At 32.1% G+C, this 72,089-nt stretch overlaps 1 protein-coding gene and 4 pseudogenes across 1 annotated transcript; all 5 read left to right on the plus strand.

Moving 5' to 3' along the window:
* The first annotated feature begins 6,643 nt into the window (after positions 1-6,643).
* Positions 6,644-8,275, plus strand: LOC149576853 (linoleate 9S-lipoxygenase 5-like). Its single transcript, XM_089795141.1, has 4 exons — positions 6,644-6,876; positions 6,954-7,313; positions 7,493-7,517; positions 7,601-8,275. Exons 1-4 carry the CDS (start codon positions 6,644-6,646, stop codon positions 8,273-8,275), a joined length of 1,293 nt encoding a protein of 430 aa, XP_089651267.1.
* Positions 8,276-18,111: 9,836 nt separating this feature from the next.
* Positions 18,112-21,741, plus strand: LOC149576854 (linoleate 9S-lipoxygenase A-like; annotated as a pseudogene).
* Positions 21,742-31,740: 9,999 nt separating this feature from the next.
* Positions 31,741-35,368, plus strand: LOC149576855 (linoleate 9S-lipoxygenase-like; annotated as a pseudogene).
* Positions 35,369-47,670: 12,302 nt separating this feature from the next.
* On the plus strand, positions 47,671-51,275 carry LOC149576856 (linoleate 9S-lipoxygenase A-like; annotated as a pseudogene).
* Positions 51,276-61,145: 9,870 nt separating this feature from the next.
* On the plus strand, positions 61,146-64,775 carry LOC149576857 (linoleate 9S-lipoxygenase A-like; annotated as a pseudogene).
* Positions 64,776-72,089: the final 7,314 nt, after the last annotated feature.

Here is a 72,089-nt window from a genome sequence, read left to right on the forward strand (position 1 = left end):
AAATTTAAATAGGCCAAGATTATATGTAATTATGATAATCTATTAATTTTTGACTTTAGTAGTTTTAGATATAGAAATATGTTAGTTTTGGAGTTTTTGATATTAAGGATGGGGATAGGTTAATCTGATGGTAATGACTTACAATTGAGTTTTAGTTGAGTTTTTATCTTTGGGCCATCACTAATTTTAGCTACTTGTTTTCTTTTATAGAAAATAGTCAACTATGTCAAATCACTGTACAACCAAACCTATAATTGAAATTCCAAATTTTCATTTTTCTCATGATTTTAGGATTCATGTCCTCAATAGTTTACACTATTTTATTGTTGTTGAAGAAAAGTACCTAAAATCACCATAAAATAAACATGTAATAAAACTCAAGATGCATAATTGAAAATAATTGGCACTTATAAAACTATAAAATATTTATATTTAACAACAAAAAAGAATGACTGTCTATGATATGCACACAAAAGAATTCTTCAAATGCTACTAGTAAAAGAAATTAGACCCTCGTGTCATTGAAAAAAATCTTGGCATTGTGATAAACACATGACTTGATTAATTAGTAAAGAAGAGAATTAATTTTCTTTGGCACTAGAACCCTTTAGAATGAAAAGAAAGATTTATTATAATAAGTACCTTATAAATCTATTTTGAAGTTCCTAAATTTTTCCCTACCATGACAATACCAACAACATCAAAAGTATGTTGAAATTGCAACCCTCTTCATGCTAGGAAGTGCAAGAAGAAAATAATCACAAATGAAAATAAAAAATGTATAAGTGATCTCAATATCAAGGGGAAATTAATTTAACCTATTAAACTTGGTAAGACTTGGTGTAAATAAATATATAACCAAAAGGCATAAATGTCTTTGTGTGCATTTTCAAAAAATGTAGGCTTTTCTAAAAATAGGTTGAAAAGTTATATTAGTTTAGAATGCCAAATTCCTTCAATGACACTACATATATACTTTCATCTATTTGCTTGTCTCCTCTAGAAATATAGTCATTTTAAAATTCAATGAAATCAAATAAATGAAGAAGAAACATAGAGATAATACTATGAGTCAAGGATAATGCATTGAATATAATATGAAGATTAAGAATAAAGGAGACAAAAGTTATAGCATTTATGTTGGTTTAATGAACTTTTACAATCAACATTAATTTTACATTAAATCATTTAAATTTTATAATTCCTTCAAATTAAAGGCTTACATTTTGATTTTTGTCCTTATGTATTTTCTTTGTACGTCTTTTGTGAGACAATATAAATATAAATAAATATCATTTCTTGAAAATGATAAATTTATAAACTTTGGAAACAAAAGTATTCTTGAAAATCTTCAAATCTAATTGATTCAATTGAAAAAAAGGGGCACAAGCACTGAAGTTCTCGCCTCTAGTGTGGTGATTATTGGGGTAAGAGTTGTGTCAAGTTGTAGCACAAATCTATGTCTAGAACCATTGGTCCATAAGAATGCTTATAAAGTTAAAAGTGAAATTTATTGAAAAGGCATCTTCCCAAACCAAACTTCAAGCATATTGAATCTAATTAGTTTGCTAATGTTTTAATTTATTTACAAAGTAGTGAGTTGAAAATGACTATTTGGCATTAAAACTAGTTGATGAGCATCAAGAATAAGTTTTTAGAGTATTTCATTCATGCATTAAAAGCCACAAATGTATGGGCATTCTTTCTATTCACCCACAACCAATGTTTCTTTTGCCATGTTGTCTTTACATTTTTTCATTTTGTAGCTCTTAAAATGAGGCATTGGGTTTTTGGAAGGCAATTATGAATGCTTGTAATGTTTTCCTTACCAGTGATCCATTGTATGACATGTAATTGTGGTTGTAATATTTAATTCTAACACATTTTTATTTTCTATATTCAAAATTTAAATCAATAAAAATATATAATCATTTTAGCAAGCATGATTACTCATCTATAAAAGCTTCAACTTTTGCATGCTTGATGCATTTCCAATAAAGAAATCTTTCTCTTATAATATTTGAAAGGTTCTCAAGCATTAACTCAATCAAAGTCTCACAACAATGTCCTATGATAATAAGATAATTTTCAGTAACCTTAACACCTTATAACTTGGGCTTTACGAGCTTTGTTGCATTTGACGCTAGATCATACTTCAATAAGAGACATTATATTTGAATATATGTGTGTGTGTGTGTGTGTGTGTGTGTGTGTAGGATCAAATTAAATATCTATTATATAAACATAGAATATTAGATATAATTTAATAATTATCTATATAAATTAAAAATGTAATTCATGAAGTTTACTTTTATGAATAATTATTGCAAATAAACTTATATTATATAATCAATTTAGCTACAAGTTCTGGAAGTTATTTCACCTTTTTTTGGAAGCTTCCTCTACTATATTATCTTTACTTTTGGAAGCTTCCCTTAAAATTAAAATAAATCCTAAGAATATAAAATTAAATTAAAAGTTTTTATTAATAAATTTAGGAAAATAAAATGAAAATGAAAAATATTAGAAATATGAATATATTTTTTTCTTACAAGAAACTTAAAAATCAAATATTTTTATTTCTTTAGTTTTCATAACAATAATAAACTAAAATAGGAAAAAGAGTATATTAATAATTAGAATTTTAAAATATAAATATGTTTTTAAAATTATTTTAAAAAACTAGATTGAAATAATAATTAAAAATCAAAACCTTCTTAAGTCAAATGTTGTACTTGCAACTCCTTGAAACACACATATGTAATTTATACTCTTGTGAAAATACATATATAGACAATTATTTTTTAATAACTTTATTGTTATGTCTCATTAATATATTATTAAATAAATGCTCATCCAAAATTTAATACATTATCTATATCTTATAATAAATTGTAAGTTCAAAATATCGACATTGCAAATGCATACATAAATAATCTAATTAGCTAATATCACTCAAAGAATACTTTTTTTTGGGTTGATAATAGTATTTGCACAGTGATACCCAGGTATGCTATATTTCTTTATTTTATTAACTGTGTTTTTCTTATATCATTTTAGTTCTAGATTGTTTTAAACAAACTCTCATTCCTTTCCACTCATGACATCCATTAATTTATTTTCTTAAATTTGTTATTGATGCATTTGACCCAGATATTTTGGGCAACTTCTATCCACCAGAAAATTTATACGAGATTTCACAATTTTTATAATTAATTAATTAATTTTAAAACCACAAAATCACCATTCTGTGACTTTAAAATTAATAAATAAATTAAAAAAATTGTCAAATATGGTGCATATATTCAGCTGTTTAGCCAAGGGTGATATTCTGACTCCAATACTAGTGACTGAAGGCTGACACTCTACAATTCATTTGTAAGCCCAAATATAAATTTTAAACTTCTTGAAGAAGCAACCTTTTGTGTGTAGAAATGAAGATCTTTCTTGATAGATCGGAAGTTTCCTAAAAGCCTCGGATTCATATTCCATGTTTTAATGAAAGCATAAATTATTCTTCTCTTTGCCCTAACAAATGAAAATTGAGAAAAATCTTGTTTCAAGATTAGTGAAAAATAAATATTAACATGAACTATTAGATTTTGATGTATTAAAATTTAATCTTTTGTCTTCATTGATTGTTTGACTTGGTCAAATAAGCAAATTGAGACTAAATACGGCAGTTATCTTAGGTAACAACTAATACAACTCCAACATAATTATATATTCCAATTTTTGTTTTAATTAAATGAACTAGATACATGAGAATCGGCGCGTTAACAATTTTTTAATCTGAAAATGCGTAGCTCTATAGTCATTTGCACACAACCTACATTGTTCAATGAATTTCAAAATGTGTCTTATACTTGATAGCGGGAGCGTGCAGTGTACGGCGTGGAATCTTCTTCAAATTAATTTAAAACCTTAGTGCCGATGGTTTGTCACGTTATTATCAAGACAAGATAATTGATTGGAAAAGTTTTCCAATGTTTGTTTACAAGAAATTCAACTATATTTTTTTATTTCACATCAAATGACCAAACCATTATGACATACATTTCTAATGTTGAACACGTGATATCTTTCTAGCCAAAGTAAAATGAATTTTGAAAATTCCGTCAAACGATTTTATGAATATTTAAAATAATAATAATAATGAGAGAGAGAATAATTTTTTTTTAAAAAGCTTGCATACCATTGGAAGACATTAGACACTAAAACCACGTTGATGACGTAAATGTGTTTTGAAGATTCCGGAGAGCGGGATCTATAAACACTTTTAAAAGAACGAGATCAGAGACAAGAAATGATAAAAAAATTTGAATGTGAAGACAATATTTGACCCTAAAACCACGTTGATTATAGAGCCCACCAATTATTGTCGTCAACAACAACGAGTGTGAGGATGTTGTGAAACACGTTAACATGCCAACCACGGAATCGTAATGTTATCCTCCTTGGCCAGCTATTTATAGAGCAGTACTTGCAAATATCTTCATTGTTCGTAGGAGCTATCAATATAATATATAGGGAAATATAAGCGATTAAGCAAAACCAGATATCTTCGTTTGTTCGTAGGAGTCTGAGTCTGCAGCAAGTGATATATGTTAGCGGATTGTAATCGAGTGAAGGAGCGAATTAGTAAGATGGGTTCAATTACAACAGCTACAACAGTGGGCAGCAATGGAATGAGTTCACCCGACTATGAGATGAATGGCGAAGTGGTGCTGCAGAAAGTGGCTCTCCTCCACTTGACGGACTACGCCGCAACGCTGCCTGACGAGGCATCCGAATTGATGGGGAAGAAAATCTCTCTTCAGCTTGTGAGCACCGACCAAGTGGACCCCGGTAATAATCTATGCATAATAATAATAATAATATAAGCTTTAAGCTGCTTTCTCATGGGAAGTGCATTTCTAATATTATAATTAGTATACACATAGAATTGTGTTTGCTTAACTGATGGTAATGGTAAAGAAATGGCGATTAGAAGACGTTTACACACATAAATTTGTATTTGTATGTTGAGATTAAAGGGTATGAATTAAATTTGACGAATGGTATATTCATCCCAATTTAATTAATACGATGCGATGCATGCTATCTTGTGTAGAAACGAGATTGGGCAAAACGATGGGGCAGCCTTGTCACTTGAAGTGGAGCCCATGGGACGGACCCATCTCACAAGAGACAAGCTGCGCGGTGGACGTTGAAATGGAACTTGGCACTCCGGTTCCCGGGCGCATTTGTCATAAAAAACATGCACGCCCAAGAGTTCTTTCTGAAATCACTCACCATATCTGTCCCTGGCGACTGCAATGTTCGTTTCCAATGCAACTCGTGGATAACCCTTTCTTCCGTCAACCCGAATGACCGTGTTTTCTTCGCCAATAAGGTCAGTTTTTCCTTATCGCTAACACATATATATAGCAATTGCAAGGTTTTAAATTATTCAGGATTTGGCCAAATAGTAGAAGCGCTAACATGAAGGTGAATGTGAATGTGTGTTTATCATCAGAGCTTTTTTCCGGAGGAAACCCCGGCGGGGCTGAGAAAGTTGAGGGAGATGGATTTGATTGGGGAGCCAGAGAAGGATGCAGAGCTGCGGAGGGAAGTGTTGGGTGGATCGCAGGAGCTCCCATATCCCAGGAGATGCCGAACTGATCGTCCGCGCGTTCAAACAGGCATGTGTCTATATACATGTATACTCACTAGTCATTATGTAACTGTGAGCCTGTAATCTTGACACATGTTTTCTTATTGAATCTGTTGCAGCCCCCGAATTCGAGACTCGCACAAGCTTGATCTTCATTCCCCCGGACGAAAGGTTTCCTTATTCTGACTTTTCCGACTTTGGAGCTCACCTCATAGACGCAGTTGCTAACCTCATCGTTCCCACTCTCACTAATCTCTTCGATCACGCATTCGACTCCTTTGATGACGTAAGCGACCTCTACAAACGAGGTCTCAAAACTGCCCACAATTCTCTCAGGACTCTCCGTCAGGATAGCAGCCCACTGCATTTTGTGCAGGGACTCCTCGACAGCATCGAGGATGACATTCCGCTCATTAATTTCACTCGCCCGCAAATTGTCCAAAGTATAAATATATTGGCATTGCTTCATTAATCGATCTACAATCTATTAAGGTTAAACAACAATTGAACCAATCTTTTGCACACCAGAGCGGATGAGTGCGCTTGGAGAAGCGACGAGGAATTTGCGCGCCAGACACTTGCAGGGCTGAATCCATTGGTGATCAACTGCCTAGAGGTAACCTTGACCCACTTTCTGTAACTCCCCAAAATCTTCACATTTATAACTCTTCTTCTCATGTCTCTTCAATAACATAAACAATGGCCGCTTTAAAATTGAAACAGACATTTCCTCCCACGAGTAGCTTGGATGAAAGGATATCGGTCCAAATAAGAGCGCCATCGCCGCGCAACACATAGAAATGAACCTTGAGGGCCTTTCGGTGGATCTGGTCTTTATTTTCTTCAAAAGCTCCCTCTTCCTTAATCTAACTGTTATTGAAATCTAATGTAAAATTAATGTGGAAAATGCAGGCCACTGCTTCTAAAAGGTTATTTATTGTGGACTACTATGATGTTTATATGCCTTAAGTGGAGCGTATAAACAAGATGTCAAAAGATGCCAAGACATATGCAAGCCGCACGCTTTACTTCCTCACCAAAGGAGGGATTCTGAAGCCAGTGACCATTGAGTTGTGTTTGCCACCAATTGATGATCAGGCGGCCGTAAGAAAGGTTTTCACACCAGGGGAACATGGGACAGAAGAAGGAGCGCTGTGGCAGCTGGCCAAAGCGCATGCTAAAGTCAATGATGCAGGTTACCATCAGCTCGTCAGTCATTGGTAAGTACCATTTTCCGACCTGTATTTTCACTATGCAGTATGCACATTACCATTTTCCCACCGTAATATACCAACAGCCACTTAAACTATATTCTGTCAAAATCGATCAAAGATTATAAGTTGCCTAAAAACTTCTTAAAGATAAACACGTTTTGCTCTCCAATTGTCCGCAAGTTAACAACACATTGTATCATGGAGCCTTTCATTATAGCAACCCACAGACAACTAAGCAAAATGCACCCAGTATACAAATTGTTAATACCTCATTACGTGGATACCATGGACATCAATCAAGCTGCCCATCAGAGTTTGATAAATGCGTCAGGTATTATTGAACAAGGCTTCACGCCTAGCAGATATTGTATAGAATTGTCATCTAAAGCCTACAAGCAGTGGAAATTCAATGAACAAGGATTAGAGACCGATCTGCTCAAAAGGTAACTTATTTAATAGCTCGACTGCTGCATTACCTATGCTGGTTCATAACATTTATTCGTAATATGGTGAAATGTTGCTAAAAAGCTGATTACTGTCCTTTTACATCCGTTTCATTTTTCCAATCCAGTTAACAGAGATACCAAAAATTTGACCCGTTACTTCACATTGTACTGTGCAGGGGAATGGCAGTCCGTGATTCAAAGGCACCGAATGGTTTGAAGCTTGTGATCAAGGACTACCCATATGCTGTTGACCTTGTATAGAAATATGGTTTGCCGTGAAACAGTGGGTTTCAGACTACCTGTCCCTCTACTACAAGGATGATGCCTCCATTAGAAATAACAAGGAATTGCAGGCTTGGTGGGATGAGATAGTAAATGTCGGCCACGGAGAACTCAGGGATGATCCAAGAAGATGGTACAAGATGGATTCTTTGGTTGAAGCAGTTCAAATAGTGACGACTATAATCTGGACTGCATCTGCTCACCATGCTACAGTCAACTTTGGGCAGTACCCGTACGGGGGATACATGCCCAATCTACCTACCATGAGTAGACGCTTGATTCCAGAAAAGGGAACACCTGAGTATGATGAACTTGTTAAGGATCTAGAGGAATTCTTCCTCAAGACCGTCTCCGCTCCCACGCAAGCAACCCTTGTCATGGCTGTTCTGGAAATTTTGTCAAACCATGCAAAAAATGAGTTGTATGTGGGACAGTTGCAGGGCTCCACCATCAATAGAGTAGATGATCTCCGTATTCAAGAGAGATTTACAAAATTTTCAGAGAACATGACAAAGATTGAGAATATTATAATTGACAGGAATAACAACTGTCATGTTTACAAGAACAGGACCGGACCTTCAAAAGTCCCTTACACACTGCTATACCCCAACACTACTGATCTATCAAAATCAGGTGGTCTCACAGGCCGTGGCGTGCCCAATAGCATATCTATTTAATGGCATCTTCGCACAGACAAGAAATTCCAAACCTTCACTCGAAGCACTTCCATTCACAATACGGCTGCAACTCAAAATTATCATCCGTCACACATGACAATTGAGCACCATTGTTTTCTTTTGTTTTAAATTTTGAGCAGAGATTTTACACACATTAAATTGTACCTTCTAGCCGTTCTTCAATGTACCAATAAAGATTTATTAATTTATGTTCTTCCCATAAGAAATGTGGTTGTTCTCTTCAATTTAATGTTTAATAAAAGTGAAGATTTATAACTTCTATGAATCTATTAAACAAAGAAAATTTTATATTAAAATAAGGTCGAAAATGTAATATATTACCTTCATAAAAAACAATTATGCTTTAATTAGATTCTTCTTAAATTGCTTTAAGAGAAATTATTCCATGTATTTTCGAATGAAGTATTTATCTTAATCTATCTATTAGAAGAATCATTAAATTGTAAACAAATGGAATCCATGTGTTTTATTGATATGTCATTTATTCCCATGGTTGAATATTTGTAGGAATACTTGGCACCTTTTATGGGATCGTGAATGTATGAATTGATCAAAAAAATATCTTTCTTGAAGGGGGAGAATGAAAACTGGAATAAAATCTGAAAACTGGAATAAAATCTGTCATTTTTCAAATATTATGGTGTAAAAAGCTAGTATAAAATGAATGCTAAAATTTAGAGAAGATTCAAGGAAGTTCAGCGAATCAAGGGAGATAGAAATAAAATATTATTTTAAATTTTGAGCATACATTTTACATGCATTAAATTGTACCTTCTAGTTGTTTAAAAAAAGTGATGATTTAAAACTTTAATGAATCAATTAAACAAAGAAAAATATATTTTGACACAAGATAAAAAATGCAACATATTCATTATTTTGATCCTAAGGTTCTTATCAAGACATTTAGTATACATTTCATTGTTTAGAACATTTTCATAGACCATAACAAGCCTTATGTCATGTCTCCTAATCATGATAGAGAAATTAAAGAATTATAATATAAAATAATATATTTTGTCATAATAATAATACGTTACTCATATCAATATAGTAATATTGAATGAAATAATAATACTATATTATCTATTAATAATAATATATGATAATTGTACATATAAATATTATATAAGATCATAAATTTAATATGTCATAATATCAAATGCAACATCGAAATAAGAAATAGTCTTATATAAAAATATAAATAAATTATATACAAATCATTATCATATAATATGATATTACCTTATAATTGTAATATTTAATAGAGAAATAAATTGTATATGATACGATTCACATATATAATAATATTTTAATATTAAAGTATAAATATAAATAAATGATAAATATAAAAAAACTAATCTGAATAGACACATCCCCTCTTACAATGAAATATATAAATGAATACAAATGCAAAGGAGAGAAATCATTGATTGTTTACGAAATAAAGTGGTAAATATTTAAAAGATTGGGAAGAGGGATATTATAGTGGTATCAGAGCATGATCCTGCCATCTTAACAAATTCAATATTTGTTCTGTTAATTATTGTTAATTGGACAATGTTATTTTTGACCCAAAAATAGCAGTAGTATTTATGGGTAGCTTGGATAGCTGTTCATCCTTATCTATGTATAGCAGCATTAGTTATTATGTCGAGAGGCGTTCTATACAATGGCAGCACAAATGCCCAGCATGGGAATATGCCAAGATTCCTGTCAACAAAAAAGAATTGGGAGCAGTTACAAACTTCCAAATTAAATATTAAAAAAGAATTCCCGAAATAATAGCTAGCCAAAATAATAGGAAGCCAAATGGAGGCCAAAATAATAGGCTCGAAAAAGTAGGGCCCGAAAAAGTAGGACCCGAAAAAATAGGGCCCGAAAAAATAGGGGCGAAATAATTTCAATATGATTTTTTTTTTTGTTAAATATAATTTTGCATGCACATTCATGCTTTTTTTTTGCGGGGAGTGGGAGAATTTGAAACAAATTCGTGGAATGTGAAGAGACGTCTGTTGGGGGATATGAGGAGCCTCTCAGAGGTTATAAAACCAAGGCTCCTCATTTCATTTTCATTTTATGTTTTTGCACGAAGAAAGAGGTGGAGGTTATTGTAGGATTAGATTGGAGTTTTTGAATAGGAGTAAATTGAAGTTTTGGAGTAACATTTTTGCAGGTGAGATTTCTATTTTTTATTTACATTTTCATTTAGATTTAGATGTAGAAGTGAATTGAAATTCAAAATTAGTTATAATATTCTACTTTGACTTATATTTCAATTTTAATTAATTTCATTTAGATTTAGAATTCTGTTCATATGACCGAAATTGAGGCCACTGGAGGACCTGTGCAGAGTTTTTCGTGGAGATAAGCATGTGGGTACTGAATCAAGGCACATTAGGCCTCTTGGAGATGTAATTGCGGTGACTTCCATGGCTTTTTGAATCGAATAGGGCAATCTAAACAATCTCATATCTGAAATTCTTTTTTTCCTTTTCAGCCGAAGACAGAACAAAGATTGCTTGCAAGAAATTTTGTAGAGTTTAAGATTTGATTGCTTGTGGCCGACTATTCTTGGTAACTGATATTTCTATTGTATATTCCCGTGCCCAGCACGGAAAGTTTTAATCTATACAATTTATTTTGTGCATTTAGTGCACAAACTAAAGAATGCATATGCAATCAATTTTTTTATCAATCTTTATGATAGCTTTTTTTTTTAAATAGAAAATAGAAATTATTCTTTTATGTATGTAGAAAAAAATTAGAAAGATTTTATGTATGTAGAAAATAAAAAGAATTCTATAAACATCTAGATTTATTGAAAAGAATTCTATTTACATCTAGATATTTTGATTGAAATAACCATAATGTAAAAACAAAATATAAAATAGAAATGTTAATATATGTATGTAGAAAAAATTAGAAAGATTGCATGCATCTAAAAAAATTCTATTTACATCTAGATTTTTTTAGAATGGAAAAAAATGGATAATAGAAATATCAGTTGCATGTTTCTAGAAATAAATTAGAAAAACATGTATCTAGAAATTAGAAAGATTCTATATGTGTCTAATTTTTAGATTTTACTTTATTCTAAACTAATTATTGATGGATATATATTTTAAAAATATTTATGTAGTTTAAAGTTTAGATTTTAATTAATTTGTATGCAAATAGGAAAAAGAATAAATATTTTATATATATGTAGATTAATTTCTATTTTTAATGTAAAAACAAAATATAAAATAGAAATGTTAATATATGTATGTAGAAAAAATTAGAAGGATTGCATGCATCTAAAAAAATTCTATTTACATCTAGATTTTTTTAGAATGGAAAAAAATTGGATAATAGAACTATCAGTTGCATGTATGTAGAAATAAATTAGAAAAACATGTATCTAGAAATTAAAAAGATTCTATATGTGTCTAATTTTTAGATTTTACTTTATTCTAAACTAATTATTGATGGATATATATTTTAAAAATATTTATGTAGTTTAAAGTTTAGATTTTAATTAATTTGCATGCAAATAGGAAAAAGAATAAATATTTTATATATATGTAGATTAATTTCTATTTTTTAAATTTACAAGTAAATGAGTACTTTATTCATTTAAAGTAAACAAGTTTTTAAGTAATATATTTTTATTTTAGAAATATATTAATCATAATGTTCATTTATTATTACTTATTTAATATACTTACTCTCAAATCTAAGACAATAGAAATGATATTTTATTAACTTTGAAATAGGGAAGTGTTAAGCAAGTTCGTTTACAAAAATACCAAAAATATATTTGGTCTTTGATCAAATTGGAGTTAATATTAGAAATATAAATATGATCATTAACAATTAAGCTAAATTCAGTTCAAAACAATAATGTTATTTAAATTTAAATTTTTTTTTTTGAAAAGAATTCTATTTACATCTACATTTTTTGATTGAAATAACCATAATGTAAAAATAAAATATAAAATAGAAATGTTAATATATGTATGTAGAAAAAATTAGAAAGATTGCATGCATCTAAAAAAATTCTATTTACATCTAGATTTTTTTAGAATGGAAAAAAATGGATAATAGAAATATCAGTTGCATGTTTGTAGAAATAAATTAGAAAAACATGTATATAGAAATTAAAAAGATTCTATATGTGTCTAATTTTTAGATTTTACTTTATTCTAAACCATTTATTGATGGATATATATTTTAAAAATATTTATGTCGTTTAAAGTTTAGATTTTAATTAATTTGTATGCAAATAGGAAAAAGAATAAATATTTTATATATATATATGTAGATTAATTTCTATTTTTAAAATTTACAAGTAAATGAGTACTTTATTCATTTAAAGTAAACAAGTTTTTAAGTAATATATTTCTATTTTAGAAATATATTAATCATAATGTTCATTTATTATTACTTATTTAATTTACTTACTCTCAAATCTAAGACAATAGAAATGATATTTTATTAACTTTAAAATAGGGAAGTGTTAAGCAAGTTCTTTTACAAAAATACCAAAAATATATTTGGTCTTTGATCAAATTGGAGTTAATATTAGAAATATAAATATGATCATTAACAATTAAGTTAAATTCAATTCAAAACAATAATATTATTTAAATTTAAATAAAATAAGCCATGTTTACTTTGAAACATCAAACAACTAATTAACTAATACAATAATTAAAATAAATGAATCTATTATGACATAGAAAAATATTTTCGAAGTATAATTTCTTTGTTTTTGAATCAATATGAGTTTTTTTTTCTACTTGAAAAGATAAACCATCCTAATTGTCATCCTTAGTTAACCCTAACAACAACCCCTACCTTAGCCCTAGCCCCAACAATGATGTACAATATAACTATAATCCAACATTAAACTATAATTATAGCACTAAAACATATCCCTATTGATATAACTAAAATCTCAGTCCAAACCATAATCTAAACCAAAAACCTACACACTAATATTGGTTATAGTCCTAACCCTAAAATCTAACCCTTAACCATAATGTAAAAAAAAACTCCAAAATATTGATCAAAATCCTAAACCTACCTATATGGATAACCATGATATTAAACTCTAAATCCAGTCCCAAGGTCCTAACCATGGTGTAAACCTATAACCGAACTCTTCAAAAATTTACTAATCCCTGATCCTAATCACATTCCCAACTTTAAACTTGAACCATAAACCATAGTTGTAACCATAATCATAAACTTAAACAAAACCCTAACCCTAAAGGTACAATCATAAAATTAATCATAGCTTAGACCCTAATCCTAGCACAAACCACAATCATGACCAAATATAAATCTTCACCTTACCCCTAATCATAATTTCAATGTTAACCCTAACATTAGTTTCAATCCTACCATGATATGAACCCTAATATAGATTTCACCTTGATCCTCACCCTAATCTTAAGTCTAATTAAACCCTGACTAAAACCTAATCTAAATGATATATCTAACTATAATCCTAACTGTAATTATCATACAACCCAATGCTAACCCTCATGTATATTTAATACCTAATCTTAACTCTAAATATTCTATAAACTCTAGAATTGACCTTGATTCTAACCATAACCCTAAAATCTAAATTGTAACCATAGCACGAAAGGTGGGGACCCCCGCTACATGGCACAATTCTGGGTCTTGGAGCCTTGCTAAAGCACTACAGAGTGAGGAAATTTCATAAAGGTGAATGTAGTAGCATGATGCAATTTTGGGCTTTAGAGCATTGCAGAAACAATGCAACTTAAGGAGGCACTAGAATGGAGACTCATGGAAAGAAGAGGAAAGACATTCATGTCGCTGGCAGAAAACTATGAAAAGAGATAACATGATGTCTTAACCTCCCACAAAAAATGCAAGGTTGATCCCAAGGGGGAATTTGGTTTCCCCAAAAATGAATGATGGTCATTGATGAAGGTCTTCCTCTCGAAATAGATGGCATAGATGCATCGTGAATCCTCACCAATGAAGGATTAAGTTGCAACCGTCGATGTAGATTCCCCCCTCAAAAAGGATGACTGAGATGCAATGAGGAAACTCCTCCCAATGAAGGATTAAGTCACATTCGTCGATCAAGATTGGTTTTATTTCCAATGGATGACTAAGATGTAGTGAAGAGATTCCTCCCAACAAACGAAGCAGATAGCACAAAAGGTGTGAACCCCCTCCATGTGGCACAATTTTGGGTCTTAAAGACTCATGAAAGCATTGTGGAGTGAGGAAATGTTGGAAAGGCAATGCGTGGTAGCATGATGCAATTTTGGGCTTCAGAGAATTGAAGAAACAATGTAGCATGACGATGCATCAGAATGGAGATGCATGGCAGCATCTTGTGCAATTCTAGGCTTTAGAGTGTTTCGAAGACACTAGCATATAAAGAAACATTAGAATGGGAATGCATGGAAACATCTTGCACTTTTGGGAAGATGGGAAGATAGCTCGCGAAGAAATAAGAGTTATCGACTCTCGTAGCATGAATCAACCCGACCAAGAAAAAATGATCCAGCGTGGTCAATGAAGAAATCGAGCCAACACAAAATGTTAGCCGCCAACTTTAGTGATGTTAACCCTCTGCAAAGAACCTATCCCATTTAAGGTCTCTCAGATCAGACATCAGTGATGGGTTGAATAGGGGGAAAAAATAGCACACAATGCCCTCCTAAATGAAATTCTAAATGTAACACTAATAACCACAGTCCTACTTCTTTCCCTAACCTTATCCATGAGCATGGGAATATACATATTATTATATAGGGCACCTTATATAATAATAAATATAATCTAAAATCCCAACCCTTACTCCCCTCCTAACTATAACTGTGACCATAAGAAAACTTCTAAATATAACCCTTCCTCTAACTCTAACCCTAACTATAATTGTAACCCTATCCCTACCACTAACTGTAACCCTAAATCTAACTCTACCATTATTGGACTTTAACCCTAACTATAACTATAACCCTAAACCTAACTCTAACCTTAACTGTAACCATAACCGTAACCCAAAACCTAACCCTAATCGTAGCTAGGATTCTAATACTCTGTCTACCCCTAACTCAAACTATAGCCCTAACTATACCTCAAACTCTAACCGTAACTCATATTCTAACCCTAAACCTGACCCTAACCTTGACCTTAACCCTAACCCTAACCCTAAGCCTAACCCTTTGTCTACCCCTATCTCTAACCCTAACCCTAACCCTACCCCTAACTCTAACCCTAAATCTAACTCTTTCTGTAAATCTAACTCTACCATAATTAGACTCTAACCCTAACCCTAACTTTAATCCTGACTGAAACCCTAACCCTAACCCTAACTCTAACCTTAACCCTGACTCAATCCCCTTACCCTAACCTTAACATTGATATAACTCTCTCTCTATATAACCCTAACTCTAAATATAAACCTAACCCTAACCCTAACCCTAACCCTAAATCTAACTCTAACCCTAACTATAAGCGTAACCCTACCCCTACCCATAACTCTAACTGTAAATCTAACTCTACCATAATTGGATTTTAATTTTAACCCTAACCCTAACTCTAACCCTAACCTTGACTCAAAACTCTAACCCTAACCCTAACTCTAACATTAACCCAACTGTAAAAATTAACTCTATTGGTAACTCAAACCCTAAAACTAACCCTAATTCTAACCCTAACTCTAACTCTAGCTCTAGCTCTAACCCTAACTCTAACCATAACTCAAACTCAAACCCTAAACCAAACGCTAATCCTAACCCAAATTATAATGCTCTGTCTACCCTTAACTCAAACTATAACCCTAACCCTAACTCAAACTCTAACCCTAACTCATACTCTAACCCTAAACCTGACCCTAGCCCTAACCCTAACCTAGACCCTAACCCTAACCTTAACCCTATCTATAACCCTAATCCTAACCCTAACTCTAATCCTAATCTTAACTCTAATTCTAATCCTATCTATAACCCTAATCCTAACCCTAACTCTCACCATAAATCTAACTCTACCATAATTAGAATCTAACCCTAACCCTAACCTTAACCCTAGCTCAAACCCTTACCCTAACTTTGTCCCTAACCATATATCTCTGTATGACTATAACATTTTACATTACAATATCCCAAAAATAAAATATATATTTTTATCTAAATTAAACTCCTTATATTAAATTTAAAATAATATTTGACTCAAACCTTAACCGTAACCCTAACCTTAACCATGAGCATTACTCTAACCCTAACCTTAACCATAAACATAACTCTACACCTAACTCTAACCCTAATTCTAACTCTACCATAATTGGATTCTAATCCTATCCCTAACCCTAACTATAAGCATAACTCTAACCCTAGCCTTAACCATGAGCATATCTCTAACGTTAGCCTTACTATAACCCTAACACTAACCCTAATCATAACCATAACCATAACTCTAACCCTAACCTTAACCATGACCATAACATTAACCCTAACCTTATACATTAACATAACTCTAATCTAAACCATAACCATAACTCTAACAATAACCATAACCATAACTCTATCCCTTACCTTAACCATAGCTCAAACCCTAACCCTAACTCCAACCCTAACTCTAATGCTAACCCTAACCCTAATTCTACCCCTAAGGTGAACATTAACTATAATGGTAACTTTGTCCCTAACCATATATCTATGTATGACTATAACATTTTACATTACAATATCCCAAAAATAAAAAAATATATTTTTAATCTATATTAAACTCCTTATATTAAATTTTTAAAAATATTTTGAAGCATAATTTTATACTAACTTAATACAACTCTAATTAAAAATTAATTAACAATTTTATAGTAACCTTATCAAAATAAAAAATAAAAAGTAAATATTTTTCCTATTGCGCCACGACTGCCACTAGCTATATATACCTCTATATATATTACGCCGAGAGTAATCGTTCTCGAGGCGCCTATTTTTATTTTCATTAATCCCAACTTCGATTAAAATAACTTTGGGATTAAATAAAAATAGGCGCCTCGAGAACGATTACTCTCGGCGTAATATATATAGAGGTATATATAGCTAGTTTAAAACCTTAGTGCCGATGGTTTGTCACGTTATTATCAAGAGAAGATAATTGATTGGAAAAGTTTTCCAATGTTTGTTTACAAGAAATTCAACTATATTTCTTTATTTCACATCAAATGACCAAACCATTATGACATACATTTCTAATGTTGAACACGTGATATCTTTCTAGCCAAAGTAAAATGAATTTTGAAAATTCCGTCAAACGATTTTATGAATATTTAAAATAATAATAATAATGAGAGAGAGAATAATTTTTTTTAAAAAAGCTTGCATACCATTGGAAGACATTAGACACTAAAACCACGTTGATGACGTAAATGTGTTTTGAAGATTCCGGAGAGGGGGATCTATAAACACTTTTAAAAGAACGAGATCAGAGACAAGAAATGATAAAAAAATTTGAATGTGAAGACAATATTTGACCCTAAAACCACGTTGATTATAGAGCCCACCAATTATTGTCGTCAACAACAACGAGTGTGAGGATGTTGTGAAACACGTTAACATGCCAACCACGAAATCGTAATGTTATCCTCCTTGGCCAGCTATTTATAGAGCAGTACTTGCAAATATCTTCATTGTTCATAGGAGCTATCAATATAATATATAGGGAAATATAAGTGATTAAGCAAAACCAGATATCTTCGTTTCTTCGTAGGAGTCTGAGTCTGCAGCAAGTGATATATATTAGCGGATTGTAATCGAGTGAAGGAGCGAATTAGTAAGATGGGTTCAATTACAACAGCTACAACAGTGGGCAGCAATGGAATGAATTCACCCGACTATGAGATGAATGGCGAAGTGGTGCTGCAGAAAGTGGCTCTCCTCCACTTGACGGACTATGCCGCAACGCTGCCTGACGAGGCATCCGAATTGATGGGGAAGAAAATCTCTCTTCAGCTTGTGAGCACCGACCAAGTGGACCCCGGTAATAATCTATGCATAATAATAATAATAATATAAGCTTTAAGCTGCTTTCTCATGGGAAGTGCATTTCTAATATTATAATTAGTATACACATAGAATTGTGTTTGCTTAACTGATGGTAATGGTAAAGAAATGGCGATTAGAAGACGTTTACACACATAAATTTGTATTTGTAAGTTGAGATTAAAGGGTATGAATTAAATTTGACGAATGGTATATTCATCCCAATTTAATTAATACGATGCGATGCATGCTATCTTGTGTAGAAACGAGATTGGGCAAAACGATGGGGCAGCCTTGTCACTTGAAGTGGAGCCCATGGGACGGACCCATCTCACAAGAGACAAGCTGCGCGGTGGACGTTGAAATGGAACTTGGCACTCCGGTTCCCGGGCGCATTTGTCATAAAAAAAATGCACGCCCAAGAGTTCTTTCTGAAATCACTCACCATATCTGTCCCTGGCGACTGCAATGTTCGTTTCCAATGCAACTCGTGGATAACCCTTTCTTCCGTCAACCCGAATGACCGTGTTTTCTTCGCCAATAAGGTCAATTTTTCCTTATCGCTAACACATATATATAGCAATTGCAAGGTTTTAAATTATTCAGGATTTGACCAAATAGTAGAAGCGCTAACATGAAGGTGAATGTGAATGTGTGTTTATCATCAGAGCTTTGTTCCGGAGGAAACCCCGGCGGGGCTGAGAAAGTTGAGGGAGATGGATTTGATTGGGGAGCCAGAGAAGGATGCAGAGCTGCGGAGGGAAGTGCTGGGTGGATCGCAGGAGCTCCCATATCCCAGGAGATGCCGAACTGATCGTCCGCACGTTCAAACAGGCATGTGTCTATATACATGTATACTCACTAGTCATTATGTAACTGTGAGCCTGTAATCTTGACACATGTTTTCTTATTGAATCTGTTGCAGCCCCCGAATTCGAGACTCGCACAAGCTTGATCTTCATTCCCCCAGACGAAAGGTTTCCTTATTCTGACTTTTTTGACTTTGGAGCTCACCTCATAGACGCAGTTGCTAACCTCATCGTTCCCACTCTCACTAATCTCTTCGATCACGCATTCGACTCCTTTGATGACGTAAGCGACCTCTACAAACGAGGTCTCAAAACTGCCCACAATTCTCTCAGGACTCTCCGTCAGGATAGCAGCCCACTGCATTTTGTGCAGGGACTCCTCGACAGCATCGAGGATGACATTCCGCTCATTAATTTCACTCGCCCGCAAATTGTCCAAAGTATAAATATATTGGCATTGCTTCATTAATCGATCTACAATCTATTAAGGTTAAACAACAATTGAACCAATCTTTTGCACACCACAGCGGATGAGTGCGCTTGGAGAAACGACGAGGAATTTGCACGCCAGACACTTGCAGGGCTGAATCCATTGGTGATCAACTGCCTAGAGGTAACCTTGACCCACTTTCTGTAACTCCCCAAAATCTTCACATTTATAACTCTTCTTCTCATGTCTCTTCAATAACATAAACAATGGCCGCTTTAAAATTGAAACAGACATTTCCTCCCACGAGTAGCTTGGATGAAAGGATATACGGTCCAAATAAGAGCGCCATCGCCGCGCAACACATAGAAATGAACCTTGAGGGCCTTTCGGTGGATCTGGTCTTTATTTTCTTCAAAAGCTCCCTCTTCCTTAATCTAACTGTTATTGAAATCTAATGTAAAATTAATGTGGAAAATGCAGGCCACTGCTTCTAAAAGGTTATTTATTGTGGACTACTATGATGTTTATATGCCTTAAGTGGAGCGTATAAACAAGATGTCGAAAGATGCCAAGACATATGCAAGCCGCACGCTTTACTTCCTCACCAAAGGAGGGATTCTGAAGCCAGTGACCATTGAGTTGTGTTTGCCACCAATTGATGATCAGGCGGCCGTAAGAAAGGTTTTCACACCAGGGGAACATGGGACAGAAGAAGGAGCGCTGTGGCAGTTGGCCAAAGCGAATGCTAAAGTCAATGATGCAGGTTACCATCAGCTCGTCAGTCATTGGTAAGTACCATTTTCCGACCTGTATTTTCACTATGCAGTATGCACATTACCATTTTCCCACCGTAATATACCAACAGCCACTTAAACTATATTCTGGCAAAATCGATTAAAGATTATAAGTTGCCTAAAAACTTCTTCAAGATAAACACGTTTTGCTCTCCAATTGTCCGCAAGTTAACAACACATTGTATCACGGAGCCTTTCATTATAGCAACCCATAGACAACTAAGCAAAATGCACCCAGTATACAAATTGTTAATACCTCATTACGTGGATACCATGGACATCAATCAAGCTGCCCGTCAGAATTTGATAAATGCGTCAGGTATTATTGAACAAGGCTTCATGCCTAGCAGATATTGTATAGAATTGTCATCTAAAGCCTACAAGCAGTGGAAATTCAATGAACAAGGATTAGAGACCGATCTGCTCAAAAGGTAACTTATTTAATAGCTCGACTGCTGCATTACCTATGCTGGTTCATAACATTTATTCGTAATATGGTGAAATGTTGCTAAAAAGCTGATTACTGTCCTTTTACATCCGTTTCATTTTTCCAATCCAGTTAACAGAGATACCGAAAATTTGACCCGTTACTTCACAATGTACTGTGCAGGGGAATGGCAGTCCGTGATTCAAAGGCACCGAATGGTTTGAAGCTTGTGATCAAGGACTACCCATATGCTGTTGACCTTGTATAGAAATATGGTTTGCCGTGAAACAGTGGGTTTCAGACTACCTGTCCCTCTACTACAAGGATGATGCCTCCATTAGAAATAACAAGGAATTGCAGGCTTGGTGGGATGAGATAGTAAATGTCGGCCATGGAGAACTTAGGGACGATCCAAGCAGATGGTACAAGATGGATTCTTTGGTTGAAGCAGTTCAAATAGTGATGACTATAATCTGGACTGCATCTGCTCACCATGCTGCAGTCAACTTTGGGCAGTACCCGTACGGGGGATACATGCCCAATCTACCTACCATGAGTAGACGCTTGATTCCAGAAAAGGGAACACCTGAGTATGATGAACTTGTTAAGGATCCAGAGGAATTCTTCCTCAAGATCGTCTCCGCTCCCACGCAAGCAACCCTTGTCATGGCTGTTCTGGAAATTTTGTCAAAGCATGCAAAAAATGAGTTGTATGTGGGACAGTTGCAGGGCTCCACCATCGATAGAGTAGATGATCTCCGTATTCAAGAGAGATTTACAAAATTTTCAGAGAACATGACAAAGATTGAGAATATTATAATTGACAGGAATAACAACTGTCATGTTTACAAGAACAGGACCGGACCTGCAAAAGTCCCTTACACACTGCTATACCCCAACACTACTGATCTATCAAAATCAGGTGGTCTCATAGGCCGTGGCGTGCCCAATAGCATATCTATTTAATGGCATGTTCGCACAGACAAGAAATTCCAAACCTTCACTCGAACCACTTCCATTCACAATATGGCTGCAACTCAAAATTATCATCCGTCACACATGACAATTGAGCACCATTGTTTTCTTTTGTTTTGAATTTTGAGCAGAGATTTTACACACATTAAATTGTACCTTCTAGCCGTTCTTCAATGTACCAATAAAGATTTATTAATTTATGTTCTTCCCATAAGAAATGTGGTTGTTCTCTTCAATTTAATGTTTAATAAAAGTGAAGATTTATAACTTCTATGAATCAATTAAACAAAGAAAATTTTATATTAAAATAAGGTCGAAAATGTAATATATTACCTTCATAAAAAACAATTATGCTTTAATTAGATTCTTCTTAAATTGCTTTAAGAGAAATTATTCCATGTATTTTCGAATGAAGTATTTATCTTAATCTATCTATTAGAAGAATCATTAAATTGTAAACAAATGGAATCCATGTGTTTTATTGATATGTCATTTATTCCCATGGTTGAATATTTGTAGGAATACTTGGCACCTTTTATGGGATCGTGAATGTATGAATTGATCAAAAAAATATCTTTCTTGAAGGGGGAGAATGAAAACTGGAATAAAATCTGTCATTTTTCAAATATTATGGTGTAAAAAGCTAGTATAAAATGAATGCTAAAATTTAGAGAAGATTCAAGGAAGTTCAGCGAATCAAGGGAGATAGAAATAAAATATTATTTTAAATTTTGAGCATACATTTTACATGCATTAAATTGTACCTTCTAGTTGTTTAAAAAAAGTGATGATTTAAAACTTTAATGAATCAATTAAACAAAGAAAAATATATTTTGACACAAGATAAAAAAATGCAACATATTCATTATTTTGATCCTAAGGTTCTTATCAAGACATTTAGTATACATTTCATTGTTTAGAACATTTTCATAGACCATAACAAGCCTTATGTCATGTCTCCTAATCATGATAGAGAAATTAAAGAATTATAATATAAAATAATATATTTTTTCATAATAATAATACGTTACTCATATCAATATAGTAATATTGAATGAAATAATAATACTATATTATCTATTAATAATAATATATGATAATTGTACATATAAATATTATATAGGATCATAAATTTAATATGTCATAATATCAAATGCAACATCGAAATAAGAAATAGTCTTATATAAAAATATAAATAAATTATATACAAATCATTATCGTATAATATGATATTACCTTATAATTGTAATATTTAATAGAGAAATAAATTGTATATGATACGATTCACATATATAATAATATTTTAATATTAAAGTATAAATATAAATAAATGATAAATATAACAAAACTAATTTGAATAGACACATCCCCTCTTACAATGAAATATATAAATGAATACAAATGCAAAGGAGAGAAATCATTGATTGTTTACGAAATAAAGTGGTAAATATTTAAAAGACTGGGAAGAGGGATATTATAGTGGTATCAGAGCATAATCCTGCCATCTTAACAAATTCAATATTTTTTCTGTTAATTATTGTTAATTGGACAATGTTATTTTTGACCCAAAAATAGCAGTAGTATTTATGGGTAGCTTGGATAGCTGTTCATCCTTATCTATGTATAGCAGCATTAGTTATTACGCCGAGAAGCGTTCTATACAATGGCAGCACAAATGCCCAGCACGGGAATATGCCAAGATTCCTGTCAACAAAAAAGAATTTGGAGTAGTTACAAACTTCCAAATTAAATATTAAAAAAGAATTCCCGAAATAATAGCTGGCCGAAATAATAGGAAGCCAAATGGAGGCCGAAATAATAGGCTCGAAAAAGTAGGGCCCAAAAAAGTAGGACCCGAAAAAATAGGGCCCAAAAAAATAGGGGCAAAATAATTTCAATATGATTTTTTTTTTGTTAAATATAATTTTGCATGCACATTCATGCTTTTTTTTTGCGGGGAGTGGGAGAATTTGAAACAAATTCGTGGAATGCGAAGTGACGTCTGTTGGGGGATATGAGGAGCCTCTCAGAAGTTATAAAACCAAGGCTCCTCATTTCATTTTCATTTTATGTTTTTGCAGGAAGAAAGAGGTGGAGGTTATTGTAGGATTAGATTGGAGTTTTTGAATAGGAGTAAATTGAAGTTTTGGAGTAACATTTTTGCAGGTGAGATTTCTATTTTTTATTTACATTTTCATTTAGATTTAGATGTAGAAGTAAATTGAAATTCAAAATTAGTTATAATATTCTACTTTGACTTATATTTCAATTTTAATTAATTTCATTTAGATTTAGAATTCTGTTCATATGACCGAAATTGAGGCCACTGGAGGACCTGTGCAGAGTTTTTCGTGGAGATAAGCATGTGGGAACTTAATCAAGGCACATTAGGCCTCTTGGAGATGTAATTGCGGTGACTTCCATGGCTTTTTGAATCGAATAGGGCAATCTAAACAATCTCAGATCTGAAATTCTTTTTTTCCTTTTCAGCCGAAGACAGAACAAAGATTGCTTGCAAGAAATTTTGCAGAGTTTAAGATTTGATTGCTTGTGGCCGACTATTCTTGGTAACTGATATTTCTATTGTATATTCTCGTGCCCAGCACAGAAATTTTTAATCTATACAATTTATTTTGTGCATTTAGTGCACAAACTAAAGAATGCATATGCAATCAATTTTTTTATCAATCTTTATGATAGCTTTTTTTTTTAAATAGAAAATAGAAATTATTCTTTTATGTATGTAGAAAAAAATTAGAAAGATTTTATGTATGTAGAAAATTAAAAGAATTCTATATACATCTAGATTTATTGAAAAGAATTCTATTTACATCTAGATATTTTGATTGAAATAACCATAATGTAAAAACAAAATATAAAATAGAAATGATAATATATGTATGTAGAAAAAATTAGAAAGATTGCATGCATCTAAAAAAATTCTATTTACATCTAGATTTTTTTAGAATAGAAAAAAATGGATAATAGAAATATCAGTTGCATGTTTGTAGAAATAAATTAGAAAAACATGTATCTAGAAATTAAAAAGATTCTATATGTGTCTAATTTTTAGATTTTACTTTATTCTAAACTAATTATTGATGGATATATATTTTAAAAATATTTATGTAGTTTAAAGTTTAGATTTTAATTAATTTGTATGCAAATAGGAAAAAGAATAAATATTTTATATATATGTAGATTAATTTCTATTTTTAATGTAAAAAAAAAAAAAAAAATAGAAATGTTAATATATGTATGTAGAAAAAATTAGAAGGATTGCATGCATCTAAAAAAATTCTATTTACATCTAGATTTTTTTAGAATGGAAAAAAATTGGATAATAGAAATATCAGTTGCATGTTTGTAGAAATAAATTAGAAAAACATGTATCTAGAAATTAAAAAGATTCTATATGTGTCTAATTTTTAGATTTTACTTTATTCTAAACTAATTATTGATGGATATATATTTTAAAAATATTTATGTAGTTTAAAGTTTAGATTTTAATTAATTTGTATGCAAATAGGAAAAAGAATAAATATTTTATATATATGTAGATTAATTTCTATTTTTAAAATTTACAAGTAAATGAGTACTTTATTCATTTAAAGTAAACAAGTTTTTAAGTAATATATTTTTATTTTAGAAATATATTAATCATAATGTTCATTTATTATTACTTATTTAATATACTTACTCTCAAATCTAAGACAATAGAAATGATATTTTATTAACTTTGAAATAGGGAAGTGTTAAGCAAGTTCGTTTACAAAAATACCAAAAATATATTTGGTCTTTGATCAAATTGGAGTTAATATTAGAAATATAAATATGATCATTAACAATTAAGCTAAATTCAGTTCAAAACAATAATGTTATTTAAATTTAAATAATTTTTTTTGAAAAGAATTCTATTTACATCTACATTTCTTGATTGAAATAACCATAATGTAAAAAAAAATATAAAATAGAAATGTTAATATATGTATGTAGAAAAAATTAGAAAGATTGCATGCATCTAAAAAAATTCTATTTACATCTAGATTTTTTTAGAATGGAAAAAAATGGATAATAGAAATATCAGTTGCATGTTTGTAGAAATAAATTAGAAAAACATGTATATAGAAATTAAAAAGATTCTATATGTGTCTAATTTCTAGATTTTACTTTATTCTAAACCATTTATTGATGGATATATATTTTAAAAATATTTATGTAGTTTAAAGTTTAGATTTTAATTAATTTGTATGCAAATAGGAAAAAGAATAAATATTATATATATATATGTAGATTAATTTCAATTTTTAAAATTTACAAGTAAATGAGTACTTTATTCATTTAAAGTAAACAAGTTTTAAAGTAATATATTTCTATTTTAGAAATATATTAATCATAATGTTCATTTATTATTACTTATTTAATATACTTACTCTCAAATCTAAGACAATAGAAATGATATTTTATTAACTTTAAAATAGGGAAGTGTTAAGCAAGTTCGTTTACAAAAATACCAAAAATATATTTGGTCTTTGATCAAATTGGAGTTAATATTAGAAATATAAATATGATCATTAACAATTAAGTTAAATTCAATTCAAAACAATAATATTATTTAAATTTAAATAAAATAAGCCATGTTTACTTTGAAACATCAAACAACTAATTAACTAATACAATAATTAAAATAAATTAATCTATTATGACATAGAAAAATATTTTCGAAGTATAATTTCTTTGTTTTTGAATCAATATGAGTTTTTTTTTCTACTTGAAAAGATAAACCATCCTAATTGTCATCCTTAGTTAACCCTAACAACAACCCCTACCTTAGCCCTAGCCCCAACAATGATGTACAATATAACTATAATCCAACATTAAACTATAATTATAGCACTAAAACATATCCCTATTGATATAACGAAAATCTCAGTCCAAACCATAATCTAAACCAAAAGCCTACACACTAATATTTGTTATAGTCCTAACCCTAAAATCTAACCCTTAACCATAATGTAAAAAAAAACTCCAAAATATTGATCAAAATCCTAAACCTACCTATATGGATAACCATGATATTAAACTCTAAATCCAGTCCCAAGGTCCTAACCATGGTGTAAACCTATAACCGAACTCTTAAAAAATTTACTAATCCCTAATCCTAATCACATTCCCAACTTTAAACTTGAACCATAAACCATAGTTGTAACCATAATCATAAACTTAAACAAAACCCTAACCCTAAAGGTACAATCATAAAATTAATCATAGCTTAGACCCTAATCCTAGCACAAACCGCAATCATGACCAAATATAAATCTTCACCTTACCCCTAATCATAATTTCAATGTTAACCCTAACATTAGTTTCAATCCTACCATGATATGAACCCTAATATAGATTTCACCTTGATCCTCTCCCTAATCTTAAGTCTAATTAAACCCTGACTAAAACCTAATCTAAATGATATATCTAACTATAATCCTAACTGTAATTATCATACAACCCAATGCTAACCCTCATGTATATTTAATCCCTAATCTTAACTCTAAATATTCTATAAACTCTAGAATTGACCTTGATTCTAACCATAACCCTAAAATCTAAATTGTAACCATAGCACGAAAGGTGGGGACCCCCGCTACATGGCACAATTCTGGGTCTTGGAGCCTTGCGAAAGCACTACAGAGTGAGGAAATGTCATAAAGGTGACATGTAGTAGCATGATGCAATTTTGGGCTTTAGAGCATTGCAGAAACAATGCAGCTTAAGGAGGCGCTAGAATGGAGACTGATGGAAAGAAGAGGAAAGACATTCATAACATGATGTCTTAACCTCCCACAAAAAATGCAAGGTTGATCCCAAGGGGGAATTTGGTTTCCCCAAAAATGAATGATGGTCATCGATGAAGGTCTTCCTCTCGAAATAGACGGCATAGATGCATCGTGAATCCTCACCAATGAAGGATTAAGTCGCAACCGTCGATGTAGATTCCCCCCTCAAAAAGGATGACTGAGATGCAACGAGGAAACTCCTCCCAATGAAGGATTAAGTCACATTCGTCGATCAAGATTGGCTTTATTTCCAATGGATGACTAAGATGTAGTGAAGAGATTCCTCCCAACAAACGAAGCAGATAGCACAAAAGGTGTGAACCCCCTCCATGTGGCACAATTTTGGGTCTTAAAGACTCATGAAAGCATTGTGGAGTGAGGAAATGTTGGAAAGGCAATGCGTGGTAGCATGATGCAATTTTGGGCTTCAGAGAATTGAAGAAACAATGTAGCATGACGATGCATCAGAATGGAGATGCATGGCAGCATCTTGTGCAATTCTAGGCTTTAGAGTGTTTCGAAGACACTAGCATATAAAGAAACATTAGAATGGGAATGCATGGAAACATCTTGCACTTTTGGGAAGATGGGAAGATAGCTCGCAAAGAAATAAGAGTTATCGAATCTCGCAGCATGAATCAACCCGACCAAGAAAAAATGATCCAGCGTGGTCAATGAAGAAACCGAGCCAACACAAAATGTTAGCCGCCAACTTTAGCGATGTTAACCCTCTGCAAAGAACCTATCCCATTTAAGGTTTCTCAGATCAGACATCAGTGATGGGTTGAATAGGGGGAAAAAATAGCACACAATGCCCTCCTAAATGAAATTCTAAATGTAACACTAATAACCACAGTCCTACTTCTTTCCCTAACCTTATCCATGAGCATGGGCATATACATATTATTATATAGGGCACCTTATATAATAATAAATATAATCTAAAATCCCAACCCTTACTCCCCTCCTAACTATAACTGTGACCATAAGAAAACTTCTAAATATAACCCTTCCTCTAACTCTAACCCTAACTATAATTGTAACCCTATCCCTACCACTAACTGTAACCCTGAATCTAACTCTACCATAATTGGACTTTAACCCTAACTATAACTATAACCCTAAACCTAACTTTAACCTTAACCTTAACCATAACCGTAACCCAAAACCTAACCCTAATCGTAGCTAGGATTCTAATACTCTGTCTACCCCTAACTCAAACTATAGCCCTAACTATACCTCAAACTCTAACCGTAACTCATATTCTAACCGTAAACCTAACCCTAACCTTGACCTTAACCCTAACCCTAACCCTAAGCCTAACCCTTTGTCTACCCCTATCTCTAACCCTAACCCTAACCCTAACCCTACCCCTAACTCTAACCTTAACCGTAACCATAACCGTAACCCAAAACCTAACCCTAATCGTAGCTAGGATTCTAATACTCTGTCTACCCCTAACTCAAACTATAGCCCTAACTATACCTCAAACTCTAACCGTAACTCATATTCTAACCCTAAACCTAACCCTAACCTTGACCTTAACCCTAACCCTAACCCTAAGCCTAACCCTTTGTCTACCCCTATCTCTAACCCTAACCCTAACCCTACCCCTAACTCTAACCCTAAATCTAACTCTTTCTGTAAATCTAACTCTACCATAATTAGACTCTAACCCTAACCCTAACTTTAATCCTGACTGAAACCCTAACCCTAACCCTAACTCTAACCTTAACCCTGACTCAATCCCCTTACCCTAACCTTAACATTGATATAACTCTCTCTATATATAACCCTAACTCTAAATATAAACCTAACCCTAACCCTAACCCTAACCCTAAATCTAACTCTAACCCTAACTATAAGCGTAACCCTACCCCTACCCATAACTCTAACTGTAAATCTAACTCTACCATAATTGGATTTTAATTTTAACCCTAACCCTAACTCTAACCCTAACCTTGACTCAAAACTCTAACCCTAACCCTAACTCTAACATTAACCCAACTGTAAAATTAACTCTATTGGTAACTCAAACCCTAAAACTAACCCTAATTCTAACCCTAACTCTAACTCTAGCTCTATCTCTAACCCTAACTCTAACCATAACTCAAACTCAAACCCTAAACCTAACCCTAATCCTAACCCAAATTATAATGCTCTGTCTACCCCTAACTCAAACTATAACCCTAACCCTAACTCAAACTCTAACCCTAACTCATACTCTAACCCTAAACCTGACCCTAGCCCTAACCCTAACCTAGACCCTAACCCTAACCCTAACCCTATCTATAACCCTAATCCTAACCCTAACTCTAATCCTAATCTTAACTCTAATTCTAATCCTATCTATAACCCTAATCCTAACCCTAACTCTAACCATAAATCTAACTCTACCATAATTAGAATCTAACCCTAACCCTAACCTTAACCCTAGCTCAAACCCTTACCCTAACTTTGTCCCTAACCATATATCTCCGTACGACTATAACATTTTACATTACAATATCCCAAAAATAAAATATATATTTTTATCTAAATTAAACTCCTTATATTAAATTTAAAATAATATTTGACTCAAACCTTAACCGTAACCCTAACCTTAACCATGAGCATTACTCTAACCCTAACCTTAACCATAAACATAACTCTACACCTAACTCTAACCCTAATTCTAACTCTACCATAATTGGATTCTAATCCTATCCCTAACCCTAACTATGAGCATAACTCTAACGTTAGCCTTACTATAACCCTAACACTAACCCTAATCATAACCATAACCATAACTCTAACCCTAACCTTAACCATGACCATAACATTAACCCTAACCTTAACCATAAACATAGCTCTAATCTAAACCATAACCATAACTCTAACAATAACCATAACCATAACTCTATCCCTTACCTTAACCATAGCTCAAACCCTAACCCTAACTCCAACCCTAACTCTAATGCTAACCCTAACCCTAATTCTATCCCTAAGGTTAACATTAACTATAATGGTAACTTTGTCCCTAACCATATATCTATGTATGACTATAACATTTTACATTACAATATCCCAAAAATAAAAAATATATTTTTAATCTATATTAAACTCCTTATATTAAATTTTTAAAAATATTTTGAAGCATAATTTTATACTAACTTCATACAACTCTAATTAAAAATTAATTAACAATTTTATAGTAACCTTATCAAAATAAAAAATAAAAAGTAAATATTTTTCCTATTGCGCCGCGACTGCCACTAGCTATATATACCTCTATATATATTACGCCGAGAGTAATCGTTCTCGAGGCGCCTATTTTTATTTTCATTAATCCCAACTTCAATTAAAATAACTTTGGGATTAAATAAAAATAGGCGCCTCGAGAACGATTACTCTCGGCGTAATATATATAGAGGTATATATAGCTAGTTTAAAACCTTAGTGCCGATGGTTTGTCACGTTATTATCAAGACAAGATAATTGATTGGAAAAGTTTTCCAATGTTTGTTTACAAGAAATTCAACTATATTTTTTTATTTCACATCAAATGACCAAATCATTATGACATACATTTCTAATGTTGAACACGTGATAACTTTCTAGCCAAAGTAAAATGAATTTTGAAAATTCCGTCAAACGATTTTATGAATATTTAAAATAATAATAATAATGAGAGAGAGAATAATTTAAAAAAAAAAGCTTGCATACCATTGGAAGACATTAGACACTAAAACCACGTTGATGACGTAAATGTGTTTTGAAGATTCCGGAGAGCGGGATCTATAAACACTTTTAAAAGAACGAGATCAGAGACAAGAAATGATAAAAAAATTTGAATGTAAAGACAATATTTGACCCTAAAACCACGTTGATTATAGAGCCCACCAATTATTGTCGTCAACAAGAACGAGTGTGAGGATGTTGTGAAACACGTTAACATGCCAACCACGGAATCGTAATGTTATCCTCCTTGGCCAGCTATTTATAGAGCAGTACTTGCAAATATCTTCATTGTTCGTAGGACCTATCAATATAATATATAGGGAAATATAAGCGATTAAGCAAAACTAGATATCTTCGTTTGTTCGTAGGAGTCTGAGTCTGCAGCAAGTGATATATATTAGCAGATTGTAATCGAATGAAGGAGCGAATTAGTAAGATGGGTTCAATTACAACAGCTGCAACAGTGGGCAGGAATGGAATGAGTTCACCCGACTATGAGATGAATGGTGAAGTGGTGCTGCAGAAAGTGGCTCTCCTCCACTTGACGGACTACGCTGCAACGCTGCCTGATGAGGCATCTGAATTGATGGGGAAGAAAATCTCTCTTCAGCTTGTGAGCACCGACCAAGTGGACCCCGGTAATAATCTATGCATAATAATAATAATAATATAAGCTTTAAGCTGCTTTCTCATGGGAAGTGCATTTCTAATATTATAATTAGTATACACATAGAATTGTGTTTGCTTAACTGATGGTAATGGTAAAGAAATGGCGATTAGAAGACGTTTACACATAAATTTGTATTTGTATGTTGAGATTAAAGGGTATGAATTAAATTTGACGAATGGTATATTCATCCCAATTTAATTAATACGATGCGATGCATGTTATCTTGTGTAGAAACGAGATTGGGCAAAACGATGGGGCAGCCTTGTCACTTGAAGTGGAGCCCATGGGACGGACCCATCTCATAAGAGACAAGCTGCGCGGTGGACGTTGAAATGGAACTTGGCACTCCGGTTCTCGGGCGCATTTGTCATAAAAAAAATGCACGCCCAAGAGTTCTTTCTGAAATCACTCACCATATCTGTCCCTGGCGACTGCAATGTTCGTTTCCAATGCAACTCGTGGATAACCCTTTCTTTCGTCAACCCGAATGACCGTGTTTTCTTCGCCAATAAGGTCAATTTTTCCTTATCGCTAACACATATATATAGCAATTGCAAGGTTTTAAATTATTCAGGATTTGACCAACTAGTAGAAGCGCTAACATGAAGGTGAATGTGAATGTGTGTTTATCATCAGAGCTTTGTTCCGGAGGAAACTCCGGCGGGGCTGAGAAAGTTGAGGGAGATGGATTTGATTGGGGAGCCAGAGAAGGATGCAGAGCTGCGGAGGGAAGTGCTGGGAGGATCGCAGGAGCTCCCATATCCTAGGAGATGCCGAACTGATCGTCCGCGCATTCAAATAGGCATGTGTCTATATACATGTATACTCACTAGCCATTATGTAACTGTGAGCCTGTAATCTTGACACATGTTTTCTTATTGAATCTGTTGCAGCCCCCGAATTCGAGACTCGCACAAGCTTGATCTTCATTCCCCCGGATGAAAGGTTTCCTTATTCTGACTTTTTCGACTTTGGAGCTCACCTCATAGACGCAGTTTCTAACCTCATCGTTCCCACTCTCACTAATCTCTTCGATCACGGATTCGACTCCTTTGATGACGTAAGCGACCTCTACAAACGAGGTCTCAAAACTGCCCACAATTCTCTCAGGACTCTCCGTCAGGATAGCAGCCCACTGCATTTTGTGCACGGACTCCTCGACAGCATCGAGGATGACATTCCGCTCATTAATTTCACTCGCCCGCAAATTGTCCAAAGTATAAATATATTGGCATTGCTTCATTAATCGATCTACAATCTATTAAGGTTAAACAACAATTGAACCAATCTTTTGCACACCACAGCGGATGAGTGCGCTTGGAGAAGTGACGAGGAATTTGCACGCCAGACACTTGCAGGGCTGAATCCATTGGTGATCAAGTGCCTAGAGGTAACCTTGACCCACTTTCTGTAACTCCCCAAAATCTTCACATTTATAACTCTTCTTCTCGTGTCTCTTCAATAACATAAACAATGGCCACTTTAAAATTGAAACAGACATTTCCTCCCACGAGTAGCTTGGATGAAAGGATATACGGTCCAAATAAGAGCGCCATCGCCGCGCAGCACATAGAAATGAACCTTGAGGGCCTTTCGGTGGATCTGGTCTTTATTTTCTTCAAAAGCTCCCTCTTCCTTAATCTAACTGTTATTGAAATCTAATGTAAAATTAATGTGGAAAATGCAGGGCACTGCTTCTAAAAGGTTATTTATTGTGGACTACTATGATGTTTATATGCCTTAAGTGGAGCGTATAAACAAGATGTCGAAAGATGCCAAGACATATGCAAGCCGCACGCTTTACTTCCTCACCAAAGGAGGGATTCTGAAGCCAGTGGCCATTGAGTTGTGTTTGCCACCAATTGATGATCAGGCGGCCGTAAGAAAGGTTTTCACACCAGGGGAACATGGGACAGAAGAAGGAGCGCTGTGGCAACTGGCCAAAGCGCATGCTAAAGTCAATGATGCAGGTTACCATCAGCTCGTCAGTCATTGGTAAGTACCATTTTCCGACCTGTATTTTCACTATGCAGTATGCACATTACCATTTTCCCACCGTAATATACCAACAGCCACTTAAACTATATTCTGGCAAAATCGATCAAAGATTATAAGTTGCCTAAAAACTTCTTAAAGATAAACACGTTTTGCTCTCCAATTGTCCGCAAGTTAACAACACATTGTATCACGGAGCCTTTCATTATAGCAACCCACAGACAACTAAGCAAAATGCACCTAGTATACAAATTGTTAATACCTCATTACGTGGATACCATGGACATCAATCAAGCTGCCCGTCAGAGTTTGATAAATGCGTCATGTATTATTGAACAAGGCTTCACGCCTAGCAGATATTGTATAGAATTGTCATCTAAAGCCTACAAGCAGTGGAAATTCAATGAACAAGGATTAGAGACCGATTTGCTCAAAAGGTAACTTATTTAATAGCTTGACTGCTGCATTACCTATGCTGGTTCATAACATTTATTCGTAATATGGTGAAATGTTGCTGAAAAGCTGATTACTGTCCTTTTACATCCGTTTCATTTTTCCAATCCAGTTAACAGAGATACCGAAAATTTGACTCGTTACTTCACAATGTACTGTGCAGGGGAATGGCAGTCCGTGATTCAAAGGCACCGAATGGTTTGAAGCTTGTGATCAAGGACTACCCATATGCTGTTGACCTTGTATAGAAATATGGTTTGCCGTGAAACAGTGGGTTTCAGACTACCTATCCCTCTACTACAAGGATGATGCCTCCATTAGAAATAACAAGGAATTGCAGGCTTGGTGGGATGAGATAGTAAATGTCGGCCACGGAGAACTCAGGGACGATCCAAGCAGATGGTACAAGATGGATTCTTTGGTTGAAGCAGTTCAAATAGTGACGACTATAATCTGGACTGCATCTGCTCACCATGCTGCAGTCAACTTTGGGCAGTACTCATACGGGGGATACATGCCCAATCTACCTACCATGAGTAGACGCTTGATTCCAGAAAAGGGAACACCTGAGTATGATGAACTTGTTAAGGATCCAGAGGAATTCTTCCTCAAGACCGTCTCCGCTCCAACGCAAGCAACCCTTGTGATGGCTGTTCTGGAAATTTTGTCAAAGCATGCGAAAAATGAGTTGTATGTGGGACAGTTGCAGGGCTCCACCATGGATAGAGTAGATGATCTCCGTATTCAAGAGAGATTTACAAAATTTTCAGAGAACATGACAAAGATTGAGAATATTATAATTGACAGGAATAACAACTGTCATGTTTACAAGAACAGGACCGGACCTGCAAAAGTCCCTTACACACTGCTATACCCCAACACTACTGATCTATCAAAATCAGGTGGTCTCACAGGCCGTGGCGTGCCCAATAGCATATCTATTTAATGGCATCTTCGCACAGACAAGAAATTCCAAACCTTCACTCGAAGCACTTCCATTCACAATACAGCTGCAACTCAAAATTATCATCCGTCACACATGACAATTGAGCACCATTGTTTTCTTTTGTTTTGAATTTTGAGCAGAGATTTTACACACATTAAATTGTACCTTCTAGCCGTTCTTCAATGTACCAATAAAGATTTATTAATTTATGTTCTTCCCATAAGAAATGTGGTTGTTCTCTTCAATTTAATGTTTAATAAAAGTGAAGATTTATAACTTCTATGAATCAATTAAACAAAGAAAATTTTATATTAAAATAAGGTCGAAAATGTAATATATTACCTTCATAAAAAACAATTATGCTTTAATTAGATGCTTCTGAAATTGCTTTAAGAGAAATTATTCCATGTATTTTCGAATGAAGTATTTATCTTAATCTATCTATTAGAAGAATCATTAAATTGTAAACAAATGGAATCCATGTGTTTTATTGATATGTCATTTATTCCCATGGTTGAATATTTGTAGGAATAGTTGGCACCTTTTATGGGATCGTGAATGTATGAATTGATCAAAAAAATATCTTTCTTGAAGGGGGAGAATGAAAACTGGAATAAAATCTGAAAACTGGAATAAAATCTGTCATTTTTCAAATATTATGGTGTAAAAAGCTAGTATAAAATGAATGCTAAAATTTAGAGAAGATTCAAGGAAGTTCAGCGAATCAAGGGAGATAGAAATAAAATATTATTTTAAATTTTGAGCATACATTTTACATGCATTAAATTGTACCTTCTAGTTGTTTAATAAAAGTGATGATTTAAAACTTTAATGAATCAATTAAACAAAGAAAAATATATTTTGACACAAGATAAAAAATGCAACATATTCATTATTTTGATCCTAAGGTTCTTATCAAGACATTTAGTATACATTTCATTGTTTAGAACATTTTCATAGACCATAACAAGCCTTATGTCATGTCTCCTAATCATGATAGAGAAATTAAAGAATTATAATATAAAATAATATATTTTGTCATAATAATAATACGTTACTCATATCAATATAGTAATATTGAATGAAATAATAATACTATATTATCTATTAATAATAATATATGATAATTGTACATATAAATATTATATAGGATCATAAATTTAATATGTCATAATATCAAATGCAACATCGAAATAAGAAATAGTCTTATATAAAAATATAAATAAATTATATACAAATCATTATCATATAATATGATATTACGTTACAATTGTAATATTTAATAGAGAAAAAAATTGTTTATGATATGATTCACATATATAATAATATTTTAATATTAAAGTATAAATATAAATAAATGATAAATATAACAAAACTAATTTGAATAGACACATCCCCTCTTACAATGAAATATATAAATGAATACAAACACAAAGGAGAGAAATCATTGATTGTTTACGAAATAAAGTGGTAAATATTTAAAAGATTGGGAAGAGGGATATTATAGTGGTATCAGAGCATGATCCTGCCATCTTAACAAATTCAATATTTGTTCTGTTAATTATTGTTAATTGGACAATGTTATTTTTGACCCAAAAATAGCAGTAGTATTTATGGGTAGCTTGGATAGCTGTTCGTCCTTATCTATGTATAGCAGCATTAGATATTACGCCGAGAGGCGTTCTATACAATGGCAGCACAAATGCCCAGCACGGGAATATGCCAAGATTCCTGTCAACAAAAAAGAATTGGGAGCAGTTACAAACTTCCAAATTAAATATGAAAAAAGAATTCCCGAAATAATAGCTGGCCAAAATAATAGGAAGCCAAATGGAGGCCGAAATAATAGGCTCGAAAAAGTAGGGCCCGAAAAAGTAGGACCCGAAAAAATAGGGCCCAAAAAAATAGGGGCGAAATAATTTCAATATGGTTTTTTTTTTTGTTAAATATAATTTTGCATGCACATTCATGCTTTTTTTTTGCGGGGAGTGGGGGAATTTGAAACAAATTCGTGGAATGTGAAGAGACGTCTGTTGGGGGATATGAGGAGCCTCTCAGAAGTTATAAAACCAAGGCTCCTCATTTCATTTTCATTTTATGTTTTTGCAGGAAGAAAGAGGTGGAGGTTATTGTAGGATTAGATTGGAGTTTTTGAATATGAGTAAATTGAAGTTTTGGAGTAACATTTTTGCAGGTGAGATTTCTATTTTTTATTTACATTTTCATTTAGATTTAGATGTAGAAGTAAATTGAAATTCAAAATTAGTTATAATATTCTACTTTGACTTATATTTCAATTTTAATTAATTTCATTTAGATTTAGAATTCTGTTCATATGACCGAAATTGAGGCCACTGGAGGACCTGTGCAGAGTTTTTCGTGGAGATAAGCATGTGGGTACTGAATCAAGGCACATTAGGCCTCTTGGAGATGTAATTGCGGTGACTTCCATGGCTTTTTGACTCAAATAGGGCAATCTAAACAATCTCAGATCTGAAATTCTTTTTTTCCTTTTCAGCTGAAGACAGAACAAAGATTGCTTGCAAGAAATTTTGCAGAGTTTAAGATTTGATTGCTTGTGGCCGACTATTCTTGGTAACTGATATTTCTATTGTATATTCCCGTGCCCAGCATGGAAAGTTTTAATCTATACAATTTATTTTGTGCATTTAGTGCACAAACTAAAGAATGCATATGCAATCAATTTTTTTATCAATCTTTATGATAGCTCTTTTTTTTAAATAGAAAAAAGAAATTATTCTTTTATGTATGTAGAAAAAAATTAGAAAGATTTTATGTATGTAGAAAATTAAAAGAATTCTATATACATCTAGATTTATTGAAAAGAATTCTATTTACATCTAGATATTTTGATTGAAATAACCATAATGTAAAAACAAAATATAAAATAGAAATGTTAATATATGTATGTAGAAAAAATTAGAAAGATTGCATGCATCTAAAAAAATTCTATTTACATCTAGATTTTTTTAGAATGGAAAAAAATGGATAATAGAAATATCAGTTGCATGTTTGTAGAAATAAATTAGAAAAACATGTATCTAGAAATTAAAAAGATTCTATATGTGTCTAATTTTTAGATTTTACTTTATTCTAAACTAATTATTGATGGATATATATTTTAAAAATATTTATATAATTTAAAGTTTAGATTTTAATTAATTTGTATGCAAATAGGAAAAAGAATAAATATTTTATATATATGTAGATTAATTTCTATTTTTAATGTAAAAAAAAAATATAAAATAGAAATGTTAATATATGTATGTAGGAAAAATTAGAAGGATTGCATGCATCTAAAAAAATTCTATTTACATCTAGATTTTTTTAGAATGGAAAAAAATTGGATAATAGAAATATCAGTTGCATGTTTGTAGAAATAAATTAGAAAAACGTGTATCTAGAAATTAAAAAGATTCTATATGTGTCTAAGTTTTAGATTTTACTTTATTCTAAACTAATTATTGATGGATATATATTTTAAAAATATTTATGTAGTTTAAAGTTTACATTTTAATTAATTTGTATGCAAATAGGAAAATGAATAAATATTTTATATATATGTAGATTAATTTCTATTTTTTAAATTTACAAGTAAATGAGTACTTTATTCATTTAAAGTAAACAAGATTTTAAGTAATATATTTTTATTTTAGAAATATATTAATAATAATGTTCATTTATTATTACTTATTTAATATACTTACTCTCAAATCTAAGACAATAGAAATGATATTTTATTAACTTTGAAATAGGGAAGTGTTAAGCAAGTTCGTTTACAAAAATACCAAAAATATATTTGGTCTTTGATCAAATTGGAGTTAATATTAGAAATATAAATATGATCATTAACAATAAAGCTAAATTCGGTTCAAAACAATAATGTTATTTAAATTTAAATAATTTTTTTTGAAAAGAATTCTATTTACATCTACATATTTTGATTGAAATAACCATAATGTAAAAACAAAATATAAAATAGAAATGTTAATATATGTATGTAGAAAAAATTAGAAAGATTGCATGCATCTAAAAAAATTCTATTTACATCTAGATTTTTTTAGAATGGAAAAAAATGGATAATAGAAATATAAGTTGCATGTTTGTAGAAATAAATTAGAAAAACATGTATATAGAAATTAAAAAGATTCTATATGTGTCTAATTTTTAGATTTTACTTTATTCTAAACTATTTATTGATGGATATATATTTTAAAAATATTTATGTAGTTTAAAGTTTAGATTTTAATTAATTTGTATGCAAATAGGAAAAAGAATAAATATTATATATATATGTAGATTAATTTCTATTTTTAAAATTTACAAGTAAATGAGTACTTTATTCATTTAAAGTAAACAAGTTTTTAAGTAATATATTTCTATTTTAGAAATATATTAATCATAATGTTCATTTATTATTACTTATTTAATATACTTACTCTCAAATCTAAGACAATAGAAATGATATTTTATTAACTTTAAAATAGGGAAGTGTTAAGCAAGTTATAAAACCAAGGCTCCTCATTTCATTTTCATTTTATGTTTTTGCGGGAAGAAAGAGGTGGAGGTTATTGTAGGATTATATTGGAGTTTTTGAATAGGAGTAAATTGAAGTTTTGGAGTAACATTTTTGCAGGTGAGATTTCTATTTTTTATTTACATTTTCATTTAGATTTAGATGTAGAAGTAAATTGAAATTCAAAATTAGTTATAATATTCTACTTTGACTTATATTTCAATTTTAATTAATTTCATTTAGATTTAGAATTCTGTTCATATGACCGAAATTGAGGCCACTGGAGGACCTGTGCAGAGTTTTTCGTGGAGATAAGCATGTGGGTACTGAATCAAGGCACATTAGGCCTCTTGGAGATGTAATTGCGGTGACTTCCATGGCTTTTTGAATCGAATAGGGCAATCTAAACAATCTCAGATCTGAAATTCTTTTTTTCCTTTTCAGCCGAAGACAGAACAAAGATTGCTTGCAAGAAATTTTGCAGAGTTTAAGATTTGATTGCTTGTGGCCGACTATTCTTGGTAACTGATATTTCTATTGTATATTCCCGTGCCCAGCACGGAAAGTTTTAATCTATACAATTTATTTTGTGCATTTAGTGCACAAACTAAAGAATGCATATGCAATCAATTTTTTTATCAATCTTTATGATAGCTCTTTTTTTTAAATAGAAAATAGAAATTATTCTTTTATGTATGTAGAAAAAAATTAGAAAGATTTTATGTATGTAGAAAATTAAAAGAATTCTATATACATCTAGATTTATTGAAAAGAATTCTATTTACATCTACATATTTTGATTGAAATAACCATAATGTAAAAACAAAATATAAAATAGAAATGTTAATATATGTATGTAGAAAAAATTAGAAAGATTGCATGCATCTAAAAAAATTCTATTTACATCTAGATTTTTTTAGAATGGAAAAAAATGGATAATAGAAATATCAGTTGCATGTTTGTAGAAATAAATTAGAAAAACATGTATCTAGAAATTTAAAAGATTCTATATGCGTCTAATTTTTAGATTTTACTTTATTCTAAACTAATTATTGATGGATATATATTTTAAAAATATTTATGTAGTTTAAATTTTAGATTTTAATTAATTTGTATGCAAATAGGAAAAAGAATAAATATTTTATATATATGTAGATTAATTTCTATTTTTAATGAAAAAACAAAATATAAAATAGAAATGTTAATATATGTATGTAGAAAAAATTAGAAGGATTGCATCCATCTAAAAAAATTCTATTTACATCTAGATTTTTTTAGAATGGAAAAAAATTGGATAATAGAAATATCAGTTGCATGTTTGTAGAAATAAATTAGAAAAACGTGTATCTAGAAATTAAAAAGATTCTATATGTGTCTAATTCTTAGATTTTACTTTATTCTAAAATAATTATTGATGGATATATATTTTAAAAATATTTATGTAGTTTAAAGTTTAGATTTTAATTAATTTGTATGCAAATAGGAAAAAGAATAAATATTTTATATATATGTAGATTAATTTCTATTTTTAAAATTTACAAGTAAATGAGTACTTTATTCATTTAAAGTAAACAAGTTTTTAAGTAATATATTTTTATTTTAGAAATATATTAATCATAATGTTCATTTATTATTACTTATTTAATATACTTACTCTCAAATCTAAGAAAATAGAAATGATATTTTATTAACTTTGAAATAGGGAAGTGTTAAGCAAGTTCGTTTACAAAAATACCAAAAATATATTTGGTCTTTGATCAAATTGGAGTTAATATTAGAAATATAAATATGATCATTAACAATTAAGCTAAATTCGGTTCAAAACAATAATGTTATTTAAATTTAAATAAATTTTTTTGAAAAGAATTCTATTTACATCTACATATTTTGAGTGAAATAACCATAATGTAAAAACAAAATATAAAATAGAAATGTTAATATATGTATGTAGAAAAAATTAGAAAGATTGCATGCATCTAAACAAATTCTATTTACATCTAGATTTTTTTAGAATGGAAAAAAATGGATAATAGAAATATCAGTTGCATGTTTGTAGAAATAAATTAGAAAAACATGTATATAGAAATTAAAAAGATTATATATGTGTCTAATTTTTAGATTTTACTCTATTCTAAACTATTTATTGATGGATATATATTTTAAAAATATTTATGTAGTTTAAAGTTTAGATTTTAATTAATTTGTATGCAAATAGGAAAAAGAATAAATATTTTATATATATGTAGATTAATTTCTATTTTTAAAATTTACAAGTAAATGAGTACTTTATTCATTTAAAGTAAACAAGTTTTTAAGTAATATATTTCTATTTTAGAAATATATTAATCATAATGTTCATTTATTATTACTTATTTAATATACTTACTCTCAAATCTAAGACAATAGAAATGATATTTTATTAACTTTAAAATAGGGAAGTGTTAAGCAAGTTCGTTTACAAAAATACCAAAAATATATTTGGTCTTTGATCAAATTGGAGTTAATATTAGAAATATAAATATGATCATTAACAATTAAGCTAAATTCAATTCAAAACAATAATATTATTTAAATTTAAATAAAATAAGCCATGTTTACTTTGAAACATCAAACAACTAATTAACTAATACAATAATTAAAATAAATGAATCTATTATGACATAGAAAAATATTTTCGAAGTATAATTTCTTTGTTTTTGAATCAATATGAGTTTTTTTTTCTACTTGAAAAGATAAACCATCCTAATTGTCATCCTTAGTTAACCCTAACAACAACCCCTACCTTAGCCCTAGCCCCAACAATGATGTACAATATAACTATAATCCAACATTAAACTATAATTATAGCACTAAAACATATCCCTATTGATATAACGAAAATCTCAGTCCAAACCATAATCTAAACCAAAAACCTACACACTAATATTGGTTATAGTCCTAACTCTAAAATCTAACCCTTAACCATAATGTAAAAAAAAACTCCAAAATATTGATCAAAATCCTAAACCTACCTATATGGATAACCATGATATTAAACTCTAAATCCAGTCCCAAGGTCCTAACCATGGTGTAAACCTATAACCGAACTCTTAAAAATTTTACTAATCCCTGATCCTAATCAAATTCCCAACTTTAAACTTGAACCATAAACCATAGTTGTAACCATAATCATAAACTTAAACAAAACCCTAACCCTAAAGGTACAATCATAAAATTAATCATAGCTTAGACCCTAATCCTAGCACAAACCGCAATCATGACCAAATATAAATCTTCACCTTACCCCTAATCATAATTTCAATGTTAACCCTAACATTAGTTTCAATCCTACCATGATATGAACCCTAATATAGATTTCACCTTGATCCTCACCCTAATCTTAAGTCTAATTAAACCCTGACTAAAACCTAATCTAAATGATATATCTAACTATAATCCTAACTTTAATTATCATACAACCCAATGCTAACCCTCATGTATATTTAATCCCTAATCTTAACTCTAAATATTCTATAAACTCTAGAATTGACCTTGATTCTAACCATAACCCTAAAATCTAAATTGTAACCATAGCACGAAAGGTGGGGACCCCCGCTACATGGCACAATTCTGGGTCTTGGAGCCTTGCGAAAGCACTACAGAGTGAGGAAATGTCATAAAGGTGACATGTAGTAGCATGATGCAATTTTGGGCTTTAGAGCATTGCAGAAACAATGCAGCTTAAGGAGGCGCTAGAATGGAGACTCATGGAAAGAAGAGGAAAGACATTCATGTCGCTGGCAAAAAACTATGAAAAGAGATAACATGATGTCTTAACCTCCCACAAAAAATGCAAGGTTGATCCCAAGGGGGAATTTGGTTTCCCCAAAAATGAATGATGGTCATCGATGAAGGTCTTCCTCTCGAAATAGACGGCATAGATGCATCGTGAATCCTCACCAATGAAGGATTAAGTCGCAACCGTCGATGTAGATTCCCCCCTCAAAAAGGATGACTGAGATGCAACGAGGAAACTCCTCCCAATGAAGGATTAAGTCACATTCCTCGATCAAGATTGGCTTTATTTCCAATGGATGACTAAGATGTAGTGAAGAGATTCCTCCCAACAAACGAAGCAGATAGCACAAAAGATGTGAACCCCCTCCATGTGGCACAATTTTGGGTCTTAAAGACTCATGAAAGCATTGTGGAGTGAGGAAATGTTGGAAAGGCAATGCGTGGAAGCATGATGCAATTTTGGGCTTCAGAGAATTGAAGAAACAATGTAGCATGACGATGCATCAGAATGGAGATGCATGGCAACATCTTGTGCAATTCTAGGCTTTAGAGTGTTTCAAAGACACTAGCATATAAAGAAACGTTAGAATGGGAATGCATGGCAACATCTTGCACTTTTGGGAAGATGGGAAGATAGCTCGCAAAGAAATAAGAGTTATCGAATCTCGCAGCATGAATCAACCCGACCAAGAAAAAATGATCCAGCGTGGTCAATGAAGAAACCGAGCCAACACAAAATGTTAGCCGCCAACTTTAGCGATGTTAACCCTCTGCAAAGAACCTATCCCATTTAAGGTCTCTCAGATCAGACATCAGTGATGGGTTGAATAGGGGGAAAAAATAGCACACAATGCCCTCCTAAATGAAATTCTAAATGTAACACTAATAACCACAATCCTACTTCTTTCCCTAACCTTATCCATGAGCATGGGAATATACATATTATTATATAGGGAACCTTATATAATAATAAATATAATCTAAAATCCCAACCCTTACTCCCCTCCTAACTATAACTGTGACCATAAGAAAACTTCTAAATATAACCCTTCCTCTAACTCTAACCCTAACTATAATTGTAACCCTATCCCTACCACTAACTGTAACCCTGAATCTAACTCTACCATAATTGGACTTTAACCCTAACTATAACTATAACCCTAAACCTAACTCTAACCTTAACCGTAACTATAACCGTAACCCAAAACCTAACCCTAATCGTAGCTAGGATTCTAATACTCTATCTACCCCTAACTCAAACTATAGCCCTAACTATACCTCAAACTCTAACCGTAACTCATATTCTAACCCTAAACCTAACCCTAACCTTGACCTTAACCCTAACCCTAACCCTAAGCCTAACCCTTTGTCTACCCCTATCTCTAACCCTAACCCTAACCCTAACCCTACCCCTAACTCTAACCCTAAATCAAACTCTTTCTGTAAATCTAACTCTACCATAATTAGACTCTAACCCTAACCCTAACTTTAATCCTGACCGAAACCCTAACCCTAACCCTAACTCTAACCTTAACCCTGACTCAATCCCCTTACCCTAACGTTAACATCGATATAACTCTCTCTATATATAACCCTAACTCTAAATATAAACCTAACCCTAACCCTAACCCTAACCCTAAATCTAAATCTAACCCTAACTGTAAGCGTAACCCTACCCCTACCCATAACTCTAATTGTAAATCTAACTCTACCATAATTGAATTTTAATTTTAACCCTAACCCTAACTCTAACCCTAACCTTGACTCAAAACTCTAACCCTAACCCTAACTCTAACATTAACCCAACTGTAAAATTAACTCTATTGGTAACTCAAACCCTAAAACTAACCCTAATTCTAACCCTAACTCTAACTCTAGCTCTAGCTCTAACCCTAACTCTAACCATAACTCAAACTCAAACCCTAAACCTAACCCTAATCCTAACCCAAATTATAATGCTCTGTCTACCCCTAACTCAAACTATAACCCTAACCCTAACTCAAACTCTAACCCTAACTCATACTCTAACCCTAAACCTGACCCTAGCCCTAACCCTAACCTAGACCCTAACCCTAACCCTAACCCTATCTATAACCCTAATCCTAACCCTAACTCTAATCCTAATCTTAACTCTAATTCTAATCCTATCTATAACCCTAATCCTAACCCTAACTCTCACCATAAATCTAACTCTACCATAATTAGAATCTAACCCTAACCCTAACCTTAACCCTAGCTCAAACCCTTACCCTAACTTTGTCCCTAACCATATATCTCCGTATGACTATAACATTTTACATTACAATATCCCAAAAATAAAATATATATTTTTATCTAAATTAAACTCCTTATATTAAATTTAAAATAATATTTGACTCAAACCTTAACCGTAACCCTAACCTTAACCATGAGCATTACGCTAACCCTAACCTTAACCATAAACATAACTCTACACCTAACTCGAACCCTAATTCTAACTCTACCATAATTGGATTCTAATCCTATCCCTAACCCTAACTATAAGCATAACTCTAACCCTAGCCTTAACCATGAGCATAACTCTAATGTTAGCCTTACTATAACCCTAACACTAACCCTAATCATAACCATAACCATAACTCTAACCCTAACCTTAACCATGACCATAACATTAACCCTAACCTTAACCATAAACATAACTCTAATCTAAACCATAACCATAACTCTAACAATAACCATAACCATAACTCTATCCCTTACCTTAACCATAGCTCAAACCCTAACCCTAACTCAAACCCTAACTCTAATGCTAACCCTAACCCTAATTCTATCCCTAAGGTTAACATTAACTATAATGGTAACTTTGTCCCTAACCATATATCTATGTATGACTATAACATTTTACATTACAATATCCCAAAAATAAAAAAATATATTTTTAATCTATATTAAACTCCTTATATTAAATTTTTAAAAATATTTTGAAGCATAATTTTATACTAACTTCATACAACTCTAATTAAAAATTAATTAACAATTTTATAGTAACCTTATCAAAATAAAAAATAAAAAGTAAATATTTTTCCTATTGCGCCGCGACTGCCACTAGCTATATATACCTCTATATATATTACGCCGAGAGTAATCGTTCTCGAGGCGCCTATTTTTATTTTCATTAATTCCAACTTCGATTAAAATAACTTTGGGATTAAATAAAAAATAGGTGCCTCGAGAACGATTACTCTCGGCGTAATATATATAGAGGTATATATAGCTAGTTTAAAACCTTAGTGCCGATGGTTTGTCACGTTATTATCAAGACAAGATAATTGATTGGAAAAGTTTTCCAATGTTTGTTTACAAGAAATTCAACTATATTTTTTTATTTCACATCAAATGACCAAACCATTATGACATACATTTCTAATGTTGAACACGTGATATCTTTCTAGCCAAAGTAAAATGAATTTTGAAAATTCCGTCAAACGATTTTATGAATATTTAAAATAATAATAATAATGAGAGAGAGAATAATTTTTTTTTAAAAAGCTTGCATACCATTGGAAGACATTAGACACTAAAACCACGTTGATGACGTAAATGTGTTTTGAAGATTCCGGAGAGCGCGATCTATAAACACTTTTAAAAGAACGAGATCAGAGACAAGAAATGATAAAAAAATTTGAATGTGAAGACAATATTTGACCCTAAAACCACGTTGATTATAGAGCCCACCAATTATTGTCGTCAACAACAACGAGTGTGAGGATGTTGTGAAACACGTTAACATGCCAACCACGGAATTGTAATGTTATCCTCCTTGGCCAGCTATTTATAGAGCAGTACTTGCAAATATCTTCATTGTTCGTAGGAGCTATCAATATAATATATAGGGAAATATAAGCGATTAAGCAAAACAAGATATCTTCGTTTGTTCGTAGGAGTCTGAGTCTGCAGCAAGTGATATATATTAGCGGATTGTAATCGAGTGAAGGAGCGAATTAGTAAGATGGGTTCAATTACAACAGCTACAACAGTGGGCAGCAATGGAATGAGTTCACCCGACTATGAGATGAATGGCGAAGTGGTGCTGCAGAAAGTGGCTCTCCTCCACTTGACGGACTATGCCGCAACGCTGCCTGACGAGGCATCCGAATTGATGGGGAAGAAAATCTCTCTTCAGCTTGTGAGCACCGACCAAGTGGACCCCGGTAATAATCTATGCATAATAATAATAATAATATAAGCTTTAAGCTGCTTTCTCATGGGAAGTGCATTTCTAATATTATAATTAGTATACACATAGAATTGTGTTTGCTTAACTGATGGTAATGGTAAAGAAATGGCGATTAGAAGACGTTTACAAACATAAATTTGTATTTGTATGTTGAATTAAATTTGACGAATGGTATATTCATCCCAATTTAATTAATACGATGCGATGCATGTTATCTTGTGTAGAAACGAGATTGGGCAAAACGATGGGGCAGCCTTGTCACTTGAAGTGGAGCCCATGGGACGGACCCATCTCACAAGAGATAAGCTGCGCGGTGGACGTTGAAATGGAACTTGGCACTCCGGTTCTCGGGCGCATTTATCATAAAAAACATGCACGCCCAAGAGTTCTTTCTGAAATCACTCACCATATCTGTCCCTGGCGACTGCAATGTTCGTTTCCAATGCAACTCGTGGATAATCCTTTCTTCCGTCAACCCGAATGACCGTGTTTTCTTCGCCAATAAGGTCAGTTTTTCCTTATCGCTAACACATATATATAGCAATTGCAAGGTTTTAAATTATTCAGGATTTGACCAAATAGTAGAAGCGCTAACATGAAGGTGAATGTAAATGTGTGTTTATCATCAGAGCTTTGTTCCGGAGGAAACCCCAGTGGGGCTGAGAAAGTTGAGGGAGATGGATTTGATTGGGGAGCCAAAGAAGGATGCAGAGCTGCGGAGGGAAGTGCTGGGTGGATCGCAGGAGCTCCCATATCCCAGGAGATGCCGAACTGATCGTCCGTGCATTCAAATAGGCATGTGTCTATATACATGTATACTCACTAGTCATTATGTAACTGTGAGCCTGTAATCTTGACACATGTTTTCTTATTGAATCTGTTGCAGCCCCCGAATTCGAGACTCGCACAAGCTTGATCTTCATTCCCCCGGACGAAAGGTTTCCTTATTCTGACTTTTCTGACTTTGGAGCTCACCTCATAGATGCAGTTGCTGACCTCATCGTTCCCACTCTCACTAATCTCTTCGATCACGGATTCGACTCCTTTGATGACGTAAGCGACCTCTACAAACGAGGTCTCAAAACTGCCCACAATTCTCTCAGGACTCTCCGTCAGGATAGTAGCCCACTGCATTTTGTGCAGGGACTCCTCGACAGCATCGAGGATGACATTCCGCTCATTAATTTCACTCGCCCGCAAATTGTCCAAAGTATAAATATATTGGCATTTCTTCATTAATCGATCAAAGGTTAAACAACAATTGAACCAATCTTTTGCACACCACAGCGGATGAGTGCGCTTGGAGAAGCGACGAGGAATTTGCACGCCAGACACTTGCAGGGTTGAATCCATTGGTGATCAACTGCCTAGAGGTAACCTTGACCCACTTTCTGTAACTCCCCAAAATCTTCACATTTATAACTCTTCTTCTCGTGTCTCTTCAATAACATAAACAATGGCCGCTTTAAAATTGAAATAGACATTTCCTCCCACGAGTAGCTTGGATGAAAGGATATACGGTCCAAATAAGAGCGCCATCGCCGCGCAGCACATAGAAATGAACCTTGAGGGCCTTTCGGTGGATCTGGTCTTTATTTTCTTCAAAAGCTCCCTCTTCCTTAATCTAACTGTTATTGAAATCTAATGTAAAATTAATGTGGAAAATGCAGGCCACTGCTTCTAAAAGGTTATTTATTGTGGACTACTATGATGTTTATATGCCTTAAGTGGAGCGTATAAACAAGATGTCGAAATATGCCAAGACATATGCAAGCCGCACGCTTTACTTCCTCACCAAAGGAGGGATTCTGAAGCCAGTGGCCATTGTGTTGTGTTTGCCACCAATTGATGATCAGGCGGCCGTAAGAAAGGTTTTCACACCAGGGGAACATGGGACAGAAGAAGGAGCGCTGTGGCAGCTGGCCAAAGCGCATGCTAAAGTCAATGATGCAGGTTACCATCAGCTCGTCAGTCATTGGTAAGTACCATTTTCCGACCTGTATTTTCACTATGCAGTATGCACATTACCATTTTACCACCGTAATATACCAACAACCACTTAAACTATATTCTGGCAAAATCGATCAAAGATTATAAGTTGCCTAAAAACTTCTTAAAGATAAACACGTTTTGCTCTCCAATTGTCCGCAAGTTAACAACACATTGTATCACGGAGCCTTTCATTATAGCAACCCACAGACAACTAAGCAAAATGCACCCAGTATACAAATTGTTAATACCTCATTACGTGGATACCATGGACATCAATCAAGCTGCCCGTCAGAGTTTGATAAATGCGTCAGGTATTATTGAACAAGGCTTCACGCCTAGCAGATATTGTATAGAATTGTCATCTAAAGCCTACAAGCAGTGGAAATTCAATGAACAAGGATTAGAGACCGATCTGCTCAAAAGGTAACTTATTTAATAGCTCGACTGCTGCATTACCTATGCTGGTTCATAACATTTATTCGTAATATGGTGAAATGTTGCTAAAAAGCTGATTACTGTCCTTTTACATCCATTTCATTTTTCCAATCCAGTTAACAGAGATACCGAAAATTTGACCCGTTACTTCACAATGTACTGTGCAGGGGAATGGCAGTCCGTGATTCAAAGGCACCGAATGGTTTGAAGCTTGTGATCAAGGACTACCCATATGCTGTTGACCTTGTATAGAAATATGGTTTGCCGTGAAACAGTGGGTTTCAGACTACCTGTCCCTCTACTACAAGGATGATGCCTCCATTAGAAATAACAAGGAATTGCAGGCTTGGTGGGATGAGATAGTAAATGTCGGCCACGGAGAACTCAGGGACGATCCAAGCAGATGGTACAAGATGGATTCTTTGGTTGAAGCAGTTCAAATAGTGACGACTATAATCTGGACTGGATCTGCTCACCATGCTGCAGTCAACTTTGGGCAGTACTCGTACGGGGGATACATGCCCAATCTACCTACCATGAGTAGACGCTTGATTCCAGAAAAGGGAACACCTGAGTATGATGAACTTGTTAAGGATCCAGAGGAATTCTTCCTCAAGACCGTCTCCGCTCCCACGCAAGCAACCCTTGTGATGGTTGTTCTGAAAATTTTGTCAAAGCATGCGAAAAATGAGTTGTATGTGGGACAGTTGCAGGGCTCCACCATGGATAGAGTAGATGATCTCCGTATTCAAGAGAGATTTACAAAATTTTCAGAGAACATGACAAAGATTGAGAATATTATAATTGACAGGAATAACAAGTGTCATGTTTACAAGAACAGGACCGGACCTGCAAAAGTCCCTTACACACTGCTATACCCCAACACTACTGATCTATCAAAATCAGGTGGTCTCACAGGCCGTGGCGTGCCCAATAGCATATCTATTTAATGGCATCTTCGCACAGACAAGAAATTCCAAACCTTCACTCGAAGCACTTCCATTCACAATACGGCTGCAACTCAAAATTATCATCCGTCACACATGACAATTGAGCACCATTGTTTTCTTTTGTTTTGAATTTTGAGCAGAGATTTTACACACATTAAATTGTACCTTCTAGCCGTTCTTCAATGTACCAATAAAGATTTATTAATTTATGTTCTTCCCATAAGAAATGTGGTTCTTCTCTTCAATTTAATGTTTAATAAAAGTGAAGATTTATAACTTCTACGAATCAATTAAACAAAGAAATTTTTTTATTAAAATAAGGTCGAAAATGTAATATATTACCTTCATAAAAAACAATTATGCTTTAATTAGATGCTTCTTAAATTGCTTTAAGAGAAATTATTCCATGTATTTTCGAATGAAGTATTTATCTTAATCTATCTATTAGAAGAATCATTAAATTGTAAACAAATGGAATCCATGTGTTTTATTGATATGTCATTTATTCCCATGGTTGAATATTTGTAGGAATACTTGGCACCTTTTATGGGATCGTGAATGTATGAATTGATCAAAAAAATATCTTTCTTGAAGGGGGAGAATGAAAACTGGAATAAAATCTGAAAACTGGAATAAAATCTGTCATTTTTCAAATATTATGGTGTAAAAAGCTAGTATAAAATGAATGCTAAAATTTAGAGAAGATTCAAGGAAGTTCAGCGAATCAAGGGAGATAGAAATAAAATATTATTATAAATTTTGAGCATACATTTTACATGCATTAAATTGTACCTTCAAGTTGTTTAATAAAAGTGATGATTTAAAACTTTAATGAATCAATTAAACAAAGAAAAATATATTTTGACACAAGATAAAAAATGCAACATATTCATTATTTTGATCCTAAGGTTCTTATCAAGACATTTAGTATACATTTCATTGTTTAGAACATTTTCGTAGACCATAACAAGCCTTATGTCATGTCTCCTAATCATGATAGAGAAATTAAAGAATTATAATATAAAATAATATATTTTGTCATAATAATAATACGTTACTCATATCAATATAGTAATATTGAATGAAATAATAATACTATATTATCTATTAATAATAATATATGATAATTGTACATATAAATATTATATAGGATCATAAATTTAATATGTCATAATATCAAATGCAACATCGAAATAAGAAATAGTCTTATATAAAAATATAAATAAATTATATACAAATCATTATCATATAATATGATATTACCTTATAATTGTAATATTTAATAGAGAAATAAATTGTATATGATATGATTCACATATATAATAATATTTTAATATTAAAGTATAAATATAAATAAATGATAAATATAACAAAACTAATTTGAATAGACACATCCCCTCTTACAATGAAATATATAAATGAATACAAACACAAAGGAGAGAAATCATTGATTGTTTACGAAATAAAGTGGTAAATATTTAAAAGATTGGGAAGAGGGATATTATAGTGGTATCAGAGCATGATCCTGCCATCTTAACAAATTCAATATTTGTTCTGTTAATTATTGTTAATTGGACAATGTTATTTTTGACCCAAAAATAGCAGTAGTATTTATGGGTAGCTTGGATAGCTGTTCGTCCTTTCTATGTATAGCAGCATTAGTTATTACGCCGAGAGGCATTCTATACAATGGCAGCACAAATGCCCAACACGGGAATATGCCAAGATTCCTGTAAACAAAAAAGAATTGGGAGCATTTACAAACTTCCAAATTAAATATTAAAAAAGAATTCCCGAAATAGTAGCTGGCCGAAATAATAGGAAGCCAAATGGAGGCCGAAATAATAGGCTCGAAAAAGTAGGGCCCGAAAAAGTAGGACCTGAAAAAATAGGGCCCGAAAAAATAGGGGCGAAATATTTTCAATATGGTTTTTTTTTTGTTAAATATAATTTTGCATGCACATTCATGCTTTTTTTTTGCGGGGAGTGGGGGAATTTGAAACAAATTCGTGGAATGTGAAGAGACGTCTGTTGGGGGATATGAGGAGCCTCTCAGAAGTTATAAAACCAAGGCTCCTCATTTCATTTTCATTTTATGTTTTTGCAGGAAGAAAGAGGTGGAGGTTATTGTAGGATTAGATTGGAGTTTTTGAATAGGAGTAAATTGAAGTTTTGGAGTAACATTTTTGCAGGTGAGATTTCTATTTTTTATTTACATTTTCATTTAGATTTAGATGTAGAAGTAAATTGAAATTCAAAATTAGTTATAATATTCTAATTTGACTTATATTTCAATTTTAATTAATTTCATTTAGATTTAGAATTCTGTTCATATGACCGAAATTGAGGCCACTGGAGGACCTGTGCAGAGTTTTTCGTGGAGATAAGCATGTGGGTACTGAATCAAGGCACATTAGGCCTCTTGGAGATGTAATTGCGGTGACTTCCATGGCTTTTTGAATCGAATAGGGCAATCTAAACAATCTCAGATCTGAAATTCTTTTTTTCCTTTTCAGCCGAAGACAGAACAAAGATTGCTTGCAAGAAATTTTGCAGAGTTTAAGATTTGATTGCTTGTGGCCGACTATTCTTGGTAACTGATATTTCTATTGTATATTCCCGTGCCCAGCACGGAAAGTTTTAATCTATACAATTTATTTTGTGCATTTAGTGCACAAACTAAAGAATGCATATGCAATCAATTTTTTTATCAATCTTTATGATAGCTCTTTTTTTTAAATAGAAAATAGAAATTATTCTTTTATGTATGTAGAAAAAAATTAGAAAGATTTTATGTATGTAGAAAATTAAAAGAATTCTATATACATCTAGATTTATTGAAAAGAATTCTATTTACATCTAGATATTTTGATTGAAATAACCATAATGTAAAAACAAAATATAAAATAGAAATGTTAATATATGTATGTAGAAAAAATTAGAAAGATTGCATGCATCTAAAAAAATTCTATTTACATCTAGATTTTTTTAGAATGGAAAAAAATGGATAATAGAAATATCAGTTGCATGTTTGTAGAAATAAATTAGAAAAACATGTATCTAGAAATTAAAAAGATTCTATATGCGTCTAATTTTTAGATTTTACTTTATTCTAAACTAATTATTGATGGATATATATTTTAAAAATATTTATGTAGTTTAAATTTTAGATTTTAATTAATTTGTATGCAAATAGGAAAAAGAATAAATATTTTATATATATGTAGATTAATTTCTATTTTTAATGTAAAAACAAAATATAAAATAGAAATGTTAATATATGTATGTAGAAAAAATTAGAAGGATTGCATCCATCTAAAAAAATTCTATTTACATCTAGATTTTTTTAGAATGGAAAAAAATTGGATAATAGAAATATCAGTTGCATGTTTGTAGAAATAAATTAGAAAAACGTGTATCTAGAAATTAAAAAGATTCTATATGTGTCTAATTCTTAGATTTTACTTTATTCTAAACTAATTATTGATGGATATATATTTTAAAAATATTTATGTAGTTTAAAGTTTAGATTTTAATTAATTTGTATGCAAATAGGAAAAAGAATAAATATTTTATATATATGTAGATTAATTTCTATTTTTAAAATTTACAAGTAAATGAGTACTTTATTCATTTAAAGTAAACAAGTTTTTAAGTAATATATTTTTATTTTAGAAATATATTAATCATAATGTTCATTTATTATTACTTATTTAATATACTTACTCTCAAATCTAAGACAATAGAAATGATATTTTATTAAGTTTGAAATAGGGAAGTGTTAAGCAAGTTCGTTTACAAAAATACCAAAAATATATTTGGTCTTTGATCAAATTGGAGTTAATATTAGAAATATAAATATGATCATTAACAATTAAGCTAAATTCGGTTCAAAACAATAATGTTATTTAAATTTAAATAAATTTTTTTGAAAAGAATTCTATTTACATCTACATATTTTGATTGAAATAACCATAATGTAAAAACAAAATATAAAATAGAAATGTTAATATATGTATGTAGAAAAAATTAGAAAGATTGCATGCATCTAAAAAAATTCTATTTACATCTAGATTTTTTTAGAATGGAAAAAAATGGATAATAGAAATATCAGTTGCATGTTTGTAGAAATAAATTAGAAAAACATGTATATAGAAATTAAAAAGATTCTATATGTGTCTAATTTTTAGATTTTACTCTATTCTAAACTATTTATTGATGGATATATATTTTAAAAATATTTATGTAGTTTAAAGTTTAGATTTTAATTAATTTGTATGCAAATAGGAAAAAGAATAAATATTTTATATATATGTAGATTAATTTCTATTTTTAAAATTTACAAGTAAATGAGTACTTTATTCATTTAAAGTAAACAAGTTTTTAAGTAATATATTTCTATTTTAGAAATATATTAATCATAATGTTCATTTATTATTACTTATTTAATATACTTACTCTCAAATCTAAGACAATAGAAATGATATTTTATTAACTTTAAAATAGGGAAGTGTTAAGCAAGTTCGTTTACAAAAATACCAAAAATATATTTGGTCTTTGATCAAATTGGAGTTAATATTAGAAATATAAATATGATCATTAACAATTAAGCTAAATTCAATTCAAAACAATAATATTATTTAAATTTAAATAAAATAACCCATGTTTACTTTGAAACATCAAACAACTAATTAACTAATACAATAATTAAAATAACTGAATCTATTATGACATAGAAAAATATTTTCGAAGTATAATTTCTTTGTTTTTGAATCAATATGAGTTTTTTTTTCTACTTGAAAAGATAAACCATCCTAATTGTCATCCTTAGTTAACCCTAACAACAACCCCTACCTTAGCCCTAGCCCCAACAATGATGTACAATATAACTATAATCCAACATTAAACTATAATTATAGCACTAAAACATATCCCTATTGATATAACGAAAATCTCAGTCCAAACCATAATCTAAACCAAAAACCTACACACTAATATTGGTTATAGTCCTAACTCTAAAATCTAACCCTTAACCATAATGTAAACAAAAACTCCAAAATATTGATCAAAATCCTAAACCTACCTATATGGATAACCATGATATTAAACTCTAAATCCAGTCCCAAGGTCCTAACCATGGTGTAAACCTATAACTGAACTCTTAAAAAATTTACTAATCCCTGATCCTAATCACATTCCCAACTTTAAACTTGAACCATAAACCATAGTTGTAACCATAATCATAAACTTAAACAAAACCCTAACCCTAAAGGTACAATCATAAAATTAATCATAGCTTAGACCCTAATCCTAGCACAAACCGCAATCATGACCAAAAATAAATCTTCACCTTACCCCTAATCATAATTTCAATGTTAACCCTAACATTAGTTTCAATCCTACCATGATATGAACCCTAATATAGATTTCACCTTGATCCTCACCCTAATCTTAAGTCTAATTAAACCCTGACTAAAACCTAATCTAAATGATATATCTAACTATAATCCTAACTGTAATTATCATACAACCCAATGCTAACCCTCATGTATATTTAATCCCTAATCTTAACTCTAAATATTCTATAAACTCTAGAATTGACCTTGATTCTAACCATAACCCTAAAATCTAAATTTCAACCATAGCACGAAAGGTGGGGACCCTCGCTACATGGCACAATTCTGGGTCTTGGAGCCTTGCGAAAGCACTACAGAGTGAGGAAATGTCATAAAGGTGACATGTAGTAGCATGATGCAATTTTGGGCTTTAGAGCATTGCAGAAACAATGCAGCTTAAAGAGGCGCTAGAATGGAGACTCAGGGAAAGAAGAGGAAAGACATTCATGTCGCTGGCAAAAAACTATGAAAAGAGATAACATGATGTCTTAACCTCCCACAAAAAATGCAAGGTTGATCCCAAAGGGGGATTTGGTTTCCCCAAAAATGAATGATGGTCATCGATGAAGGTCTTCCTCTCGAAATAGACGGCATAGATGCATCGTGAATCCTCACCAATGAAGGATTAAGTCGCAACCGTCGATGTCGATTCCCCCCTCAAAAAGGATGACTGAGATGCAACGAGAAAACTCCTCCCAATGAAGGATTAAGTCACATTCGATGATCAAGATTGGCTTTATTTCCAATGGATGACTAAGATGTAGTGAAGAGATTCCTCCCAACAAATGAAGTAGATAGCACAAAAGGTGTGAACCCCCTCCATGTGGCACAATTTTGGGTCTTAAAGACTCATGAAAGCATTGTGGTGTGAGGAAATGTTGGAAAGGCAATGCGTGGTAGCATGATGCAATTTTGGGCTTCAGAGAATTGAAGAAACAATGTAGCATGACGATGCATCAGAATGGAGATGCATGGCAGCATCTTGTGCAATTCTAGGCTTTAGAGTGTTTCAAAGACACTAGCATATAAAGAAACGTTAGAATGGGAATGCATGGCAACATCTTGCACTTTTGGGAAGATGGGAAGATAGCTCGCGAAGAAATAAGAGTTATCAAATCTCGCAGCATGAATCAACCCGACCAAGAAAAAATGATCCAGCGTGGTCAATGAAGAAACTGAGCCAACACAAAATGTTAGCCGCCAACTTTAGCGATGTTAACCCTCTGCAAAGAACCTATCCCATTTAAGGTCTCTTAGATCAGACATCAGTGATGGGTTGAATGGGGGGAAAAAATAGCACACAATGCCCTCCTAAATGAAATTCTAAATGTAACACTAATAACCACAGTCCTACTTCTTTCCCTAACCTTATCCATGAGCGTGGGAATATACATATTATTATATAGGGCACCTTATATAATAATAAATATAATCTAAAATCCCAACCCTTACTCCACTCCTAACTATAACTGTGACCATAAGAAAACTTCTAAATATAACCCTTCCTCTAACTCTAACCCTAACCCTAACCCTAACTATAATTGTAACCCTATCCCTACCACTAACTGTAACCCTGAATCTAACTCTACCATAATTGAACTTTAACCCTAACTATAACTATAACCCTAAACCTAACTCTAACCTTAACCGTAACCATAACCGTAACCCAAAACCTAACCCTAATCGTAGCTAGGATTCTAATACTCTGTCTACCCCTAACTCAAACTATAGCCCTAACTATACCTCAAACTCTAACCGTAACTCATATTCTAACCCTAAACCTAACCCTAACCTTGACCCTAACCCTAACCCTAAGCCTAAGCCTAACCCTTTGTATACCCCTATCTCTAACCCTAACCCTAACCCTAACCCTACCCCTAACTCTAACTCTTTCTGTAAATCTAACTCTACCATAATTAGACTCTAACCCTAACCCTAACTTTAATCCTGACTGAAACCCTAACCCTAACCCTAACTTTAATCCTGACTGAAACCCTAACCCTAACCCTAACTCTAACCTTAACCCTTACTCAATCCCCTTACCCTAACCTTAACATTGATATAACTCTCTCTATATATAACCCTAACTCTAAATATAAACCTAACCCTAACCCTAACCCTAACCCTAAATCTAACTCTAACCCTAACTGTAAGCGTAACCCTACCCCTACCCATAACTCTAACTGTAAATCTAACTCTACCATAATTGGATTTTAATTTTAACCCTAACCCTAACTCTAACCCTAACCTTGACTCAAAACTCTAACCCTAACCCTAACTCTAACATTAACCCAACTGTAAAATTAACTCTATTGGTAACTCAAACCCTAAAACTAACCCTAATTCTAACCCTAACTCTAACTCTAGCTCTAGCTCTAACCCTAACTCTAACCATAACTCAAACTCAAACCCTAAACCTAACCCTAATCCTAACCCAAATTATAATGCTCTGTCTACCCCTAACTCAAACTATAACCCTAACCCTAACTCAAACTCTAACCCTAACTCATACTCTAACCCTAAACCTGACCCTAGCCCTAACCCTAACCTAGACCCTAACCCTAACCCTAACCCTATCTATAACCCTAATCCTAACCCTAACTCTAATCCTAATCTTAACTCTAATTCTAATCCTATCTATAACCCTAATCCTAACCCTAACTCTAACCATAAATCTAACTCTACCATAATTAGAGTCTAACCCTAACCCTAACCTTAACCCTAGCTCAAACCCTTACCCTAACTTTGTCCCTAACCATATATCTCCGTATGACTATAACATTTTACATTACAATATCCCAAAAATAAAATATATATTTTTATCTAAATTAAACTCCTTATATTAAATTTAAAATAATATTTGACTCAAACCTTAACCGTAACCCTAACCTTAACCATGAGCATTACTCTAACCCTAACCTTAACCATAAACATAACTCTACACCTAACTCTAACCCTAATTCTAACTCTACCATAATTGGATTCTAATCCTATCCCTAACCCTAACTATGAGCATAACTCTAACGCTAGCCTTAACCATGAGCATAACTCTAACGTTAGCCTTACTATAACCCTAACACTAACCCTAATCATAACCATAACCATAACTCTAACCCTAACCTTAACCATGACCATAACATTAACCCTAACCTTAACCATAAACATAGCTCTAATCTAAACCATAACCATAACTCTAACAATAACCATAACCATAACTCTATCCCTTACCTTAACCATAGCTCAAACCCTAACCCTAACTCCAACCCTAACTCTAATGCTAACCCTAACCCTAATTCTATCCCTAAGGTTAACATTAACTATAATGGTAACTTTGTCCCTAACCATATATCTATGTATGACTATAACATTTTACATTACAATATCCCAAAAATAAAAAATATATTTTTAATCTATATTAAACTCCTTATATTAAATTTTTAAAAATATTTTGAAGCATAATTTTATACTAACTTCATACAACTCTAATTAAAAATTAATTAACAATTTTATAGTAACCTTATCAAAATAAAAAATAAAAAGTAAATATTTTTCCTATTGCGCCGCGACTGCCACTAGCTATATCTACCTCTATATATATTATGCCGAGAGTAATCGTTCTCGAGGCGCCTATTTTTATTTTCATTAATCCCAACTTCGATTAAAATAACTTTGGGATTAAATAAAAATAGGTGCCTCGAGAACGATTACTCTCGGCGTAATATATATAGAGGTATATATAGCTAGTTTAAAACCTTAGTGCCGATGGTTTGTCACGTTATTATCAAGAAAAGATAATTGATTGGAAAAGTTTTCCAATGTTTGTTTACAAGAAATTCAACTATATTTTTTTATTTCACATCAAATGACCAAACCATTATGACATACATTTCTAATGTTGAACACGTGATAACTTTCTAGCCAAAGTAAAATGAATTTTGAAAATTCTGTCAAACGATTTTATGAATATTTAAAATAATAATAATAATGAGAGAGGGAATAATTTTTTAAAAAAAGCTTGCATACCATTGGAAGACATTAGACACTAAAACCACGTTGATGACGTAAATGTGTTTTGAAGATTTCGGAGAGCGGGATCTATAAACACTTTTAAAAGAACGAGATCAGAGACAAGAAATGATAAAAAAATTTGAATGTGAAGACAATATTTGACCCTAAAACCACGTTGATTATAGAGCCCACCAATTATTGTCGTCAACAACAACGAGTGTGAGGATGTTGTGAAACACGTTAACATGCCAACCACGGAATCGTAATGTTATCCTCCTTGGCCAGCTATTTATAGAGCAATACTTGCAAATATCTTCATTGTTCGTAGGACCTATCAATATAATATATAGGGAAATATAAGCGATTAAGCAAAACTAGATATCTTCGTTTGTTCGTAGGAGTCTGAGTCTGCAGCAAGTGATATATATTAGCGGATTGTAATCGAGTGAAGGAGCGAATTAGTAAGATGGGTTCAATTACAACAGCTGCAATAGTGGGCAGCAATGGAATGAGTTCACCCGACTATGAGATGAATGGTGAAGTGGTGCTGCAGAAAGTGGCTCTCCTCCACTTGACGGACTACGCTGCAACGCTGCTTGACGAGGCATCTGAATTGATGGGGAACAAAATCTCTCTTCAGCTTGTGAGCACCGACCAAGTGGACCCCGGCAATAATCTATGCATAATAATAATAATAATATAAGCTTTAAGCTGCTTTCTCATGGGAAGTGCATTTCTAATATTATAATTAGTATACACATAGAATTGTGTTTGCTTAACTGATGGTAATGGTAAAGAAATGGCGATTAGAAGACGTTTACACACATAAATTTGTATTTGTATGTTGATATTAAAGGGTATGAATTAAATTTGAAGAATGGTATATTCATCCCAATTTAATTAATACGATGCGATGCATGTTATCTTGTGTAGAAACGAGATTGGGCAAAACGATGGGGCAGCCTTGTCACTTGAAGTGGAGCCCATGGGACGGACCCATCTCACAAGAGACAAGCTGCGCGGTGGACGTTGAAATGGAACTTGGCACTCCGGTTCCCAGGCGCATTTTTCATAAAAAACATGCACGCCCAAGAGTTCTTTCTGAAATCACTCACCATATCTGTCCCTGGCGACTGCAATGTTCGTTTCCAATGCAACTCGTGGATAACCCTTTCTTTCGTCAACCCGAATGACCGTGTTTTCTTCGCCAATAAGGTCAATTTTTCCTTATCGCTAACACATATATATAGCAATTGCAAGGTTTTAAATTATTCAGGATTTGACCAAATAGTAGAAGCGCTAACATGAAGGTGAATGTGAATGTGTGTTTATCATCAGAGCTTTGTTCCGGAGGAAACCCCGGCGGGGCTGAGAAAGTTGAGGGAGATGGATTTGATTGGGGAGCCAGAGAAGGATGCAGAGCTGCGGAGGGAAGTGCTGGGTGGATCGCAGGAGCTCCCATATCCCAGGAGATGCCGAACTGGTCGTCCGCGCATTCAAATAGGCATGTGTCTATATACATGTATACTCACTAGTCATTATGTAACTGTGAGCCTGTAATCTTGACACATGTTTTCTTATTGAATCTGTTGCAGCCCCCGAATTCGAGACTCGCACAAGCTTGATCTTCATTCCCCCGGACGAAAGGTTTCCTTATTCTGACTATTCTGACTTTGGAGCTCACCTCATAGACGCAGTTGCTGACCTCATCGTTCCCACTCTCACTAATCTCTTCGATCACGGATTTGACTCCTTTGATGACGTAAGCGACCTCTACAAACGAGGTCTCAAAACTGCCCACAATTCTCTCAGGACTCTCCGTCAGGATAGCAGCCCACTGCATTTTGTGCAGGGACTCCTCGACAGCATCGAGGATGACATTCCGCTCATTAATTTCACTCGCCCGCAAATTGTCCAAAGTATAAATATATTGGCATTGCTTCATTAATCGATCTACAATCTATTAAGGTTAAACAACAATTGAACCAATCTTTTGCACACCACAGCGGATGAGTGCGCTTGGAGAAGCGACGAGGAATTTGCACGCCAGACACTTGCAAGGCTGAATCCATTGGTGATCAAGTGCCTAGAGGTAACCTTGACCCACTTTCTGTAACTCCCCAAAATCTTCACATTTATAACTCTTCTTCTCGTGTCTCTTCAATAACATAAACAATGGCCGCTTTAAAATTGAAACAGACATTTCCTCCCACGAGTAGCTTGGATGAAAGGATATACGGTCCAAATAAGAGCGCCATCGCCGCACAGCACATAGAAATGAACCTTGAGGGCCTTTCGGTGGATCTGGTCTTTATTTTCTTCAAGAGCTCCCTCTTCCTTAATCTAACTGTTATTGAAATCTAATGTAAAATTAATGTGGAAAATGCAGGCCACTGCTTCTAAAAGGTTATTTATTGTGGACTACTATGATGTTTATATGCCTTAAGTGGAGCGTATAAACAAGATGTCGAAAGATGCCAAGACATATGCAAGCCGCACGCTTTACTTCCTCACCAAAGGAGGGATTCTGAAGCCAGTGGCCATTGAGTTGTGTTTGCCACCAATTGATGATCAGGCGGCCGTAAGAAAGGTTTTCACACCAGGGGAACATGGGACAGAAGAAGGAGCGCTGTGGCAGCTGGCCAAAGCGCATGCTAAAGTCAATGATGTAGGTTACCATCAGCTCGTCAGTCATTGGTAAGTACCATTTTCCGACCTGTATTTTCACTATGCAGTATGCACATTACCATTTTCCCACCGTAATATACCAACAGCCACTTAAATTATATTCTGGCAAAATCGATCAAAGATTATAAGTTGCCTAAAAACTTCTTAAAGATAAACACGTTTTGCTCTCCAATTGTCCGCAAGTTAACAACACATTGTATCACGGAGCCTTTCATTATAGCAACCCACAGACAACTAAGCAAAATGCACCCAGTATACAAATTGTTAATACCTCATTACGTGGATACCATGGACATCAATCAAGCTGCCTGTCAGAGTTTGATAAATGCGTCAGGTATTATTGAACAAGGCTTCACGCCTAGCAGATATTGTATAGAATTGTCATCTAAAGCCTACAAGCAGTGGAAATTCAATGAACAAGGATTAGAGACCGATCTGCTCAAAAGGTAACTTATTTAATAGCTCGACTGCTGCATTACCTATGCTGGTTCATAACATTTATTCGTAATATGGTGAAATGTTGCTAAAAAGCTGATTACTGTCCTTTTACATCCGTTTCATTTTTCCAATCCAGTTAACAGAGATACCGAAAATTTGACTCGTTACTTCACAATGTACTGTGCAGGGGAATGGCAGTCCGTGATTCAAAGGCACCGAATGGTTTGAAGCTTGTGATCAAGGACTACCCATATGCTGTTGACCTTGTATAGAAATATGGTTTGCCGTGAAACAGTGGGTTTCAGACTACCTGTCCCTCTACTACAAGGATGATGCCTCCATTAGAAATAAAAAGGAATTGCAGGCTTGGTGGGATGAGATAGTAAATGTTGGCCACGGAGAACTCAGGGACGATCCAAGCAGATGGTACAAGATGGATTCTTTGGTTGAAGCAGTTCAAATAGTGACGACTATAATCTGAACTGCATTTGCTCACCATGCTGCAGTCAACTTTGGGCAGTACTCGTACGGGGGATACATGCCCAATCTACCTACCATGAGTAGACGCTTGATTCCAGAAAAGGGAACACCTGAGTATGATGAACTTGTTAAGGATCCAGAGGAATTCTTCCTCAAGACCGTCTCCGCTCCCACGCAAGCAACCCTTGTCATGGCTGTTCTGGAAATTTTGTCAAACCATGCAAAAAATGAGTTGTATGTGGGACAGTTGCAGGGCTCCACCATTGATAGAGTAGATGATCTCCGTATTCAAGAGAGATTTACAAAATTTTCAGAGAACATGACAAAGATTGAGAATATTATTATTGACAGGAATAACAACTGTCATGTTTACAAGAACAGGACCGGACCTGCAAAAGTCCCTTACACACTGCTATACCCCAACACTACTGATCTATCAAAATCAGGTGGTCTCACAGGCCGTGGTGTGCCCAATAGCATATCTATTTAATGGCATCTTCGCACAGACAAGAAATTCCAAACCTTCACTCGAAGCACTTCCATTCACAATACGGCTGCAACTCAAAATTATCATCCGTCACACATGACAATTGAGCACCATTGTTTTCTTTTGTTTTGAATTTTGAGCAGAGATTTTACACACATTAAATTGTACCTTCTAGCCGTTCTTCAATGTACCAATAAAGATTTATTAATTTATGTTCTTCCCATAAGAAATGTGGTTCTTCTCTTCAATTTAATGTTTAATAAAAGTGAAGATTTATAACTTCTATGAATCAATTAAACAAAGAAAATTTTATATTAAAATAAGGACGAAAATGTAATATATTACCTTCATAAAAAACAATTATGCTTTAATTAGATGCTTCTTAAATTGCTTTAAGAGAAATTATTCCATGTATTTTCGAATGAAGTATTTATCTTAATCTATCTATTAGAAGAATCATTAAATTGTAAACAAATGGAATCCATGTGTTTTATTGATATGTCATTTATTCCCATGGTTGAATATTTGTAGGAATACTTGGCACCTTTTATGGGATCGTGAATGTATGAATTGATCAAAAAAATATGTTTCTTGAAGGGGGAGAATGAAAACTGGAATAAAATCTGAAAACTGGAATAAAATCTGTCATTTTTCAAATATTATGGTGTAAAAAGCTAGTATAAAATGAATGCTAAAATTTAGAGAAGATTCAAGGAAGTTCAGCGAATCAATGGAGATAGAAATAAAATATTATTTTAAATTTTGAGCATACATTTTACATGCATTAAATTGTACCTTCTAGTTGTTTAATAAAAGTGATGATTTAAAACTTTAATGAATCAATTAAACAAAGAAAAATATATTTTGACACAAGATAAAAAAATGCAACATATTCATTATTTTGATCCTAAGGTTCTTATCAAGACATTTAGTATACATTTCATTGTTTAGAACATTTTCATAGACCATAACAAGCCTTATGTCATGTCTCCTAATCATGATAGAGAAATTAAAGAATTATAATATAAAATAATATATTTTGTCATAATAATAATACGTTACTCATAGCAATATAGTAATATTGAATGAGATAATAATACTATATTATCTATTAATAATAATATATGATAATTGTACATATAAATATTATATAGGATCATAAATTTAATATGTCATAATATCAAATGCAACATCGAAATAAGAAATAGTCTTATATAAATATATAAATAAATTATATACAAATCATTATCATATAATATGATATTACCTTACAATTGTAATATTTAATAGAGAAATAAATTGTATATGATATGATTCACATATATAATAATATTTTAATATTAAAGTATAAATATAAATAAATGATAAATATAACAAAACTAATTTGAATAGACGCATCCCCTCTTACAATGAAATATATAAATGAATACAAACGCAAAGGAGAGAAATCATTGATTGTTTACGAAATAAAGTGGTAAATATTTAAAAGATTGGGAAGAGGGATATTATAGTGGTATCAGAGCATGATCCTGCCATCTTAACAAATTCAATATTTGTTCTGTTAATTATTGTTAATTGGACAATGTTATTTTTGACCCAAAAATAGGAGTAGTATTTATGGGTAGCTTGGATAGTTGTTCGTCCTTATCTATGTATAGGAGCATTAGTTATTACGCCGAGAGGCGTTCTATACAATGGCAGCACAAATGCCCAGCACGGGAATATGCCAAGATTCCTGTCAACAAAAAAGAATTGGGAGCATTTACAAACTTCCAAATTAAATATTAAAAAAGAATTCCCGAAATAGTAGCTGGCCGAAATAATAGGAAGCCAAATGGAGGCCGAAATAATAGGCTCGAAAAAGTAGGGCCCGAAAAAGTACGACCCGAAAAAATAGGGCCTGAAAAAATAGGGGCGAAATAATTTCAATATGGTTTTTTTTTTGTTAAATATAATTTTGCATGCACATTCATGCTTTTTTTTTGCGGGGAGTGGGGGAATTTGAAACAAATTCGTGGAATGTGAAGAGACGTCTGTTGGGGGATATGAGGAGCCTCTCAGAAGTTATAAAACCAAGGCTCCTCATTTCATTTTCATTTTATGTTTTTGCAGGAAGAAAGAGGTGGAGGTTATTGTAGGATTACATTGGAGTTTTTGAATAGGAGTAAATTGAAGTTTTGGAGTAACATTTTTGCAGGTGAGATTTCTATTTTTTATTTACATTTTCATTTAGATTTAGATGTAGAAGTAAATTGAAATTTAAAATTAGTTATAATATTCTACTTTGACTTATATTTCAATTTTAATTAATTTCATTTAGATTTAGAATTCTGTTCATATGACCGAAATTGAGGCCACTGGAGGACCTGTGCAGAGTTTTTCGTGGAGATAAGCATGTGGGTACTGAATCAAGGCACATTAGGCCTCTTGGAGATGTAATTGCGGTGACTTCCATGGCTTTTTGAATCGAATAGGGCAATCTAAACAATCTCAGATCTGAAATTCTTTTTTTCCTTTTCAGCCGAAGACAGAACAAAGATTGCTTGCAAGAAATTTTGCAGAGTTTAAGATTTGATTGCTTGTGGCCGACTATTCTTGGTAACTGATATTTCTATTGTATATTCCCGTGCCTAGCACGGAAAGTTTTAATCTATACAATTTATTTTGTGCATTTAGTACACAAACTAAAGAATGCATATGCAATCAATTTTTTTATCAATCTTTATGATAGCTCTTTTTTTTAAATAGAAAATAGAAATTATTCTTTTATGTATGTAGAAAAAAATTAGAAAGATTTTATGTATGTAGAAAATTAAAAGAATTCTATATACATCTAGATTTATTGAAAAGAATTCTATTTACATCTACATATTTTGATTGAAATAACCATAATGTAAAAACAAAATATAAAATAGAAATGTTAATATATGTATGTAGAAAAAATTAGAAAGATTGCATGCATCTAAAAAAATTCTATTTACATCTAGATTTTTTTAGAATGGAAAAAAATGGATAATAGAAATATCAGTTGCATGTTTGTAGAAATAAATTAGAAAAACATGTATCTAGAAATTAAAAAGATTCTATATGTGTCTAATTTTTAGATTTTACTTTATTCTAAACTAATTATTGATGGATATATATTTTAAAAATATTTATGTAGTCTAAATTTTAGATTTTAATTAATTTGTATGCAAATAGGAAAAAGAATAAATATTTTATATATATATGTAGATTAATTTCTATTTTTAATGTAAAAACAAAATATAAAATAGAAATGTTAATATATGTATGTAGAAAAAATTAGAAGGATTGCATGCATCTAAAAAAATTCTATTTACATCTAGATTTTTTCAGAATGGAAAAAAATTGGATAATAGAAATATCAGTTGCATGTTTGTAGAAATAAATTAGAAAAACGTGTATCTAGAAATTAAAAAGATTCTATATGTGTCTAATTCTTAGATTTTACTTTATTCTAAACTAATTATTGATGGATATATATTTTAAAAATATTTATGTAGTTTAAAGTTTAGATTTTAATTAATTTGTATGCAAATAGGAAAAAGAATAAATATTTTATATATATGTAGATTAATTTCTATTTTTAAAATTTACAAGTAAATGAGTACTTTATTCATTTAAAGTAAACAAGTTTTTAAGTAATATATTTTTATTTTAGAAATATATTAATCATAATGTTCATTTATTATTACTTATTTAATATACTTACTCTCAAATCTAAGACAATAGAAATGATATTTTATTAACTTTGAAATAGGGAAGTGTTAAGCAAGTTCGTTTACAAAAATACCAAAAATATATTTGGTCTTTGATCAAATTGGAGTTAATATTAGAAATATAAATATGATCATTAACAATTAAGCTAAATTCGGTTCAAAACAATAATGTTATTTAAATTTAAATAAATTTTTTTGAAAAGAATTCTATTTACATCTACATATTTTGATTGAAATAACCATAATGTAAAAACAAAGTATAAAATAGAAATGTTAATATATGTATGTAGAAAAAATTAGAAAGATTGCATGCATCTAAAAAAATTCTATTTACATCTAGATTTTTTTAGAATGGAAAAAAATGGATAATAGAAATATCAGTTGCATGTTTGTAGAAATAAATTAGAAAAACATGTATATAGAAATTAAAAAGATTCTATATGTGTCTAATTTTTAGATTTTACTTTATTCTAAACTATTTATTGATGTATATATATTTTAAAAATATTTATGTAGTTTAAAGTTTAGATTTTAATTAATTTGTATGCAAATAGGAAAAAGAATAAATATTTTATATATATGTAGATTAATTTCTATTTTTAAAATTTACAAGTAAATGAGTAATGTATTCATTTAAAGTAAACAAGTTTTTAAGTAATATATTTTTATTTTAGAAATATATTAATCATAATGTTCATTTATTATTACTTATTTAATATACTTACTCTCAAATCTAAGACAATAGAAATGATATTTTATTAACTTTGAAATAGGGAAGTGTTAAGCAAGTTCGTTTACAAAAATACCAAAAATATATTTGGTCTTTGATCAAATTGGAGTTAATATTAGAAATATAAATATGATCATTAACAATTAAGCTAAATTCGGTTCAAAACAATAATGTTATTTAAATTTAAATAAATTTTTTTGAAAAGAATTCTATTTACATCTACATATTTTGATTGAAATAACCATAATGTAAAAACAAAATATAAAATAGAAATGTTAATATATGTATGTAGAAAAAATTAGAAAGATTGCATACATCTAAAAAAATTCTATTTACATCTAGATTTTTTTAGAATGGAAAAAAATGGATAATAGAAATATCAGTTGCATGTTTGTAGAAATAAATTAGAAAAACATGTATATAAAAATTAAAAAGATTCTATATGTGTCTAATTTTTAGATTTTACTTTATTCTAAACTATTTATTGATGGATATATATTTTAAAAATATTTATGTAGTTTAAAGTTTAGATTTTAATTAATTTGTATGCAAATAGGAAAAAGAATAAATATTTTATATATATGTAGATTAATTTCTATTTTTAAAATTTACAAGTAAATGAGTACTTTATTCATTTAAAGTAAACAAGTTTTTAAGTAATATATTTTTATTTTAGAAATATATTAATCATAATGTTCATTTATTATTACTTATTTAATATACTTACTCTCAAATCTAAGACAATAGAAATGATATTTTATTAACTTTGAAATAGGGAAGTGTTAAGCAAGTTCGTTTACAAAAATACCAAAAATATATTTGGTCTTTGATCAAATTGGAGTTAATATTAGAAATATAAATATGATCATTAACAATTAAGCTAAATTCGGTTCAAAACAATAATGTTATTTAAATTTAAATAATTTTTTTTGAAAAGAATTCTATTTACATCTACATATTTTGATTGAAATAACCATAATGTAAAAACAAAATATAAAATAGAAATGTTAATATATGTATGTAGAAAAAATTAGAAAGATTGCATGCATCTAAAAAAATTCTATTTACATCTAGATTTTTTTAGAATGGAAAAAAATGGATAATAGAAATACCAGTTGCATGTTTGTAGAAATAAATTAGAAAAACATGTATATAAAAATTAAAAAGATTCTATATGTGTCTAATTTTTAGATTTTACTTTATTCTAAACTATTTATTGATGGATATATATTTTAAAAATATTTATGTAGTTTAAAGTTTAGATTTTAATTAATTTGTATGCAAATAGGAAAAAGAATAAATATTTTATATATATGTAGATTAATTTCTATTTTTAAAATTTACAAGTAAATGAGTACTTTATTCATTTAAAGTAAACAAGTTTTTAAGTAATATATTTCTATTTTAGAAATATATTAATCATAATGTTCATTTATTATTACTTATTTAATATACTTACTCTCAAATCTAAGACAATAGAAATGATATTTTATTAACTTTAAAATAGGGAAGTGTTAAGGAAGTTCGTTTACAAAAATACCAAAAATATATTTGGTCTTTGATCAAATTGGAGTTAATATTAGAAATATAAATATGATCATTAACAATTAAGCTAAATTCAATTCAAAACAATAATATTATTTAAATTTAAATAAAATAAGCCATGTTTACTTTGAAATATCAAAAAACTAATTAACTAATACAATAATTAAAATAAATGAATCTATTATGACATAGAAAAATATTTTCGAAGTATAATTTCTTTGTTTTTGAATCAATATGAGTTTTTTTTTCTACTTGAAAAGATAAACCATCCTAATTGTCATCCTTAGTTAACCCTAACAACAACCCCTACCTTAGCCCTAGCCCCAACAATGATGTACAATATAACTATAATCCAACATTAAACTATAATTATAGCACTAAAACATATCCCTATTGATATAACGAAAATCTCAGTCCAAACCATAATCTAAACGAAAAACCTACACACTAATATTGGTTATAGTCCTAACCCTAAAATCTAACCCTTAACCATAATGTAAAAAAAAACTCCAAAATATTGATCAAAATCCTAAACCGACCTATATGGATAACCATGATATTAAACTCTAAATCCAGTCCCAAGGTCCTAACCATGGTGTAAACCTATAACCGAACTCTTAAAAAATTTACTAATCCCTGATCCTAATCACATTCCCAACTTTAAACTTGAACCATAAACCATAGTTGTAACCATAATCATAAACTTAAACAAAACCCTAACCCTAAAGGTACAATCATAAAATTAATCATAGCTTAGACCCTAATCCTAGCACAAACCGCAATCATGACCAAATATAAATCTTCACCTTACCCCTAATCATAATTTCAATGTTAACCCTAACATTAGTTTCAATCCTACCATGATATGAACCCTAATATAGATTTCACCTTGATCCTCACCCTAATCTTAAGTCTAATTAAACCCTGGCTAAAACCTAATCTAAATGATATATCTAACTATAATCCTAACTGTAATTATCATACAACCCAATGCTAACCCTCATGTATATTTAATCCCTAATCTTAACTCTAAATATTCTATAAACTCTAGAATTGACCTTGATTCTAACCATAACCCTAAAATCTAAATTGTAACCATAGCACGAAAGGTGGGGACCCCCGCTACATGGCACAATTCTGGGTCTTGGAGCCTTGCGAAAGCACTACAGAGTGAGGAAATGTCATAAAGGTGACATGTAGTAGCATGATGCAATTTTGGGCTTTAGAGCATTGCAGAAACAATGCAGCTTAAGGAGGCGCTAGAATGGAGACTCATGGAAAGAAGAGGAAAGACATTCATGT

Source organism: Cupressus sempervirens, chromosome 1, assembly GCF_028749045.1.
Source record: "Cupressus sempervirens isolate cs-2001-9-10 chromosome 1, ASM2874904v1, whole genome shotgun sequence".
Taxonomy (NCBI): domain Eukaryota; kingdom Viridiplantae; phylum Streptophyta; class Pinopsida; order Cupressales; family Cupressaceae; genus Cupressus; species Cupressus sempervirens.

Coding starts and splice junctions, on each gene's coding strand:
- LOC149576853 (XM_089795141.1), top strand. CDS start 6,644: ATGTCAAAAGATGCCAAGACATATGCAAGCCGCACGCTTTACTTCCTC. Junction 7,314..7,492: donor GAGACCGATCTGCTCAAAAG/GTAACTTATTTA, acceptor TGTACTGTGCAG/GGGAATGGCAGTCCGTGATT. Junction 7,518..7,600: donor TGGCAGTCCGTGATTCAAAG/GCACCGAATGGT, acceptor GCCGTGAAACAG/TGGGTTTCAGACTACCTGTC.